The sequence below is a fragment of the Aplosporella prunicola genome (assembly GCF_010093885.1).
Source record: "Aplosporella prunicola CBS 121167 unplaced genomic scaffold K452scaffold_13, whole genome shotgun sequence".
Lineage (NCBI taxonomy): Eukaryota > Fungi > Ascomycota > Dothideomycetes > Botryosphaeriales > Aplosporellaceae > Aplosporella > Aplosporella prunicola.
The window spans coordinates 894301-956303 of NW_022983541.1; the positions used below are offsets into that span (position 1 = coordinate 894301).

A 62003-nucleotide genomic window follows, 5' to 3' on the forward strand; every position below is an offset into this window, starting at 1 on the left:
GTCGCGTCGCGCTCATCTCAAACAAATACCGCAGTTCTGCCGGCTGACACCAAGGTTCCCTCTGACGGTCCGGGCGTGATACGTTACAAACAACCTCGCGCAATACGGACGACTACAATACCACCGTACATTATCCAGAGCTCCGAGCTCCCGGCGTGTGCCGACTGCCGCCTTGCTTTGCCGTCAATGCTCGGCCGGGGACAGTCCGGAAGACCAGCACTGACCAGTACCACTGACCCGCCAACGCACGCTCGAAGGCAAGCCTGTGCCCACATGTCTGTAAGGGCAAGCGCCAAGTTCAGTCCAAAAGTCCAAGACTCCATCGCGAAGCTTGGACCCGTAGAGCATGGACCGTTTCACTTGGTGGTCTAGATGATCAGATAAGTGGATGGGATGGATCATGATGACTCCTCAATGTTCCATACTTGCCATCTCTGGCCTCTTGCAATGGTCAGAAGGTACGTAGGTGTTTTTATGATAGCTTCACGTCTCACCACGAGCGCAGGCTCAGAATTCAAGAAGTAAACCAAAGGAAGCGTTTAATATATCCATAGGAGCATATTATAGGTGTGATTGCATTATCTTTTTGTCTAAATCTATAGTGATTTAATGCATTCGCTTCAGTAAAGTATCATGTAGCCGTAGTAAGCCGCGAATCTCGCTAGGTATATTCTAAATGCAGAAACACATCCCATCCTTCTTCCTCCCAATCACTCTTACACTACTATGCACATGGACTGAACCTATCTAAGCCGTGCCATTGCTGCCAAAGCCGCCAGTGCTACCGAAGCCACCCGCACCGCGAACAGTGTCCTCCAGCTTCTCGACGACGGCGACCTCAGCCATGACACACTTCTCAATGACGAGCTGGGCGATGCGGTCGCCCTGCTTAACAGGAAAGTCCTTATCGTCGAGGTTGGAAAGAAGGACGCCAACCGGGCCGCGGTAATCTGCGTCAATAACGCCAGCAAGAGTGTCGATGCCATGCTTGTAAGCAAGACCGGAGCGGGGCGCGATGCGGCCGTCTGGAGGTAGGAAGAGCAGTCAGCTTGATTTAGGTTTGTCTGCAGCTTAAACAAACGAAGGGTGACGTACAGGTTCCCGCAGGGACGGAGATCTTGATATCAGTCGGGACAAGAGCCCACTTGCGCGCGGGGATCATAGTGTCAGCGGAGGCATAGAGGTCATGGCCAGCGGCGAAGGGGGAGCCCTTGGTTGGGGCGCGCGCTCCTGGAGAAAGCAGCTCGATCTGCAGCGTGGTGCTCTCCGGAGCGGGTGCCGCGCGTGCGGTGCTACTAGACATGGCGAGGGGCGTTGGGGTCGCGGTGCCGGATTCGTCGCCGGCGGCAAGGCTGGCGCTGGCGGCAGAGGGAACTGCTGCGGGCAACGAGGGTTCCGGCTCGATGTTGCGGCTGCGCTTGGGGTGCGGGGAGGCAGGGAGGGAGGGTGGTTCGTGTTCAATGGCGGGTGTGGCAGCGACGTTGTTATTGTCGGTGGACATGGTGCGTTTTGGTGGTTCAGATGGGAATTGAAATTGTACTGACAGGCGACGCGTAGAGACGCGTGGGTGCGCGTCACAGCCCAGCTGGCAGAACAACGCGCGCCACGTGACAGGGCGTCTGAGGCGGACAACGGAGCCGTAGAACATTAACGTTGTTCGAGAATCGAGCTGTTACCGGACCTATTCACTCGCAGAAAACTTTATAGCTGCACTTGAAAGCGACCTGAGAATCCTCGAAGCTAAATGGTTACCGCCGAAAGCCAACCGCTCAGAGAAACTGTGCAGATGCGCGCGCCTTAGGTTTTGAGGAGACTAATCATTTACTGATAATGAATATCAAAAAACTGTGTTTGCCCAACGTCGAAAGACTTGAATTGAAGTTGTCGACGGAGATGGTTTATCTTATCATCCACGTGATCTCGATCTCAACGGCCCAGGGACCCCCGGCGTTCGGGGAAGACACCAAGCCACCTAGCTTCACAAGCTCCAGATCCCCCCCTTCACAAACCCAGTCGCTCCTTAACCCGCCAATTGAACCTCCATACACCTTTCCACAATGGCCGGCGACAAGTACTCTGTTCTTCTGCCTACCTACAATGAGCGCCGCAACCTCCCCATTATCGTCTGGTTGCTGAACAAGACCTTTACTGAGCAGTACGTCTCCTCTACCCCTCAGCCTAGGAGTGCCCAGCAGACGAATCGCGACATGGTTCTGCCAGTTTTCACCGCTGGACTCGCTGACCTGTCGCGATTCACCTACCGGGTGGCCAGCCCTCCCTGGATGGAACGACCCCACTAATAAGGCTATAGCAACCTCGACTGGGAAGTCATCATTGTCGACGATGGCTCGCCCGACGGCACTCAAGAGGTCGCCAAGCAGCTCGAGAAGGCGTACGGCTCCAACCACATTCAACTGAGGGCGCGCGCGGGCAAGCTGGGCCTGGGCACGGCCTACGTCCACGGCCTGCAGTTCGCGAAGGGCAACTATGTCATCATCATGGACGCCGACTTCAGTCACCACCCCAAGTTCATCGCCGAGATGGTCAAGGTGCAGAAGGTACGCAACTACGACATCGTCACCGGCACGCGCTACGCCGGCAATGGCGGCGTCTTCGGTTGGGACCTCAAGCGCAAGTTTGTCAGTCGCGGCGCCAACCTCTTCGCCGACACCCTACTGCGCCCCGGCGTTAGCGATCTCACCGGTAGCTTCAGGCTGTACAAGAAAGAGGTCCTGGCCAAGGTCATCACCAGCACCGAGAGCAAGGGCTATACTTTCCAGATGGAGATGATGGTTAGGGCCAAGGCTATGGGCTTCTCGGTCGCCGAGGTGCCCATCACCTTCGTGGACCGTCTGTACGGAGAGAGCAAGCTGGGTGGTGATGAGATCGTCGAGTACGCCAAGGGTGTGCTTTCCCTCTGGCTTAAGGTCTAGAGAGAGTTCCCACTGGCGATTGTCCGCATTTTGATTGGCGTTGGAGGAACAGGCGGTATATCAAGGTACATGGTGTAGGCGCATCGGAGTGGAACGGGGCCGTTGTGGAGTAAGTAATGTCAGTGCCGCAGAAAGCTTAGGTTTCAATACTTGTGGAGGCAGCAAATTGCGACTTAGAAGCTCGGCCACAGGCGCCTAATTCCACTCCGATGTGCCTATACATTCTGCAGAAGCTTTTTTTCGGAGAGCGGGCGGTTTCGTCGACACGCGTTTTAACGTACGTATCTGCACGGTTGGACGACGGGAGTGCATGATTGTGTGAAGTAGAGAGGACGCGTACGGAAGCGGCAGTTTCATCGTCGAGGCACGGTGTTACGTACGGATCCACACGACCCGATAACTGGACTTAAGTGCATGGTTGCATGATGTAGAGAGCACGCGCGTGCGAGTGAGTGAGTAATTGATTGTTGATGGTTTGGCAGTGATTACTGATGTGAACGCCCGAGGCTTCGCGCACGGCCCTCACCGCCAAAGGGCCGTAGATTGGAGACGGGTAATAGGTAATAGAATGACAGGGAAAGAAGTGAAGATGAAAGATGAGCAGCGCACGTGGCTCGTCATGTGGTGGATATCGACAAAGGGAAAAAGAGCAAGGAAAAGAAAAGAAAAGAAAAGAGAAAGAGAATATGCCCACGCGAAGGCGCTAGAAATCGAAAAAATAACAGTCCAGGTATCTCGCTTTGAGCTGCACCGCGCGCCATCACCGCCACCCCGGACGCCGAGTCGAATATGTAGAATCAAACATGCCACCTTTTTTTCTTTTGCCCTAGGGAGAAAGGAAGATTCGAAGAAGAAAAATTGCCCATTATACTGCATCATCACCCGATATTCTGTGGTTGTGATGATCTTCTGCCGCCTCTTCGGTTATATGGGTGATTTGCACCGTCTTGTTGATTTGCACACCATTGCAGCTAGTGGCAACGTTCTCTTCCAAGCTGTTGTCATCGCTGTCACAGCGCCAGCTCTTGTCACCGCGACCGGTGACGGTGGTCGTCGTGCCCGAGTAGTCGGGCCGGAGAGTCTCCATACCATGCGCGAAGCTGCCACTGCGGATGTAACCCGCGCGACCTTTAGTCGCGAGGTGGTTGCCTGAGCCCCAGTTGGGAGTGAAAGGCGTGGTGTTGGTGTGCGAGTGAGTGCTGAGACCGGTGCGGTGTAAGAACATTTGGAGCAGCGGCCGCAACGTGGCGATACATGCGGCAGTGATACCGATACCGGGTTCAATCGTCGACCAGATGGCAATGTCGGTTGAGGTCCCTATGGTACAAGATTAGTTTGAAGTGTCATGGTTGATATTCAGGGGCGGCGTACAGAGGAAGTCGTCTGGAGTCTTGAGGCCCTTGATGAACGGAATGCGGACCAGTGTAGCCGTGCTGCCGATGGCCGCGAAGCCCAGGATTCCGACCACTACTATCTTGGTGCGCTTGTTCATGTGCAGATCCCAAACGATGAAGCCCGGGAGAATACCTGAGATTGGAGTCAGCACTGTGGGTTACGCTGCTACGGTCGTGCAATAAACGCACCGAAAGTCCAATCCGCGAATGATGCCAAGGCACTGGCGGCGTACGTGACGTTGGCGACGGTGTCTCTGGGAAGGCAATTGGGGTTGTTTGGCCGGATCGTCCAGAAGGTGTGGACCGGCGTGCACTGAAAGGCGACGACGCACACATAGGCCAAGCCAAAGACAATTGATGCGGCATTAATGACGTGAATGATGACAATGTGCTGCTTGTTGACAGCAATGCGCAGAAGGAAAAGGCCGATGGCAACCTTGAGTGATGTCGAACTCAAAACGTAGAAGATTTCGCAAAGCCACCAGAACTAGAGACGGTTAGCATGCAAGGTTCACAGAAGGCAGGCGGCGCTACGTACGCCTAAGCCTTTGTGGAAGTCGCTTTCGTCCAAGTCATGATAATGTCGGCCGGTGCCATAGTAGACGCCTCCGAGCTGGCAAATCAGGTAGATGGTGAAGCATAGCAGGGCCACGGCCATGGCCCAATCGTCGAGACCCCAACTCTTGAGAAGGATGATTCGGACGTAAACGCGCAGCATGACAGCCAGCCACGACATGGCAAAGAAAAGCACGGCAACGGCCAGGACCTCCTGGCTTCTGTCCTCCATGGCGGGCGGCGGGGTGTGGTTGGTGGAGAAGGATTGAAAGAGCGAATGCACCTCGGAGAAGGTGCCAAGGCCGGGGTGAGAGCAGAAGATATGGAAGGCGCGAACGCAGGAACAGTAGAGCCTGCGGCGGGGCTCAGGAGGATAGGCGGGCTGCCTGTTTGTGGACGGTGCTTGCGAGGCGGGCAATGGGGCAGCCACAACCGGCATCGCTACGCTCCCGAACAGGCAGGCTTCCCGGCGGCGCAGCAACGAACGCGCGGAGATTGAAACCCAGCGCCCCTGCACTGGGTGCTGGGCCCCGGCGCGCCGTCGATCTCAGTTTGTCTGGCCGCCTCGATCCGTCTCCTCGACCGCCTCTTGTCGTCGGCTTGAGTGCCGGCCGATCGCTGCTCCCTCCAGCCCAACGAACCCACCTCCCGCTCTGCCGCGTCGCGTCCTCAGGCTCGATGCTGCTCCCACCGACTCCCAAGCGCCCTTCTGTTAGGAAATGACTTCCAAAGTTCCAATAACTACGATCAGCACCGGAGGATCTGCCCGCGCCGCCACCTGCACGATCTTCATAATTGATGTTTCCACGCAGAGCTCAACGGCAGTGCGAGTAGGTAGCTAGGTAGGTAGGAGTAGTTAGCTCATCCGATCGGGCCAAGGAACGCTTCGCTTCGCTTCGCCGCTAGGTTAAATATTTGGCATGTTTGAAACGCAACCGTCTTTTGATGCTAAAGATAGACGATTAAACTTCTCAAACGTGCCAAATAACTGCCGTTCGCCTGGTCGGCTGTCACCCGTCGATGCTACCACGCCTCGTTTCATGGGGTGAATGTCACCGGACGTCTCCCACGCGACAAGGCTGGAAACATCGTCTCCCATCTCGCGTCTCTCGTTCCCCTCGGTCGCGATCCGAGCCGATTTCCTGTTAAAAGGGCTATATGATCGCTGAATACGGGTAAATCAGCTTGCGGACCGCTACCCCCGCCGAATAGGCCAGAGCAAATATTGCCCTTGAGTAAGCTTGCGTGCTGGGCTTAAGAGGATGCCGTTAAGATCGAAGCTGCTGACTGTCACTGGGAATGCATCGAACATCCTTTGTGACGTTCATAGTGCATTGCGCAAGCCGGACCCTGTCTCACCATCGTCGCTACGCAGCCATCTTCCCTGTCGGCTCGCGACGGCACGAGTCGTCGCGTCGTCCTGCGACCGGAGAAGCGAAACCCGATCAATCTTCGCTGCCGATACGGTCATGGACGAGATGAAAGAGTGCGCGTTGCTGGCGCACTGTCGGTACTGCCAAGTCGCGCAGAGGACTGTCGTCGTAAAAACCGTAGCGAAAGGATGCTAGGCCGCCCGCACTACCCAAACGTGCCCGCTTCTGACGTGCGGGGAACCACTGGCCGTTGCAACTTGCCAGCAGGTTCCAGCTGTCTGTTTGACATGCACCGACCCCTGGACGCCTGACCCGAACCTCCCGAGTCGGTAGCGAACAGACGAAGGATGCAGCCACGCTTCCGCAGAACTCCCGAAATGGCCAACTTTTTGCCCGTTACGGTAATTGAGCGTCCCAAAGACCAAAATATGTCGCCGACGTCCGCCGGCTTGCGGATCCTTCCACCCTCAGGCCTTGCAACGACGTCGTGTTTAGTTGAACCTCTTGTCATGTATCCTGTCCAGCGTCGCACCTTTGTCATTCAGGAGTCATCCCCCTGGATTGACCGAGCGGCACCGAAACACTTCCATGATACAAGAACACTCCAAGCTCGAAGGTGTCTAGCTCATACCAATCTGCCGCGAGAAGGGAAATGATTTCGGTTGGCTTTTCCTGAGTTCCTTCGACCAGCCCACACTCCACAGACGTGTCGGCGGTGAAAATACCGTCTCCAGATTGCGGCTGCGGAATCACATCCGCAGTCCACGATTGGCGCTGTACGGGCCGTTTCTTTGCTCGTCCACTGATATTCAGCGACCCGTACAGTCCCGAGCGCTTCAGTGACACAGTGGAAGGAATCGTGTAAAAGAGTGATCAGCGGGCATGCGGAGTACGAATATTGATAATGACTTAGGCCAACCCCACTTGCGCTTACACTCCCCACAAAAGGCTTCGTCGAACATTTCAAAGATGTCATAGTTTGGCACGTATCCATTTGTCATTATAGCTTTGATTTGGGTTTTCGCAGAAATTGAACGACTGTGTGAGACCGGCCTGATATAAAAAATCGACTTGGTCTCAAGGTGTCTCAACATCATATCCGTAAGAAGGTGGTCGACTGATTTTATTGACGAGCACACCAATTAGCGATGACAAGAGATCTCGTAAAAAAGTATGTACGGGGAAGCGACAAGCACATTCTGCTACGGTGGTAACTACATGGATGTTTTGTGTCATTTCCTTATGTTTTCAAAATCAACTGAATTTAACCTTCCTTAATCACCGTGTCATGGCGCTGTACAGTGCCTCGCGACTAGCCAGCGCTATAGCCATTCATTGGCAAACTCAGTCACTGACAGGAGGTAGCCATTCAGAACCAAATAAGTAACCAATCAACGATGGCTATCCGTTAATAACCTGGACTACATCTACTAAGACCATAGCCGTGTGCTTTTCTTAATACTGAATGTGCGCCTACAAAAAGTTTGCAGTTCGCAGCGCCACGTACTGCCCTCTCAATTTACTACTTACCATAGAATCACCCAGCTCTCTTGGTCAAATCTACAGCAAGCCACTGGACAACAACTGACCCGAGTAAAAGTGGTTAGCAACCAGTTATGGCATTGGCATATCACACATACTCTTTCTCTCTTTCCGCCGGCTTCCTTGAGACGGACCCGAAACCAAGCAGTGCCGTTTTGTCTTACCGAAAATCAAACGCCTTCGAGTTGCGGGATGTCTGTCAGAACAGTCTTGCAGTATTTGATCGCCCTGTCGCCGCCTGTCAGGCCGTGTGCGCATGAGTCATGTTTTATCGCGGGCAAACCCCACCACCACCGCCCTCAGTCGCGCTCACCTACCTTACATCTCTACACTCCACGCTTCCACGATCACTACCACCACTATGGCCGACGCCGGTGCGCCACCCGAGATGTCCAAGCGGGCCGCCGAAAAGGCCCGCAAGAAGGCTGAAGCCGCCGCCAAGAAAGCCGCCCAGAAATCTGAAGCTGCCCTCAGACCCAAGCCCGCTGCCTCCTCCACCCCCGCCAACATTTTCGAGGAAGGCTGGTTGAAGCGCGTCTACAACGAGAAGCCCGTCAAGGAGGTCCGCACTCGTTTTCCGCCCGAGCCCAATGGTTACCTGCACATCGGTCACGCCAAGGCCATCGCGGTCAACTTTGGATTCGCAAAGAACTACGATGGCATCTGCATACTTCGCTTCGATGATACCAACCCCGCCAAGGAGGAGGAAAAATACTTCACCTCGATCAAGGAAATGGTGTCTTGGTTGGGCTTCAGCCCTCACCAGATCACCCACAGCAGCGACAACTTCGACAAGCTGTACGAACTGGCCGAGGAGATGATCAAGAAGGACAAGGGTTACGTGTGTCACTGCACCAGTAGGAAACTCCGGTAAACTTGCGCGTATTCCTGGACTAACATTAGTCCAGAGGAGGAGGTCAACCGCCAACGCGGCGAAAACAAAGGCGGCGAACGCTTCGCCTGCTCCCACCGTGACAGGCCGATCGAAGAATCTCTCACGGAATTCCGTGCCATGCGCGACGGGAAATACAAGGCCGGTGAGGCGCTTCTGCGGATGAAGCAGAGCTTGGTGGATCAAAATGAAGGCAATCCTCAGATGTGGGATTTGGCAGCGTATCGCGTTGTCGAGAAGAACCACCACCACCGTACGGGCGGCAAGTGGAAGATCTATCCTACCTATGACTTCACTCACTGCATTTGCGATGCTCTCGAGAACATCTCGCACTCGCTGTGTACTACCGAGTTTCAGCAGTCGCGCATTTCCTACGACTGGCTGCTGGAGATTTTGGACATGAAGGTTCCAAAGTCGGAAGAGAAGGGTCCGATGCAGAGAGAGTGAGTAGCTCACTGGCGCTCAGTAACTGAAGACAAGACTAATTGCATGGCAGATATGGCCGTCTCAACGTTGAGGGCACCATCCTCTCCAAGCGCCGCATCGCCATGCTCGTTGAGGGATGCACTGTGGAGACAAAGAACGCCGATGGTACCACATCCACCAAGACCATCCCCCCTGCTGTCCGTGGCTGGGATGACCCGCGTCTCTACACTCTCGTTGCTCTCCGTCGTCGCGGTATCCCCGCCCAGGCCCTCCTCAGTTTCGTCCAGGAACTCGGTGTTACCGACGCTCTCACTAGCATCCAGACTGTGCGTCTTGAGAACACTGTGCGCAAGTACCTCGAGCGTAATGTTCCGCGTCTTTCCCTTATCCTCGACCCGATCAGGATTGTCGTTGAGGACCTGCCCGAAGACCAAGCCGGCGAGCTTTCGGTGCCCTTCGACCCGAAGAAGCCCGAGGGCGATAAGCGCACCGTTACGTACTCGTCCACCGTTTACATCGACCGCTCCGACTTCCGGGAAGAGGATGACCCCAACTTCTTCCGTCTCGCACCAGGTAAGACGGTCGGTCTCCTCAACCTTCCCTTCGCTGTACGCGCCACCACCTTCACCAAGGATGCCGAGGGCAAGGTCACGGAGATCCGCGCCACCAAGGTTGAGGGCGAAAAGCCCAAGGCCTACATCCACTGGGTTGACGCGCGCCCGGGTTTCCACCACACGGTCGTCGCGCGCGAGTACAACGCGATTTTCAAGGCCGAGGAGCCCAACGGCCTGGACTGGAAGAATGGCGGCTACGCTGACGATTTGAACCCTAACAGCGAGGTCCTACACAAGGGCGCTGTTGTCGAGAAGGGCCTGGACGTCTTGACGGCCAAGCAGGACACGAAGCCTGCGGGCGGCAGTGACGCGCTGGTCAGGTTCCAGGCTATGCGCACGGCATACTTCTGCATTGACCCTGAGAGGGAGGGTGACAACGTCGTATTGAACCGCATCGTGACGCTTAAGGAGGACAAGGACAAATAAATAGGGTTGAGCCTGCATCACCGGCCCATTGTTTGTTTTACTTGCTTTATATACTCCATTGCCATGCGTGAAGAGTAGTCAGTTTAGAATAGACATGATGAAAATGAAGATATCTTGGTTTGTTCCAGACAACCAGGTCCAAGTAAATTGTGGGATGTGGTTTCTTTCGCTTTATGCGAATATAGTTAACCATAACACAGTAATAATCCTTACGCTCCGAATAACGCCACTGGTGATGAAATGCATCTGAAGGCGAGATAGTTAATGTGTGTTCTTTGAGAAGAACTGACTTGTTAGGGGCTCGCAATCCAAGTTCGAGGACGCGAACATTTATCCAATTCATTTACAGGAGAGACTACTTCAGGCTAATAGATTCCCGGTCCTGTAGTTCCGCTCTATGTCCACCGGATCTAATAACAATGATGCATGTAAAAACATTGACATGGCCTGGTACACTGAAAGGTCGGGGATGTCGACGTCGTCCATGCCATCATCGAGTTTAGTTTCTTCGAGCCCAGATTCTTTGTCTAAATGGAGGCATGCTAGTTTGACCGTTTCGTCTGACAAGATAGCGACATGATCATTCATCGCAGTGATCCTGCTGCCTTGAAGGTAGTCCTGCCTCGTTGAATGCTAGGTAGCGTTGTGCAGGAGCAACATGATACGTGCTGATTCAATTCATGGTCCATAGAAGTAGGGTGTACGCATTATACATTCCGAAGGGCCCCTATTAAGACTTCTTTTGTTATCAACGATGGCTTCTTTCCTAAATCCTGGTAAAGTTCTTAAGATCGGTAGAGAGAACAGCTTTACTAGCGTTCGTATACCGGAAATCTTTTCGACTGTCTCTTCATGGTTGTTCGCGAACCCATGGGGGATTTTGAGAGGTATGATGAGTGTTGAGGATTAGTAGTGCAAGTTTCTATATCGCCTACAATATTGTCGACTGGACATCACTAAGTATAGAAGCCGCGAAGTGATGTTTATATGTACGGAGGAATCTAGAAGGATTTAATTGCTGCGGTTCCTCATAACTTCACTTAAATGAAAGAATACAATCCGGCAATTATTCTTCTTGATGGATAGAGAATTTTAAAATACTATGGTTTTAATCTTGGCATAAAATGGGTTTGAAAGAACATAAGAAGGAGGCTTACGAGGCTTTCCCTAGACTATAGAGCCGATCTATTAACAATTTGTCTATAAACGGTTAACGGCGGAAAGGGACTGGTGGCCAAAAACAACTCTTGCTAAAAATACATTTCCTCTTTACTCGACGTAAGGGGAAAAACCCGTGTACAGTCAAGCTGATATTGCGGGGTAGATACTTCCATACCCCACTCCAACTGAACGTGCAAACATCAGCACTCGTCTGAATAAAGTTTACCAAACTTCGAGCAGTGAGACATACGCTAAGAAATCTCGACGCACATTTTCGTCCTGTTTCGGGAAAGCTCTTTATGAGTTCTTTCTCAAATGCCATTCTTCATTGTATTTATGACCAGAACGTGTCTGAGATAAAAATTGAGCGTGGGTTACATTTGCTATCCTTGGGTTAGTTTACCATTTAGCAAAGCAAACTCACTGAACACAGTGTAGACGGAGGTAGCATCAGGAAACTATCTGAACTGCTAATCTTCGAAGAAATCATGACCCGTATTTAACGAATATGTGGCCCGGCCATACCTCCTCAACTGTCGAATACCTATTCCTGATTGGGGGCATAAGTACAAGAGGCAAGTAGCATTGGTAAAATTAAACTTGTTGCTGGGTAGAAGAAACCTACTGGTGAGCATGTGAGCTTACAGCGATCCTCCTTGGTAGATTTTACCTTTCCGCTATATAGGCTGTACAAATTCACGAATTTCTCGCTTAACGAATATTTCTCAAAACAAAACCATTAGGAAATGATGGTACCCTTAGGGCAACAATCCTGTAGAAGGATATAAAAGGGGAAGTCGAGCTTAGGCTAGAGCCGGAGTGAGGTGAGGCTAAGATGTTTGGGAGTGAAGGCCAATAGTTAGGCTGCAAAACGTTAGTTGAATAATGATAAAAGTGGAAAACTACCATTGCATCTCGTAGCTTCGTTTGTAATATGCCGGAATTGAACGTATATGCTCCGAGGCGCTTCCGAAGTTGTACTGTGCGAAGCAATAGAGCATACGAATACATAACCTGAGAGCTAGCAGATCGATATCGGCCGTCTCAAACTTCTTTAAATGTATCGATTGAGTCAGATGGTGAAGATTCTGTAGGCTCTAGCCTAGATTCTAACGATTCTATCAAATAATTTATTGCGGAGGCTAAATGGGTGTTTACGGGGAAGAAAAATGTTACCTGCATCGTTAGAACTGGCACAGGACAGGCCGGCGTGATAGGTTTCTTAAGGCCAATGGCCCTCTAGAAGATACTTCCAACAAAATAAGTAGAGGCCCTGAGAAATATGACCGCGGAACCAAGGGAGAGCGGAAGAGATGGAGAAGTATTATAAGAATATTGACGACCTATGCTTTGGATTCGATGTAGACTAAGGTCTAAAGGACGTCCGCTTGGATGAGTGGAAGCAGCCCAGGGCTGTTCGCAGGCGTATACCATGCAAGAGGAGGCTATAAAAAAGACTGACACCGTTGTCAAGATCTAAACCGGCATTATTGTGCCTCAGGCCTTCACTGTTGCTCGTCTAGTTAGCTCTTGACCCTAATCTGACATATATGTTTAAAAACTCTCGTCAACAAGGAAGTATACATGGAACGGCGGAAAATGAAGCCTTTCTCTATGGTCACATTTGCTTGCGACTGTGACTATGTGACCTGTGGCCAACCATTAGCGATATTTTATGCAGATAGTCGCGGGAAGTCAAGGTCGAATTGCCATGAATTTTCGGGTGATATGGTGTTTGGATTGCCGTGCTTGTCATTGCTTGATCTTGCCTTTAAGGGGCTTAGGTGCTGTTTCGAAACAAGACGCGCTTTCTAGTGTTGTGCCGCAACATGTTGTCCTTGACAAAAGGTTGTAGTTGGTTTGGGGTGATGTGGGGACGGACAAACAATGCAAACATCCGCGCCTGGTCCGTGGTCCGTGCCGTCGCCGCGGAATTCACGTCAACTGCTCGCAACTGCCCGCAACCTAACCTCCGCGTCCCGCGCGCACCCATCTTCACCTACGCGCATCACGCGTACAGCCAGCAATTTCTCCTTGCTTGCTCGTCCCATCGTGCAACCATGGATTACCAGGTCTGCAGCCCTGCTCGCCGCTCAACTCGCGCACCCTACTGACTTACCCGTGCCCTGCAGAATCGCGCTGGTTCCAAGTTCGGCGGAGGTGGTGTCGCCTCCCAGTCCGCAACCAATGCCGACCGTCGCGAACGTCTCCGCAAGCTCGCGCTTGAGACTATCGATCTCGACAAGGACCCTTACTTCTTCAAGAACCACGTCGGCAGCTTCGAGTGCCGTCTCTGCTTGACAGTCCACCAGAACGATGGCTCGTATCTCGCACATACCCAAGGTCGCAAGCACCAGACCAACCTGGCACGACGTGCTGCCCGCGAACAGAAGGAGGGACGGGACAAGGAAGGCTTGCTGCCTGGAATGAGCCAGGTCCAAGTCAAGAAGAACGTAGTCAAGATTGGCAGGCCGGGTTACAAAATCACAAAGACGCGCGACCCTCTCACTCGCCAGCACGGATTGCTCTTCCAGCTTCAGTACCCTGAGATCACCCCCGGCATCGTCCCCCGAGTTCGCTTCATGAGCGCTTTCGAACAGAAGATCGAGGATCCCCCAGACAAGAACTTCCAGTACCTACTCGTGGCTGCGGAACCATACGAGACTTGCGGCTTCAAGCTCCAGGCCCGTGAAGTTGATAGGAGAGAAGGACGCTTCTGGACCTGGTTTGACGAGGATAGCAAGGAGTTCTGGATCCAGGTGCTCTTCAAGACCGAACGCGAAGAAAGATATAGCGGTGTGCCTGGTCTGGCTCCCGCTGGATCAAGGCGTTGAAAAATCTTACCTTTACCGTGACGGGCGGTTCACATGGTCGGCGTTGAATGGTTTGGGGATTAGTTAGGCTGGTTATCCACATAGGCATGTCGTCACGAATCCGATCAAGGGAGACGCAGCTGACGCGGTTTCCAAGCCTGCAGTTAATGTACTATATGGAGGCTTTGGCCTTGCGAAAAACGCTGGCACAGTTAGCAACGCTGTCAAAGTCGGAGTGAGTGTGTAGAAGTTTTTGACGATGTCAGATTCGGGCAGCAAGCCTTCATCACCTTATAGCAACGAACTTAACGATCCTGTGAGGTGATGAACGAACCCACCCACACATCAGTGGCGGTCCAAGTGACATCCACACGGCTCTTGGAATACGAGACGCGAATATGGGAGCAGTCAGAAGTGCGAGGGAGCAGCGTCTACCGTGGCCTTGATCCATGTTGGCTTTAGACTTGACATGCTCAAAATCAGAGTCGTGTGGTCTGGCCATCAGTGAGCTGCGCAATCTGGCTTGAAAGTTGCAAGCTACACGATGAACTCTGCGCAATCAGACGCCGAGAAACTGGTGGCGCGTTGCAGGTTCGCGATTGCGATGGAGAACGAGGTTGAATCAACAGGGTGCGCAAAAAAAGGCGCGAGCGAGAACTCGTAACTCATAAACAACGAGGCAGGAGAGAGAGGAGGGCGGACAAGCGATACCGGCTATCGACAAGCTGGGAGGTAACATTCAAAAGGTAGCAAGGTAAAGTTCAGCGAGGAGGATCGAGATAATTTGTTCTCTGAGACCTATGGTCTTACGCGCTTGTGTAGGCACAGACCTGAATATAGAGTGAAACGCAACTGCTGTTTGGTCGGCTGCTTTAGCTCTACCATGACGGCTCGCCCTGCAAATGGAGCTACTTACTGCACTCTTCGGTTTAGGACATTTCATCCCCTTATTGAGATGTATGAGGGACAACGCCGGGCCGTATAATCGTTCGTGATACGAACATTAGCCCATCGCCATGTAGTTAATTCCAGTGATACCGGATGCAGGTGTTTGTCGTTACCGAGGTCTTAACGGAATATTTGAGGCACATCCAAGCAGAGACACATGGAAAGCGTGAGCCGGTGCGAGAGGCATCGGCAGCAGCCGCGAACGGATGCCCGATGGAAAAGGGGTTGACAGCGCATACAAGCTCGTCTGCAGAATAATGGATTCACGAGTAACTGGTGGGGTGTTTGGAGGTTGAGCACGACCGCGAATCTTTGCCTTGAAAAGGGGCAAGCTAAGCATCATGTCAAGCTCATGTCCACGGCCCACATGTTGAACCATGATCGCTTGGTTCGAGATCCAAGACCGAGGATCGATAGGGATTCTTCCAGGGATCGATCACAGGGGCTTCATCCAACATGGATTTTCCGCAGCTCGGCATCGCGCTCAGCCGTGGTCTTTGGCACACCGCCGAGTCCCGACACTGCAACCGCCGTTGATACAGTCCCGACCGTTCCTTCACCTCCTTGAGATGGTTGCCAAGCCGGGAATCGAGTAGCATCGGCGGGGTTGCGCTGCAGCAGGAGCCAGCCGGCGGACCTGTGATGGGCGGAATCGCCTGTTGTTCGTCACATTGAGGTATGTACGGCCGGTCGCGGTAATTGGCGAAGACCGTATTCGCAGATAAACGTAGGACATAGGGGCAACGCGGGTCACGAAGCCGCCGGAATCCGCGGGCGGCTGGACGTGCAGAGATGCGGAGGCCAAGCTGCATCTCACGTTGAGGCTGGATTGCTCGTACTCGATAGACTCTCGTGGAGGCAGGTTGTAGCGGGTGTTTCAAGAAGACAAGCGAACGGGCCTGACGGCGACCCCTGAACAATCTCGCCGCGGGATTTCCATACTCCGGCCGGCCCTATACGCCTCTTGCGGCATTGCCTCATGTCCTCCTCCGCCTCACCCGCATGATGATTCCTGTGGCGCGCTTCGCTGCTTCTAGCGCACCTTCAACCGGAAGGAGTCCCGCTGTCAGAGCGCGCCTCGTCCAACGTCACGAAACATCAACCGCCGCCCATGCACCGGAATCCGGCAACCACCATGGAAGTCCTGTCTGATGCAACAACTTCTTGCTTCGTCCATGTGCGAGAGAGCTGCGAATTCAGAGCTGGGTATGCATGCCTTTTCTTGGAAACGACCGTTGTCTGCGCAGCTAAACACCAGGCCTCCATGCCCTAGTCCGGGAGACGGCCGTATGTTTGTGTGTACGGCCCGTTCGCTTCAGTGCTCGGATATTAAAATTCGGTAAAGTGTTCTGGAATGATCTCCTTCTGTCAAGCTTCAATGTTAGAGTGCTTCGCCTTCCGGCAAGCTCCCACAACCCTTGCAGCGATCAAGTCTTAGCGCTCGCAGTTGATCGATGGTATGGCAGCCGTGTCGCCGCGCCGTGGTATATAAGACCCGGCCAGCGGCCAGCAGAATGTCTTTTTTCTCCATCACAGTCATTCCCTCTTTCCTTCCACTGCACTCTTCACTTCAGTCACTCTTTCGTTGATCGAAACATCCAACTTGCAAAATGGTCAAGGCATCCACCCTCCTTATCGGCGCCGGCGCCGCCCTCGTTTCCGCCGCCCCTGCTGCTCTTGAGGAGCGCGGTGCTTGCGTCTTCAAGGATGCTGCTTCTGCCATCAAGGGCAAGGCCTCTTGCTCCACCATCACCCTTGACAACATCGCCGTCCCTGCCGGTACCACCCTCGACCTCACCAAGCTCAAGAGCGGCACCCAGGTCATCTTCAAGGGCACCACCTCCTTCGGCTACAAGGAGTGGGAGGGTCCTTTGATCTCCGTCTCCGGTACCGACATCACCGTCTCCGGCGCCGCCGGCCACGTCATTGACGGCAACGGGTCTAAGTGGTGGGACGGCAAGGGTACCAACGGTGGCAAGAAGAAGCCCAAGTTCTTCTACGCCCACTCCATGAAGTCCTCCACCATCAAGGGCCTTAACGTCAAGAACACGCCCGTTCAGGGTTTCTCCATCAACGGCGCTGAGAAGCTTACCGTTTCCGACGTCACCATCAACAACTCTGCCGGTGACAACGCCGGTGGCCACAACACTGACGCCTTCGACGTTGGCTCCTCCAACGGTGTCACCATCTCCGGTGCCAAGATCTACAACCAGGACGACTGCCTTGCCATCAACTCCGGTACCGACATCACCTTCCAGAACGGCTACTGCTCCGGTGGCCACGGTCTGTCCATCGGCTCCGTCGGTGGCCGCAAGGACAACGTCGTCAAGGGCGTCAAGATCCTGAACTCGACCATCAAGGACTCCCAGAACGGTGTCCGCATCAAGACTGTCTACGGCGCCACCGGCTCCGTCTCCGACGTTACCTACAGCGGCATCACCCTGTCCAACATCGAGAAGTACGGTATCACCATCCAGCAGGATTACGAGAACGGCTCGCCCACCGGCAAGCCCACCACCGGTGTCCCCATCACTGGCCTCACCGTCAAGAACGTCAAGGGCAACGTTGGCTCCAAGGGTACCGAGGTCCAGATTCTTTGCGGCAAGGGCTCTTGCTCTGGCTGGTCCTGGAGCGGTGTCTCCGTCACTGGTGGCTCCAAGAGCTCCAAGTGCCAGAACATCCCCTCCGGCGCTTCTTGCTAGACGCTTCTCTAGGAGAAGGTTGGGAGACGGCGGCGAAAACGGTGGAAGGTGGACATTTGCTCAATTCTTGCCGCAGACCTTTTTGTATTCGTACATATTTTACTGCATTAGGACGTAATCCAAATGACTTGCTGTTCGCATTATCTCAACCATGACTTGTGAATTGATCAACGAATGCAATAACCTTCCAACAGTTTTTCGCATGGTGACCGTTTGCGGCAGATGAACCTCGCCGAAACTGAAGTTCTCATTGAACAGCCCAATGGCTCTCACATTGTAGGCATGCATGTGCATCCATGTTTAGCTCAGTGTCTGTTTGCTCCAGAATGAGTATTCAGTGACTGACTTATATAGGTCAGCAGAAACGGGGTCAGTTATCTTTCTCTAGTGCGATGGGATTTGACTTCGTGGTTGGTATGTCACCGGAACCAGACATCAGTGCCGTTTACATGCAGCTCACACATTCACATAATGGACAAACACAGCTCCTCCCACACCAGGACCGAAAAGGAATAGCCACCACCGTCGCCGTCCTAAATACAGAGCGCAACCGCGCAGTTGCTGGGGCCACAAGTCGCAAAAGCGAGTTCGTTTGTCAGCGGAACGTCTGGTGAAGTGGCGCGGTCGGGGCAACTTGGATATCACGCAAGCGGAGCAAGTTCGATTTCCATCACAGAGGGCTAGTAAGCCAAGTTCAATAAAATCTTATATTCCTTCGTAAGGTTTTCTCTCCGATTGCAAAAAGTCGAGCGTTACGCTCCATCGAGAGTTTTTTGCTCTTTTGCTTGCCTCTATGTAGATTTCGTATATTTGGCAGTTCGCTAAGTAGGTATATCAACTATTTTTTGAATGTGTATCTTTTTGGGTTTCGCTTCTGGTGCCAAGGGCATGTTAGAGCTTTTGTCGTCGTGTAACTGCCGGATGTTGTTCTTGGGTTCATCTAAACATTGTCTCAAAACACCAACCAACTTCGCAACCGTGCGGACACCCGATATAATCAGCACCAGGTTACTTGCAAACTCCACCGACGATCTTTGGCCCCGGTGAGAGCTTATTCCGACATGCATCCCGCTTCAAGAGAGGTCTTCTCTGTCTCTCCTACATGTTTCAGTATATCACCGCCGGCGTCCCCCAACCTACGCCACCAAAGAAACCTAACATTTGGGTTGACTCAGAAATCCGTAGCATCAATAAACCTCCCAGTTTCTTGCTGTGTAATTGTTGGACGGGGTATCCGTCTTGGCCTTTTTGATTTCGTAGCTCATGGCTCTCTGCTACTTAGTGTATGGTGGCGTTAACTGCGCCCGCCTGCGCAGCAACCGTGTAGAGCAGTAGTACCTCCACTTCGCTCAATCCAACGTACCCAGGGTAATCTCAACAACCTTCCGCCCTCTTTCGCCCCCAAGGTACTCCGTGCCTCCGCCTTCCCTGCTCTCCTCCCCGTCTTCAAACTCCAGCTCCACTGCAGCTTCATAGCCCTTCACAACGGTCTCTTCGTCCACCCTGACCCCCGACTCTACCAGCGCCCTAATAACGCCCGCGACGCGCGCAATCTCCCGCCGCGTCTCGACAGGGATGTCGTCGTTCTGACTGGAATACACCTCCTTGGAAACGCTCTCCTCGATGCGCGTGATGCTGACGTCCTTGCCTGCGTTCGGCGGCTCCACGTGCTTCGCGATCCAGATATATCCATTCACGCCCAAGATGATATCGATCTCGCCGCCCTTGGTCGTGCTAAGCGTGAAGACCTGGCGGCGCGAGCGGGCCACGCCGCCCCGTCTGCCTCCACCGCCGCCCCCAGTCCCCGTCACAGAGAGAAAGTACCCATTGCGCAGCTTGCCGTACTTCAAGCTGCGGGTATGCAGGGCGCAGCTGCCGTCCTGGAAAAGACTCTGTACCTCGGCGACGAGGAGGTCGCCCTCGGTGAAGAAGGTGCGGATGTTGAGTTCGTCGACGGCGGTACGCTTGCGCAGGATGCCACCTGGGAGGTTGATTGCGGAGAGGGGGAGACTGGCGAGCAGCGGGGCCGAAAGGTCGACTTTCCAGCGGCGCGACTGCACTTCCACGATGCGCCCGACTATCAGGTCGCCGATCTCAGGGTTGTACCGCGCGCGCAGCGGCGTGATGGAGAGGAGCTTGTTGGTCTTCATGACGGTGCCCGCTACTGTTGACAGGATCTCGGTGCCTCCTTCGGGGACGTACGTGCCGTGGCCTCTGAGCGTGTGGACTGCATGTCAGCCTTCTCTGCCCAATTGGCGTTGACACTCGCATGCCGGCGCGGACGTACCTCATCCACTGCGGGTCGTCGGTCACCATCTCACCGGGCGTGACAATGCTTTTTTGCGATCTGCGCGGCCGCTTGGAGGCGCGCGAGGTAGCTTCCATGTCGACGTCACCCTCCGAGTCGAATGCCTCGTCTTCATCTTCGGAGCCGGCGGCGCGAGGGTAGGTGGGCGCGGGAGGCGCGGGCGCGAGGATGGTGATCGGCATCGTTGTAGGCGCGGCGCGTGTGCGGTGCGATGCGACGCGATTGGGGTGTTGGAAGGTATGGAGCTGCTTCCAGAAAATCGGCGTTGGCGGCGATGGTCTGTGTGCGGCGAATGGCCTGTGCGGGCGGGTTGGGCGATCGCGCGGGAGGCGCACACGTGGGGTGTTTGTTGTTTGTTGGAGCTGGAGCTGGTGAAGTGGGTGGTTTCTTGCTCGGGGAATGTGCTAGAGACGAGTTTGTCGACGCCGAGCCGACTCCGATGATATCGGGGTTACCGGAGAAGAGGACGACCAGAAGGCAGGGTGACTGGCTGGTGAACATGCACATACTACGTAGTGCTAGAATGGTGGGGCTTTTGCAGGTGCATTGAGGCTCGAAGGGACGCTGGTCACGAAAACGATGCCGAAGCTCAAGGAGAGCAGCGATTCGAGCTGGCCCATGGCATGGTCTTTTTTTTTTGTTCGTCTCTGCCCTCAGTTGTACCGTTGTCTTAGCATAGAGGGCAGATATCAGCCGGACAAAGGCGATCCGGGCCGCATTGAAGGGAAGCCCGTCAGACGCATGAAGAGCTCCTGCATAGGTATGGCCGTGGAATGGAGCGTCCGGCTCGGCCGTGACTTCATCCCCTCGCGTCCGTGCGCGCGCCGCATCCTCGAGCTCCGACCAGGCCAACACCGCGCCCACGACCACCAGCCATGTTCAAACCCTGGGGATAGCTTCTCTCACCTCCGTATGCCATGGCTTTCGACCCCTCCACCGGCTATGTCGCCCCCAGCGGCCTGCAGGGCCTCGAGGACCAGTCCCTCCCCATATTCAACATCGAACTCGTGAATCTCAAGTTCGACAAGCCCTCTGACTTCGTCGCCGCTCAAGTCGCGAACAACGTCTTGATCCTCGCCTTTGAAACAGGCCGCATCCTCAGGTTCGACCTCGACAGCCCGGAAGACATTGACGGTATTTGGCCAATGCCCGACGTCAAAGTGCTCCAAGGCTGACCGTTGCAGACGTCGATCTCCCCAAGAGGCCCTCAGAGATTGGCGTCATTCGACGCATGTTCCTCGACCCTTCTGCCTCTCACCTGATCATCACCACCACCCTCGGCGAGAACTTCTACCTCCACACCCAAAGCCGCACCCCCAAACCGCTCTCCAAACTGAAAAGTGTGCCGATCGAATGCATCTCGTGGAATCCCTCCGAACCCACCGCTTCTACCCGCGAAATCTTGGTTGGCGCCTCCGATGGAACCGTCTACGAAGTTTACATTGAGCCGTCAGCCGAGTTTTACCGTCGGGAGGAGAGATACCTCAAGGCGGTCCACAAGGCCGACGGCCCAATCGTGGGACTATGGACCGACGCAATCCCTGGGCGGTCAGACATGCGCCGGATAATGGTAGCCACGCCAACAGATCTCCAACATTTTGTGGGAAAGGTCGGCAGGCATGGGCGCGAAGGTAGCGGGTCCATTTACTCCAGGTTATTCGAGGCCGAAGGCCCGACGGTCTATGAACTGGATGGCGGGTCTCGACCGGCGCCTTCAATGCTCGCCGTTTCTCCCGATCCACAGGACATATCGTCTTCTACTGCCTCACTCAGCGGTTCGGGCGAACATGAGAGGGCATTCGCATGGCTGTCATCACAAGGTGTCGTCCATGGCAAACTACTGACGTCTTCCGAGTCTTCTAGCCTGGGCAATGTAGTTTTCTCCGGGGCAAAGATGTATCCGAGATCGAAGCTTCCGCCGACGCAGACAGCCGGTGGCCGACCAAAAGCGGTGCAGGAACCGACGCACTCCATGATCCTCAGCAATTGGCACATTCTCCAGCTTGTGGATGGGCGTGTTGTTGCGACTAACCGACTGGATGACACCGTGGCCTATGACCAGGTGGTACTCGAGCCGGACGAGGTCCCGCTCGGCCTCGTCATTGACCAAAAGAAGAGCACTTTCTGGCTATTCACAAAGCAAGATGTTTTTGAGATAAGCGTCTATGACGAGAGCAGGGATATTTGGAAGATCTTATTGAACGCGCAGCAGTTCGAGGCAGCATCTCAATATGCTAAAACTCCGGCCCAAAAAGACGCCGTAGCTACTGCTTCTGGTGATTACCTTGTTAACCGGGGGCAGTTTCTAGAGGCTGCGAGTGTCTATGGTCGGAGTACTAAGCCTTTTGAGCAAGTTGCACTTACATTTATCGATCATGGAGAGCAAGATGCGCTACGGAAATATCTTTCGACCAAGCTTGCAACGATCAAAAAGTCTGCCACCATGCAGCGCATTTTGCTTGCCACTTGGCTCGTAGAGATGTATATCTCGAAGCTCAATACTCTGGATGATAGCATAGGCACACGGGCTGAGCTTTCTGAAGGAATGAACACTACTGATACTGAAAACCAGCTGTCTGTCACCCGGAAGGAGTTCCAGGACTTTGTCACCAAGTACAAGTCCGACCTTGACCGTAAAACTGTCTATGAGATCATCAGCAGTCACGGTCGTGAGGAGGAGCTCCTGTACTTTGCTACTGTCGTTAACGATTATAACTATGTCCTCGCATATTGGGTCCAGAGGGAACGGTGGCCAGAGTCATTGACTGTGTTGAAGAAGCAAACCGTTCCGGAGATCTTCTACAAGTATAGCAGTGTTCTCATGGCCAATGTTCCCGTTGAATTCGTCGAGATTCTGATGAGACAAGCAAACCTCGATGCGCGGAAGCTCATCCCCGCGCTCTTGAACTACAACAAGCTCACGCAAGGCTCGCTTTCCCAGGTATGATTATCTTTGTATGTGCCCGAGCAGTCGCTAATCTTTCTCTGAGCAGAACCAAGCAGTGCGTTATCTTCAGTTCGAGATCAACCAACATCATTCGACCGATGCCGCTGTGCATAACACCCTCATCTCCATCTACGCGTCGCATCCTTCCCGGGATGAATCTGCACTTCTTTCTTACCTTGAAGCTCAGTCGTATGCTCAAGAACAAAACTACGACGCGGACTTTGCACTCCGTCTCTGCATCCAGCACAAGCGTGTTCAAAGCTGCGTCCACATCTACAGCTCGATGTCACAATACGTGCAAGCTGTGGACCTCGCTCTCAAGTATAATGAGATCGACCTCGCCAGCTCTGTCGCTGACCGCCCCGAATCGGATCCCGCACTCCGCAAGAAGCTGTGGCTCGCCGTTGCCAAGAAGGTCATTTCTCAATCAACAGGCATAAAACCAGCCATCGATTTCTTGAAACGTTCGGATCTGCTTCGCATCGAGGACCTGATCCCCTTCTTCCCAGACTTTGTCGTCATCGACGACTTCAAGGACGAGATTTGCGCCGCCCTCGAGGAGTACTCGAGACAGATTGATGCGCTGAAGAAGGAGATGGACGAGAGCACGCAGACTGCGACGCACATCAAGGCCGAGATCCGGCAACTTGACACACGCTACGCCATCGTTGAGCCCGGCGAAAAGTGCTACATCTGCCGGCTGCCGCTGCTTGCGAAGCAGTTCTTCGTGTTCCCCTGCCAGCATGCCTTCCACAGCGAGTGCTTGGGCAAGAAGGTCGTCAAGCTAGCAGGCGTGTGGAAGGCGACGAGAATCAAGGAGCTGCAGACGGAGGTGTCGAGAGGGACGAGCATTGGGCTAAAGAGGGAGAGGGCCGCGAAGGAGTTGGATGAGCTTGTGGCTGGTGCTTGGTAAGTGTCGCCCTCGGTCTGTGTCGAAAGCGAACGTGTGCGATGCTGACTCAATTCTACAGTGTTCTTTGCAGCGAACTTGCTGTCAAGCAGATTGACGAGCCATTCGTGGTTGCTGGGGAGACGAACGAGTGGGCGCTGTAAAAATGAGGAGGGGTTGATGTAGACTTGAGATGTGCATTGCAAGGAGACAGGAGATACCCGCGGTTCAATGAATAAATGAATACCATGTCCTCGGGTCTATCTCTCGTGGGTGCCAAAAAGTACGTGTCAGTCGTTTTCATGTGGTACTCGGATGCCTGTGCGATCTGGTGATGAGTGCTCTTTGTTCACATGGCGATGGTGCATAATGGTCTATGGATGAAGAGGCTGAAATGCCGTCATGGAATAATAAATCTGACTTCATTAGAAGCTATTCGTGTATTTGAAGCGGACACTATGGGTTCCATTGTAAAATTGCTTGGGTATGATATCGGATACTGCTACAGAGTTGTGGGTTGCTACCCCGATGCAATCTCCTCCAGGAATTAATTCCATAAAACCCGTGACCAGCCCATGAACAATGTCTAGGATCCAGCAAGACCGCAGTGCCTGTACGGTTATGATGCCTTCTAGCAAATAGTTTGTAGACCTACCTAAGGTAAATGACTTCATCTGCTCTCGGCGATATATTTGGACTTACCGTAGTACAATCGTAGCGTAGCGATGCAAATGATACGTTTGTTCGACACGCAGTGCTGGAGCGGACCTGTTCGGCTGCAAGCTTGGATTGAGCATAAGTAGTTCACAAAGAACATGGGATATTCACACCTTCAGAGACTCTCGAGCCCAGAACCGGGTTAATTAGGCTTGTTCGCTTGTTCTATCAACGTGCTGGCAACGGATATAGCCAGCGTCCCGCAATCCGGCGGTCAAATCAATAGTCGTCCCGTCTCCGACGGCGCTCACGATCCGAGTCGCGGTGCCTATCTCTGTCTCTGTCGTCGCGCCGCGACGACGACGCCTTGGAGTAGCGATCCTCTCGGTCGCGGTCGCGATCACGGTCGCGGTCGCGCTGCTTGCGATCCCTGTCCCTGCGATCGTAGTCGTCGTAGTCCTTGTCGCGTTTTCGCCGCCTGTGCCTGTCCTCGTCCGTCTCGCTGCGGTCTCGGCGCGACGACCGGTGCTTGCTGTCGTAGTCCCTGTCGCGGTCGCGGTCGCGGTCCCGCCGGCGGTCCCGGTCACGTCGCTCAGAGTCGTAGTCGTCGTCGTCGTATTTGCTGCGCCTGGAGGACTTTTCAGAGCGATGGCGGCCAGAGTCTCGTGCGGGGGACTTGTCGCGCTTCGCCAGCTCGAGCTCGCGCTCGCGCTCTGCCACTTGCTGCTCCTCCATTTTCGCCTTGAGCTCCTCCTCGGTGAGCTGCTCACCCGTGTTCTTGTTGCGCAGCATGACCGGGTTGTAAGATTGCTCTGTTTTCCTCTTGCTCTTTGCTCCCTTGCCCCACGAGCCCATTTCCTCACCGACAGCCGCGTCTTCCTTCGCGCCAATACCCAGCAGCGCGGGCCTCTTCTCCAGAACGCGCGGCTGCACAGCCTTTTGTCCCTTCCTGCGGCCGATGGCTTCGCCTTCTTTCCAACCCATGCCGCGCAATAGCGCCGCGCCGAATTCCTCCACGGGCACTGCATCGTACTCCTCCAGTGTCGCCATCTCGGGCGCGTTGTCATAGTCGCGACGGAAGGCTTCTTCTTCGGATTCGACGGCCGGAATTGCAAGGTCGGATTTCTGCTTCTGGCCTAAGAGAGCTTCGAGCGCCAACTGATCTTCCGTCTTTGGTTCCGCGGGCGCTGGCTCGTCGGCGGCGGGCGCCGTGTCATCCTCCGCCGCAGCTCCATCTAGTCCGTCCGCTTTCTTGACGATGTTTAGGCCGAAGGTGCGCTGTTCTTCGGGGATGTCGGCATCCTTGGTGTCGCCGTTCTGCGCTGCCGCCTGTGCTGCCTGGGCCTCGGGCGGGAGTAGGTTCTTCTGTCGCTTGGTCTGGCTTTCGCCCCTCCAGTCGCGATTCGCTTGCTTGGGGATGACCAGCGGGCCCTTTGTCTGGGAGGGCTTGCTGGCATCGATTGCGCCGCCGGCCGACTGGTCAAAGTGGGAAACCTCCTGCGCCTGGGGGCCGGCGTCTTCGTCGTCGGAGTCGTGGAGGGCAGAGTGCGGGCGCTTCTTCGGGGGCGCACGCGACTGGGCGGACTTTTTGGAGCCCAGGGCGAGCGAGAACTTGGCGGGAGCGTCTGGCGCCGCCATTGTTGCAGCGGATGCGAGAGGATGCTGGCTGTGGTGGGCTGGTGGGCGCGGCGGGCTTGAACGAGGCAAGCCGAGCCGCATCACGTGCCTCGTCCTTTCCCACCATTTCCGGAGCGTGCATGATCTCATCACTTCAGATACGGCTCACTAACCTTAACTCCTGCGTACTAGACGGCAAACCATGTGGATCACCATGGCGGGCTTTCCACAGCCTTCGCGGCTTCGCTCTTTCTCGCAATTTTCCATTTCGTCTTTGCCCTCCCGATGGACACCAACTACTTCGTCTGTACTCTTGGCCAGGCGGCCGCCCTGAGAGAAAAGCCAAACGATTTTCACACCATCAATGACTTCATCGACCGTCAGGCCAGCCGCGTTGGGGACCAGCCAGCCGTGGGGTTTTTCAAACCACCCGGGGAACATCATGTCTTCAGCTTCGCTGATGTTGAACGCGGCTCCAAAGCCGTAGCGGGCTTGATGCTGCGCAATACCGGCCAGGACCTGTGTCCAAAACAGACGGTGGCCCTGCTGTGCCCCAGCTCCCCCGACTTTCTGTTTGCTTGGCTCGCCTTGATGCGTTTGGGTCATGCTGTCCTGCTCATTGCTCCGCAGTGCCAACCCCCTGCCATCGCACACCTCTGCAAGGCATGCGAGGTTTCAAACTTGTTTCATGATGATGTCTACGAGGACCAAGCCCGCAGGAGTGCTCAAGAGATGGATGGTGGAACTCTTCGTATCTATTCTCTTCCTTCCATTGTAGGAGGGAACATCTACGAGACGGTTCAGCGGTCACTTAGTGAAGAAACGCACTTTCAGGAACCCATTGTAGATGATACTTCCGTAGCGTACTTGCATCACACATCGGGTACATCCTCTGGCCTCCCCAAACCCATTCCGCAAACGCATCGTGCTGGCGTAGGTGTCCTGCCGTGTCTTCCTGACGGATCTGAAAAGGCCACCTACACTACCACGCCATTGTACCACGGGGGCATTGCAGACCTGTTCAGAGCATGGACTAGCGATGCCCTGATCTGGCTCTTTCCAGGCAAGGAGCTTCCAATCACAGCAAGTAGCATTATATCTTGCTTAGACACTGCGAAGGCTGCTTCCGATCGCGGCGAGACGCCTCTCGTAAGGTACTTTTCCTCTGTTCCATACGTTCTGCAAATGATGGAAGCGGACAGTAAAGGTCTGGAATATCTTACATCCATGGACATTGTAGGCGTGGGAGGAGCAGCACTTCCGACGGAGGTCGGTGATCGCCTGGTCAAGAAAGGTGTGAACTTAATCTCAAGATTTGGTAGCGCAGAATGTGGTTTTCTGATGTCCTCGCATCGAGACTATGCAAAAGACAAGGAGTGGCAGTGCTTGCGTAGTGATTTTGGCGCGGACAAGATTCGCTTCGAAAAACAGGACGATGGCACGTCTGAGCTTGTCATCATGTCTGGATGGCCACACAAGGTATGGTTTAGGATTACAATATTGCAAACTCCAGAAGACTGACCTGAGCAGGCCAAGACGAATAGAGAGGATGGATCCTTTGCCACGGCAGATCTTTTCTCGCCACATCCCGAAATCCCCAACGCGTGGAAGTACCACTCGCGTGCAGACTCTCAACTTACCCTGATCACTGGAAAGAAGTTCGACCCAGCGCCTTGGGAATCTGCCATCGCAGCGAATGAGCATGTCGACGATGTTCTAGTATTTGGGAACGGCAAGCCTTTCCCCGGCGCATTTCTGTTCCGCTCAAAGGAACATGCGCATGGAACTGATGACGAGTTCCTGAAGGCTCTTCAGCCCCTGGTTGAGAAGCTCAATGCGGAAAGCCAGGCTCACGCCAGGATACCTCGCAACATGCTCATTGCCATGCAACACAACGAGGAGCCACTTGAGAAGAGCAGCAAGGGAACGGTCATGCGGAACAAAGCCGAGGAGCGGTATGCGCAGCAAATAGAAGACGCTTATGCAAAGCTGAGTGTTGCCGACGGCAGCGAAGTTCCTGATGAAGGAATCCAACCTTTCGTCGTTAAGCTCATTCAAGACATTGTAGTGAAACCCGGGAAACTTTTCGTGGATACCGATTTGTTTTTGTATGGCGCGGACTCAGTGGCGTGCATGCAGATACGATACGGTCTTAGGCAGCTCTTGCCGGCTCAATCTCCGGAGCTTCCTTTGAGCATTGTGGAGGATTGTGGCACAGTGCAAAGGTAAGACAGCCGGTTGTTGCTCCATGGCCCATAAGCAGGATGTTGATAGGTACCAGACTCAGCGACTATATCACGAAGCAACGCCACGGCGAGGTGTATGAGGAAAATGAGGATGATAATCAGCTCATGCTTGACTTGGTCGAGAAATACGGCCAATTTGACAACAAAACGCAGTCTGACCCCTCCTTCAGCGGAAACGCACTGATTGGGCAGCCTAAAGAAGTAGTTGTAAGTTTACAAGAGGACACTGTTTAGCCTACCTTGCTGACATGCACAGATTCTAACTGGGGCTACTGGCGCATTGGGCTCCCATCTTCTGAACCTCTATCGAAAGACTGAGTCTGTGTCTCAGATATTTTGCCTCGTTCGCGGTGCGGACCAACATGCCGCAAGAGAAAGAGTCAACAAAGCTCTCGAGCAACGGGGTATGCCTGGTATCTCGTCAGAACACCCAGGAAACGACAAGATCATTGTCTTGCAGTCTTCACTCGGCGAGGCTGGTCTGGGTCTGGAGCCAGATACTTACGAAGAAATTGCTCGCAATGCAACCGTCATAATGCACATTGCGTGGTCGGTCAACTTCCGCATGCGGTTGCGCAGCTTCGAAAAAGACAACATCGCTGGTTAGTAAGGTTCTAAGTTGCCCGATGGCCCATAACTTACACATGAACCGCAGGGCTACGCAATTTGATCAACCTTGCCCTCCACTCGCCCCGTCGAGCGCCCCCGCGCTTTGTGTATTGCTCATCGGTAGCCAGCGCCATCAATTGCACAGCCGAATCGCCTATACCGGAACATATAATGCATGAGCCAACGTCCGCCTCTCCGCTAGGCTACTCGCGTAGCAAATGGGTTGCGGAGCATCTCTGCTTCAAAGCGCACCGGCATACTGCGCTACACAACCAGATCGCCGTATTTCGTGTCGGTCAGCTCGGCGGCGACACCAAACACGGCATATGGAACACGTCGGAGGCCTGGCCGCTAATGCTTAGTAGTGTACGCGTAACGAACAGCTTACCGGCACTACGCAATGAGCCACTGAACTGGCTGCCGGTGGATGTGGCGGCGGAGGCGTTTATTGAGGCGGCGAACAACATGGGAATGGATACGGTCGGGAGGAGGAGGTTTGAGATGCAGGTATACCACTTCGTGAACCCGCATCAGACGCCGGATTGGATGCAGCTGCTGGGTTGGCTGCAAGCCATGGAGAAGTTTGACGTCCTGGAGCCGGAGGCCTGGGTGGACCGGCTGGAGAGAGCGAGAGACGAGGGCAAAAAGGAACACCCGGCAATGAAGCTTCTGGGACTGTGGAAAAAGAATTATTGCGAAAAGGATGGGCAGAAAGAGGAAGGAAAAGGAAAGCAAGCGCCGGTTTTCGCACTGGACGAGAGCAAGAAGGTAGCGCCAGCGCTGGGCAGCGTGAAGGCCGTCGACGAAGAGTATTTCCGGAGAGTGTGGAAGTGGCTGCAGGCGGCGAAAGTCGAGTAGGAGGCGCGGCTGTAGATGTCGTGAGGTGACGCTGCCGCAGAGCTGAAGGCGCGGTCGTACGGGTCGAGGATCGGGGAAGCGAGGCGAGGTTGTGCAGCGACGGGGATATGGGGCCGCATGTCAGGCGTTTCAGCCTGGCGTCGAGGTAGAACGGGAAATACGACTCTTTCTCCCTTTTCTCTCTCTTCCCCTCCACATGCCGACAAGCCACAGAGTTAATTCATCAGCCGTCGCTCAGCTTCGGCGCATCACTGGCTGCAGGTACGGGAACCCCGCATCCCCGCAGAGAGCTGACGTTGGAGATCTGCCGCGGGGGAGCTGCCGGCGCAATGGGGGGTGCCTGGCAAGAGGTGAATGCGGGCGACCCTCTATCACCCTTCGTGAAATATATAACCCCCCCCCCCCCCCCCCCCCCCCCCCCTTCGCAACCTTTTGATACTCACCGCGTATGTCTGTCGGCACCATGAGACCGCTTTGCAATCTAGTCATCGTTGGCGCCATGCTGTGGAGCACTGCCCTCGTGGCCGCTCAGTCGGGCACGACCTTCTCGCGCAGTCCGACCATCTCGACGATTGCCGTGCATCCAACCCCAACCGGTTCTGGTGGCGTCATCCCTGAGGGCTTTGTCTCGTTCTCAATCGAGCTGTCCAGCTTCCCGGACTTTGCTGGCAACAGCTCAGTCGGACCCAACCTCTTTTCGTACAACCTCCTCAACAATATTGGTAACTTGACCGGAACAAAGCCGTATATCCGCGTGGGCGGCAATACACAGTCAGTCCACGGCTTTTGTGCCCAAACTGAAGCATGATTAACGAAGGACCAGGGACTTGGCTTTGTACGACGCCTCACTTGGTGTTGCTGAAAATGGTATTGTCGACCCGGAGAGATCTGAAGACTACCCGACAACGCTCACCATTGGCCCCTCGTTCTTCGAGTCTTATGATTCGTGGCCTGGCGTCAAGTTCATCCACGGCTTCAACCTCGGTAAAAATGGAACTGATGGCCGCGAGAGTCTTCTCGCAACTGTGCCGCTGGCCTGCAAGGCTCTGAGTGACGGCAAGCTTCTTTACTGGGAGCTGGGCAACGAGCCGGATCTGTTCAAGACGTCGGCGAAGCAGGGCATCGTGCGTCCAACCAACTGGACAGAACACGACTATGTGCAGGAGTATTTGAACGGGACGAGGGCGATTCGCGCGGAGCTGGCGAAGGCGTGCCCGGACTTGGCGACGGACGACAAGTACAAGTTCATCGCGCCGTCTTTTGCGGGAACGAGCAATAGCCTTGATCCGATCAAGACCTGGCAGGAGGGATTCGATGAAGACAAGAACATCGCCCTAATCTCCTCTCATAAGTGAGTTCAGCCAAGATCCCCACAGACAAACCCACTAACACCTATCAGCTATATTGACGGCGCCACTGAGCCTGGAGTGACCCTCCAAGGCACACTGATGAGCCACACGTCGACCGTCAACAGCATCAGCAAACAACTCAACGTCTCGCGCCTGCTGTCCAACTACTCGCTCCCCTTCATCCTCGGCGAGACCAACTCGCTCTACAACCAAGGCGCGTCCGGCCTCTCCGACTCCTTCGGCGCCGCCCTCTGGGGCATCGACTTCAACCTGTGGTGCGCCTCGGTCGGCATCAAGCGCGTGCACATGCACCAGGGCACAAACTACCGCTACGCGTCCTGGCAGCCCGTCGACACGGACAAAGCGACCAAAGGGACCAAGGCGCCCTACTACGGCAACATCGGCGTCGCCGCCGCGCTGGGCGATCTGACGGCCGCCCCGGTCCGCGTGGACAACCTGCCGCTGCCCGAAGCGCGCGAAGCCGCGTACGCGACGTACGGCAACGACGCCCTGCAGCGCGTGACGGTGGTCAACCTGCGCGAGTACAACGCCACGCAAGACGGCGGCGCTTCGGAGCGGCCCGAGACCGAGTACTGGTTCGGGGTGCCGACGGCGTGCAACGGCACGGGCGTGGTGCAGCGCGTCATGGCGAGCGGGAGCGACGCGTTGACGGGCGCGTCGTTCAACGGCTTGACCTATGGTTTCGAGCGCGATCAGGGCAGGCCGGTGCTTTTGGGGAACGCGACAAAGGACGAGATTGTGTGGGTGGGCCAGGACGGCGTGTTTGGCGTTAGCGTGCCGTGGTCGAGCGCGGCGATTGTGCAGCTGAAGTGCTGAGGTTGGATCGCTATATAATGCGTACAAAGACAAATTCTTGGAACAATTTTTCGGGCTCATAACCTATTGTTACATTGCGCCCAGGGGAATTCCCTCGCATCTGTTCTCAGCGACGACATACGTACATACACTAGCAGCAGAAGTTGGCCTTAGAAAGGCCTAAATGCCCGGTAGCAGCAACGCCCAACGATGGAGCACGCAGGTCCTGAGTTCCATGCGCAACATTGGCGCCGCGGGAATATTCCTTGCCCCCTTGACTTGACTTCGTCTGAGGGGGGATGATACAATTTCGGTCTTGGATTATTTCCGCCATTTTTTTTTCTTTTCTTTTTTCATTTTTCATTTTCTCCTTCTCGGTTTTGTGTTTTCCCTCTATTATTTTTTACACAATGGGTATTTGTATTTGAAGGAGCGGGAGAACCCCTCACATGTATGTAGATCTCCTCCCTGAACCGTTGCTTTCTCGAGCCATCGGAGGGCAATGAATCACGACACGCAACTGTGTCTCCGCAGAGTACGAGAGAAACGTCTAATGCTTTATTTTGTCCAACCGCCGCGCCGTCCTTTTTATCCCTTCTCCTGTACCAAAGCCCCTCTGTCCTCGGCGATGATGCCCGACGCCCGATAACGCAAACGACGCTCTTTGCCTTCCGCCCAGGTGGTCCATCCGCGTCTAAGCGGTGCGCGAGTTGTCGATGCGGGTGACGAGGATGTCCGTACCGCCAATCTTGACGAGCTCGTCCATGGCGATGGCGATGGCCTTGCGCTCGACCATGGCGCTGACGGCGACCCAGCCGTCCTCCTCCAGCGAGTTGATCGTCGGGGCGCGCTTGCCCGGCGTGATGGCGCAGGCGGCCGCCAGGTTGTCGCGGTGCACGTTGTACGAGCAGAGGACGTAGCGCTGGGCGGCTGGGAGGCGTCAGCGGGACAGTGGTTTGAAGAGGGAAGGGGAGACTCACTGATGACACCGCGAATGCGCGCGGCGATCACGTTGACCAGCGCCGGGTCCGACACCTTCTTCGACTTGATCAGGATGGCCGTCGTCTCGAGGATGGTGGAGATGTCCTTCAGGCCGGCGGCGCGCATCGTCTCGCCCGACTCTGTAGGGGTGGTGTCAGCGCGCTTCTTCTAACCATCCGCGACGGCGGTCACTCACCGACGAGGTCGACAATGCCGTCGGCGACGCCCAGGGCACACGCGGCCTCGACGGAGCCGCCGACGTACTTGATGTTGGTCTTGACGGGCTTGTCGCCGTCAACGCCCTCGAGCTTGGCGAAGTAGCGCTCGGCGAGGGCGGTGAAGCTGGTGACGACGTTGCGGCCGATGAGCTGCTCGGGCGAGGCGACATCGCCCTTCTCGGGAACCTGGACCTGCAGGCGGCACTTTCCGAAGTCGAGGTCGAGCACCTCCTCGACGCCCGTCGTGTCGGTGGGCGGCGACACGGCCTCATGCTCGGCCACCTGGTCGCGGCCGGTGATGCCCAGGTCGACGCGACCCTCGCCCACGAAGGTAGGGATATCGGCGGCGGGAAGGAAGACGAGGGCGATGGGCAGGTTCTTCACCAGGGCAATGTCCAGCCTCGAGTGACGGTGGAACTGGATGTCGGAGCCGTGGAGCAGGTCCAAGCAGGCCTGGTGGAGGCGACCCTCTGCGGGAGCGTCAGCGCGCGTTCTCTCTCTCCATGTCTCTCGGGCGGAGGAGGGCTACGGACTCTTGGGGACGGCGAAGAGCAGGCGGTCGGTGAGGCTGGCGGAGGACGTCAGTGAGCTTGGGTCGGCTGGCGACGGGAGTCATGGGGCGCGACGGACTGGTTGACGAGATCCATGGCGAATTGGCGGAAGCGGAGGGGTTGGTCGGAGGGCGGTGGTGTTGGCGGTGGTGTTGTGATTGGGGTGGTGAACAATTTCTTAGGCCCTCCGACAGCGCAGTGACTCAATGGCGGCGGGCGCGGTGGGGTTGGTCGCGCGCCCGTCGGCGTCGGCGACCGGCCGTCATATCAGCATGGAGCGTGGCCGGTTCGCGCGTCTGGATTCGTCGGACGCGGATGCGACGAGGGCGATGACGGAGAGAAAGAGCTTCCCGCATCCCGCATCGATGGCGACGGCCGACGCGCCTCGATGCCTCGATGCCTCGGTGCCTGGATGCCTGGCTGCCTGGCTGCCTGGCTGCCTCGCGATCGGCCCCCGCCGTTCCGCGCATGATCCCTGCCGAACATCAGCGCATCCGACGACTTCCAGACATCCAAGGCCAAAGATTTCCGATCCAATCTTTCACAGCCATGATACATAAACTTCCACGGCCCTTCACTGATCTTCACTCGTCACCCTCGCGTCCCCACCATGTCGGCCATGCGCAAGCGCGATGTATTTACCTCTCCCACCGCCTTCGTAGCCTAAGGTTCGCAATACTACTGACGTGAAGCAGACGCGCCCCCCGCCGTCCCCTGACCCCGACGGGCGCAACGTCCGGCCTCGCCTGCGCTCTCGCAGTCAATCGCCCGCACGACAACCGCCCCCTCTTCAGGTCCGATCCAGTCTGTCACTCATGACCAGCCTGTTGCTCGTCAAAGCGAGGAGACGATCACCGTCAGGATCAAGCAGGAAAATGCCGAGCGCGAGGATCTGAGTGTGGGTGCTATCGAGAGTGTCGCTGATGGTCCGGCCACAGCGTCGAAAGCTTCCTCGAAATCTAAATCAAACCCCCAATTGAAGACTTCTAAAGAGATGGAGCCTGTCACACATTCGGAATCTTCTTCAGAATCTGACACAGAGTCTTCTGATTCCGAGGGAGATCCTTCTTCAGAGTCAAAGTCCGACACAGAATCCTCCGACTCCGAAGACGAGTCAAGCTCTGCAAAGGCTTCTACGAAGTTGAAATATACTAAGCAGCCAGAACCTTCGTCAGGCTCAGACTCGGAATCTACTACTGATTCTGGATCTTCTACAGAATCTTCTGATTCTGGAGACGATTCTGCAGCTCTCTCTCCGCAGGACCTGAGTAATTCGGCCACGCCCATCACCGAACTACTCTGTGCTGGGCGCTGGGAGACGCAGAGCGGACCCATGACTGCATATGTCTCACTCCTGCGCCGTGCCAACGACCACGTAAGTATTATCAATTACCAGTCTCACACCCTTGCCTTAACGCTTGTGGTTCATTGACGATTATCTCCTCTAACAGTCGAAGTTGAAACAATACCTCGTAGCATTATGCAAGACGAAAGACCTCACGGCACATGTTCTGAGAGAGAAGCTCACCAGTATACGACAATTGATGCGCAAACACGTTAAATCTGGCCTCCGGTCCATCGTCATCGCCAATCTGCCCTGTTTCCCGGAGCTCATCCAGTGCCCCTTTGTCTTCCTGACTATGGTTCCTGATACGACCCCCTGCCTCGACCTACTTTGCCGCGGCGGTCCCAAGCTGAAAGATGGAAATTTCGATTGTGTAGCGCACGGAATTGTCCAGACACTGCAGCGCAAGAGTGATTCTAAGTCTGTAAGCAGCTCTTATCGGTTCTCATTATTCAAATTCCGTGCCTCTGACTGATATATGAAAAGGGAATTTTCAAATTACACAATGGGTACCGTAGGTACACCCTCAGTCTTTGCTTCGAAGACGAGATTGTGGCCGTTGTGAGGCGATGCAGCAAACTTCACACGCAGAGTAGCGCCATTGAGACTAGACTGCGTCCGCTGGTCCTTATGAACAGATCTTTCTTCCCGGAGCTCAAGGGGACGGTACTGGTGCGTACGTGGGAGAATCTTACGGGGCTGAAGTGGTGATGGATGCGAGGGTACGACATTATACGGAAAAGACATAGAAATCAATGTTTCTAAGTAAAACCACGGTCTTCTCCTCATTGAACTATGTCTTTCGCTCGTAGAGCTCGAGGCATTCTTGTCTTGATGCGGGCCGTGTTTTCGGAGGGCTCGATGCGACCTTCAAATTGTCCGTATTCAATCCGGCAGCAGACCCAGACGTACTCACAACCACGTCGTCAGCCGTATCTCGTGTCCTGCCAAAAGTCAGTCATCTGTCCTCGAAGTGTACCACACACATGCCTTGCCGTCAGTCATCTAGTGCTGAACTTTTTGTTTGCGCCAACCCGATTCCGACTTTAATGCCCTCGATTTGCCCACCTTCAATCTCCCGTGAAGCGCTCTGGGGGGTTGCAGTTGGCCACGATTGATCCGATCAACTCATCCCTGACCGGCCATCGCATATCTCACTGCAAGCCAACATAACAGTGCATGAAAGTAAATGGGTTTATTCATGTGCTATGTACGCAATCGTCGAAAGCAAGCCACTAAGTACGTCTGCCCTCGTGATGATCATAGACTCCTCTGCCCTTACGCCGCCGCCGCCGCCGCCGCCGTCGTCATCTTACATGGGGAAGCTGTTTGCGTTCGCCACTGTTTGCACCAAGAACGATTAGAACCGTACGAATTCAAAAATTCAGAACTCACTGCTGTTAGGAAAGAGAAGGTTCCAAAAGGGGCGGGACATACGATCGACAAGCCCGCTCCACCGACTCTTCTTGGGCTTCCTCTCCTTCTTCTTCGCCTCGTCATCGTCCGAGTCGCTGCTCGAACTGCTGTCGCTGTCGCTGTCGCTGCTGCTCTCCTCATCGGCTGCGGTGCCCTTCGCTTTCGGCATCGGCCCCGTGTATACGGGCTTGGGAATCTCAGCAGGAGGCAGGCTCTTCAAGTAGCTTAAACTGTGCAAGCCGGAGCGGTTGGCTGCACGCGGCGTTGACGCGCCCGACGTGACGCGCGAGAGCGGACGAGGTGTCGTAGACGGAGGTCGTGGCGCCATCGTGGTGACCGGCTTGGGCGTGTTTGATGCTCGCGTGGCTGGGACGGGTGTGCGTGACATTGCGCGCGGAGTGGCAGCTTGTGGAGGGACGGAGGCGGGCAGGCGTTTCGAGGCCGAGGCTGAGGCCGCCTTGTCGGATGTGCTGTTGCTCGTCGTAGTCGTTGGCGTATTCGATGTGGCACTTCGCGAGGCGCTACGCGAGCCTTTCATCGCGCTGCGCAATGGCTTCCTGGTGATGGGGGCGGGAGAAGGAGAAGGCGGAAGCGGTGATGGCGAAGACCCGTCGTTGTCAGACTCTTCCGACTCGATATCTGAGCCCGACGGCGAGCCCGAGACCTGCGCTCGTTCTCTGGCGGTGGTGCTTATGGCGGGTGGCGATGACGCCGGCGGCGAGCCACCAGCTGAGGCAGCTTCGGAACCGGAGTGACTTGAGGGCGACGATGACGAAACGTAACGCGCTGCCGTCTTTTGGCTGTCGGCCGGGCTATCATCCAACTTCTCCCCGAGCTCTTCAGACGGCAGCGTCGGCCCGCCTCTTTCGTAGGGCACAGGACTCGATCCAGGAAACTCGGCGCGATCTTCATTCGTGGGCTCCACTGGATCTGGGTGCCGCTCGTCAGGCTGCTCAGCTGCCTCGTCGAGGTCGAGCTTGTCAAAACTCCATGATGCTGAAGGTCGAACGGGGTGCTCCGTGGGAGGTAGCTTCTGCGATTGCGACGAATCTCCTCGTAGCCCTTCGACTCGGAGTCCGCTGGTCGGCGGTAGCGCCTCCCTTGACTTCTTCGCGCTCTTCAAGATACTGCTACGCGGACTTTCCGTCCCATGGTTGGGCTCACGCGGCTGGGCGTATCTGTTGGATATGTCCAGTTCTTCATTGAAAGAGACCGAACGCCGCAGAGGCACGTTCTTGTCAGGAAGAGAAGATTGCGAAGCCGCAGGGGCTGGCGGCGCTGCCTGTACTGGCGTGCCGTCTTTCGTAGCCTTCGAAGACCGGGTCGATCGGTGCTCGGTAGGCCCCTCGTTCGCGGCTGCGGCATTTCTAGGCCTTAGATTCGAAGCTGGGCCAGCCGGCTCATCTTCATTGTCAGACGGAACAGCGAACGGATCTTCGGCCACTTTGTGCTTGGTCGGAGAGCGGCCGTAAGTTTTAAGGTTGTTGGCCTTCTGTCGAGGAAAAGGAAGCTTTGACTGTCGGGGAACTTTTGCGGTCTGGTCTTGGGACGTCGTTGGCGCCGACTCCTGCGAAGAGCGCGGTGGAGCGGAGAGCGACTTCTCGAGTGCCTCTCGGGTCCTGCGCAATCCTGCTAGTTCTTTTTTTCTCAATTTCAGCTCATCTCTTTTCTCCTGGGCTTCCTGCGCCTCCTCTTGCCGGCATTCTTTCCCGATCCTTTTCTCTGCGTCCTTATACTTCTTGGCCTTGATCTGGCGTTGGATACAGGCTTCCTGTTTCTTCTTGGCCGCCGCCTTTTCGGCTTCCTTTGCCCTGTGTTTCTCATTCAACCTTTCCAGCTCTGCCGCAGCCTCCAACGACATCTTCCTCTTTCTTGTCGAGCCCTCCGTCGTGGGCGACGGCGCGGTCGAGTCCTGGAGATATTTGATCCTCGCGTATCGCTTCCTGACCCCTTCTCTTCCGCGACTTGGGAGCCACTTGTTGCCAATCTCCTCGTAGCTCAGACCAGCCGCACGAGCGGTGAGCAGTATATCATCCTCCTTTGCTGTCCAACTACCAGATGTGTCACGGAACGGCTTGTCTCCTGCCAGGTCCTTTAACTTCGCCAGAGCTGTCGCGCGGATTTCTTCTGCCCCAGATTGCGTGCCGGAGGAAGTTGGCGCATTCATAGAGCGGGAAGGTGTGGCGGAGTCGGGTCGTCCTTGGGCTGCGGGAGGTGTATCACCCTTGTCATGTATGCGGTCTTTGAGCATCCGGAGCCGCCGTTGGCTGGTCATTGGCGTCTCTGAAGGATCGGGGTCGAGCGAATGCGTGCTGTGCCGAGGATGTTCGCGCTGCAGGCTCCCGCGAGGCCTCTGGGCGCTCGGCGGCGTTGACGATAACGGCGAAGAGGGCGGTCTCGTGCGTTCAACGCCAAGCTCGCTGACGGATGGGGATTCTGCGATAGGGGAGAGCTGACCGTTCGGAAGCTCCGGCGCCGACTCTTGGGATTGGGGGTCGACTCGTCGGTCGCGCAAGCTGGAAGCGGGCAAGCCCGGCAGGCGGAAGCCACCGTCGGTAGGCACGTCCATGAGTGAACGCTCGTCTCCACCTGGCGACTCGCTCTTAGCCACGGTATTTAGACGGTCTTCGGAGTGAGGTGCGGTCTCACGCTGGGAATCCTCCACCACGACGAGGTCGCTGTCGCTCTCGTTTGACCGGACGGGGCGGTCTGGCTGCATGTCTTCGACGGCGCAACCATAAAGGTCGCGTTCGACGCGGCGGCGCTTGTTGGCCTCAACGACGGCGGGAGGGAGGGCGCGCTTGAGGGCATTGGGAGGGCGTAGGCCGGATCCGAGGGCTACGGATATGTCGCGGTCGAGGGGTGCTTGGACGACATGGATCATGCGCTTCTGCTGGTCGGGCTCATCCTCGAAGAAGAGGTCGACGACATCCTCGAGGGCGATGTCGCAGCCGTATATGTCCTGCAGCTTCTTGATGATAAAATCCCTGCGACAACGTCAGCAAGCGTGCTTTGACTGCGCCGTGCGGGGCGCACTGCGTGGGGTCATACCGTGCTTCGAGGGGATACGCGTTTTTGAAGCGCGTCTCGATCAACGGCCAGATGTCGCCGAATGACGACCCCGGCTTCACGAGCAGATTGAACTGCTTGGCCCCACCGGAGCCGGCCGCCCCCGAAGCCCCAGGAAGCGGAAGCACCTTCACGAGCAGGCGCATGGCGTGGGCAGAAGAAGTGCTTCGTCAGGTCGCGTTGTTGTTGGCGTGTTAAGTATATGGCTGGTAAGATACCCGCCGGTAAGATGCTTGAAGTGCTAGGATAGGTACAGATGCGGCGGCTTTATATCCATAGGTGCCGCGACCTACGCCGGTTCGCTCCTGCCACAGCTGTCTCCTTCGAGAAGCTGCAGGTGCGACGCGGCGAAAAGAACCTAGGCGATCGCGCCAAGAGATCCCGCGCCCTGACTCGCTCCCGCGTCGCGCCGTCGATCCGCATGACTCGCCGCGCGTCACTAGTAGTATATCCGACGCGCGCCCGTTGTCTCTACCTACAAATACGTGTACCGCGCAACCAAAAAAAAAGGTCCTTCCCTAGGTCTTGCCCTCCGCCCCTCTTCATGCCCTCGGCCCGCAAACGCAAGGTGCTCGTTCTCTCTCGCCTGCTCAATTCTCCTTCGCGCTGACCGTCGCCAGGCTGCTTCTCCGCCGTCGCCGTCCGCCGGCCCGGGCCCGCTCACAACCCGCCCGCGCCTCGGCCCCATTGCACCGCCTCCAAGACCCGCCTACGCCCCGAACGACGAGCCATTCAACCCGAGGAACACCGGCCAGCCACACCTGGCCCTCACTCTCTTGGCTCACGACAGCCCTCGTGACTCCCTGATCCGCACCGCAGTCCAAGATCTCGTCAACAACCACATCAGCAGCCGCGATCTTACCGCCCAGAACGTCCTGGCCAGATTGGCTAGAGCCGATACTGACGACAGCCAGCGCGATGAAATAGAGGCCCTGGTCAATCAAGAGCTAACGCACAAGTTGCTCTGGGTGCTCGCCGAACGCCTCAACCGCGCCCCGGACCTCGCCGACGCGCTCGGGTCCTTGGCCGCCGCGGCTCAGTCACTCTACGGCTACGATGTGCAAGGCGGCTGCACCGTCGAAGACAACAATGGCGTGCGGTGGGTGGCCGGGCAAGCGAGCCACGAGGAGAGCGCCGAATCCGCCGATGAAAGCAGTTCAGAAAGCTCTACCGAGAGTTCCGCTGAGCGATCTAGCGAGAGTCCGACCGGCACGGGACCGGTAGCGGGTGGGACTCTCGAGCCGAGGCCTTCGACTGGCTCGGTCGAAGTAAAGGAAGAAGATACAAGCACGCCGGGTAGCTTGGCTTCCAGTGTCTCTCGTGCATGCGAGCACAGCTCGAGCGCCTCGGCGGGCCCGTCAGTGCCGTGGGCTCCGGTGGTTGATGCCGCGGTCAGTCGTCTCCATCCCGGTGCGATGACATCTTCGTAAAGCAGCTAACACCAGAGAAGCAACTACGCGCCGCTAGGAGCCCCGCAGTGATGCTCCTTTGCGGCCGCGAAAATTGGACAAAGGAGACTAGCGATGTCTGTAGTGCTCAGGCAGTCCGTTCATTGGTGGATCGTGCCCGACGTAACGTGAGAGCTTTATCCCCGCACCATGCGAGACTCGCTAACGGCCCGATGCAGCCTCAGTTCGGAGAGAGTGTTCTACGCGGAAAGCAGCTGACAGAAACAAACATGCACAGAAGCATTTTCAAAAGGGCAGTACCGGCGAATCGATTGTCCGCTGAACGCGTATTGCAAAACGTGGTTTCCCGCAACGTGCAGGCCTTCCCGGAGTTAAAGGGTCAGTATTTCGTGTTCAAAAACATTTGCGATGTAAGTAAGCAAAAGGTACCCTGCGAAGAGCAGGTACTAAACCAAACAACAGCACAGGAACCCCGCCATGGGCCATCTAGTACCGCCTAGGCTCAGAGCGTTTTGGGGTGAGCTGGACATGGACAAGCAGTCTGCGATCGCGGACGCCATCGTGGAGCAGCTTCGCGAGCTCGAGAACATTAAGGTCAGTCTCCCGTCGCACCGTGACGGTATGCGGACTGACGGCGCCACACAGCCTTTAGAAAAGCCTCGCGGCAGGGGCTACGGTATGGTAGAGAGCGACAGTGAGCTAAGGTCGGCCCTGTTCTCGTTCATGAAGACGAAGGACGGTCGGGCTGAGGTGCTCAAGCAAGCTCTGAACAGAATGGAAGGGCATGTGGCGCCGCTAGTGTTTGCGAACCAGGAGCGCTTCCCGGAATTGAAGAAGACAGAGGCGGTCAAGGACTGGGAGAAGAAGACGGGGCTGCGATGGAAAGGAGGGCGGGGGCGGAGGCGGAGGTGAGAGCGGACGCCGGAGGTGAGGGGCGGCGGCCACGTGGGCGACGCGAGGGGGACGCGCCGCGCCCCGACGCACCGACGCGCCGCGCACGCTAAGCGGGCACAGACCGGGGCGAAATTCGTCATGTTGGATAGCTGCTTCAACTCTTAGCCATTGCTTGTCTCGCTCCTCTTGTCTCGGCCCCTCCCCCCCGCCTAAACCATGCTCCGCGACGCCGAGCTCGACTCGCTCGACGCGCAGGTGCGCCAGTTCCGCGTCTTGAGCGGCCGCCAGCACGACGCCCTGCTCGACGTCGTCCGCCAGTACGAGCGCCTGCTCGACGACTACCGCAGCCTGCGCAGCGACTATGAGGAGGAGAAGGAGAACCGCGAGAAGTACAAGCGCCAAGCCCGCGGCCTCGTCGACCGCAATCCCTTCGTCCTGCTGCTTGTTGACGGCGACGGCTACCTCTTCGACGACCAGCTGATCAAGGCGGGCGCCGAGGGCGGGGCCCGGGCTGCCGAGCTGCTGGCTGCTGCCGTGCGTGAGCGCGTCCTGGAGCTTAGCCGTGACGGCGAGCATTGGCGCGTCGTCGTGCGCGTGTGCTGCAACCTCGCCGCCGTCTCGCGCGTCTATGGCAGGGCCGGTCTGGTCGGCGGCGAAGCCCGTGCCATTGCTCCCTTCACCGCCGCCTTCAGTGGCGCCAAAGACTTGTTCGAAGTCGTCGATTGCGGTGACAAGAAGCTAGCCGTCAGCACCAAAGTCGAGGGTGCGTCCATGCCTGTCCATGCCTGCATCGCTTGGCCTGCCCCGCCCCGCCCCGCTCCGCTCCGTTGCTGACTATGGATCTTTCCTCGCAGAGACGTTCCGTTTGTTCTCCGAGAGCAACCAGTGCAAGCACATTTTCTTTGCCGGCTGTCACAACACCCGCTACCTTGACCTCCTCGCGTCTTACGCCGGCCGTACCGAACGCTTCACTCTCGTCAAGGCTGCCGACCACCAACACGAGTTCCAGCGCCTGAGTCTGCCAAGCCAAATCTTTCCCTCTGTCTTCCGTGTAAAGCCCTTGGACAGCTCGACCGCGAACGCACCCAACACAAAGGTCAAGGGCGCCAGTGAGACGTCGAGCCCTGCCCCGTCTGTCAACGGCCAAACCAAGAAGCCCTGCAAGTTCTTCATCCAGAAGGTGAGTGTATGCGGCCAGGCTCGCGCAGCCCCCGACTGATTTTTGTAGGGTTGGTGCAAGTTTGGAAAGGGATGTTCCCTTCTCCACGAAAGGCCAGCCGAGGCCGCCGGGGACCTGAAGACCAAAGCGGGCGACGTCCAGTCCGGGTCTAAAGACTTGACCGTCAACTGGAGAGCGCAAGAGCCCACTGCCAACGCCTTCTCCGACGACTGGGGTAGTGCGCCGGTGAAGAACAAACAGCCAAGCTTTGCCGATGACTGGGGCAACGCCCCGCCCAAGGGCCGACAGCCAAGCTTCGCCGATGATTGGGGTAATGCGCCGGCCAAAGCTCAGCCGCCAAGTTTCGCCGATGATTGGGGGAACGCTCCTGTCAAGGCTCAGTCGCCAAGCTTCGCCGACGATTGGGGCAAGGGAACTGCCGCCCCGAAACGTAATGGGAGCGAGAGCAAGAGGAGCCAAGCGCCAGCAGCGAAACCAGTCTTCGCTGACGATTGGGGGACCGAGGCGAAGCCGCCTGACGGGCCCCTCTTTGCCGACGACTGGGGCACCTCGCAGCCTATGTCTCGGTCGACGTCGACGTTGAATTCGCGAGCGGCCAAGCCCGTTTCTCAGCCGCCGCAGCAGGCGCCACCGAAATCGCAGCCCATGGGCCTCCTCAAGAGCCGACGGGGCTCGGTCGACGCGACTGATTCGACAAAGGCTGAGCCGGAGCCGCCAGCCCGGTCGTCCAAGCAAGAACGCAAGTTTAGTAACGCCTTCACTACTGCCGCCGACCTTCCTCGTCCCTCGGCCGAGACCGAGGGCCTAATCCCGCTGAACAAGTACGGAGACCGGCTGGACTACTACCTTCCGCGTCCCAAGGCAGAAGAATATGCCGAGTACAACAGCATGGTCAAAGAGCCTGGTCGTAAGCCTTGCAACGACTACCAACTCAAGGGACACTGCAATGCGTTGACCGCGGGGCGTGAGTGCGAGTTCAACCATGATCCTCTTCCGACCGAGCTTTTCCATGTCCTGAAGGTCATCGTCCAAGGCTACCCGTGCTCCAAGCGAGCTACCTGCCGTCGTGCCGATTGCTATAACGGCCACGTATGCCAGCGCCCGGGATGCAGAGGCGGAAAACCTTGCAAATTTTGTTTCCAGGCGCATAATTTGGATCCTAAGGTGGCCGAATGGGTGCCTGCCATAGACATGGACGACCAAAGCAGCGTTGCTAGTGTCAATATGGCGCCGGACGTGAAGCCTGAATTCAACCCCAACGTCAGCGATTTCAACCCCCTGACTGCTCTAACATCTGAGTGGACGCCGACCCCCGTTGAGAGCGCCGCCGAATGGATGCCGGCAGCCCCATTGTTGGCTGAGTCGACGGATGAAGCGCCTGCCCTTTCTGTGGGTTCCCTCGAGGCTGCCGAATTCACTCCCTCCCTTCCTGTTGTTCCTCCTGAGTCTGCCGAATTCGAGCCCTCTCTTCCTGTGCTTTCCCCAGAACCGGCAAAATTTACTCCCGCCGCCCTGCCGTTCAGCGAAAACGGTACCGCAGCATGGGCGCCGAGCGCCGCAGCTTCGGAGTGGATGCCGGCAGAGCCCGCAGGCGGGGACTGGAATCCTGCGGCTGCGGAGTGGAAGCCCAGTGCGAACCCACTTGCAGATGACAAGAGCGACGTTTCAGAAGACGGCGAGGTGCCCGACGATGAGATCTTTGGCGACAATGCCACGCGGGCCGAGAACGGCAATGCGACCCTTGCGTCTTAAGCGCCGTAAGGTTTGCACCATAAAGGCGCGTTCGGCGTTGCATGTTGTGTTGATTTCGCCGGCAACCTTCAGCACTCGCCGCCAATGGGGAAGCTCTACCGCTTTACAATGCTGTTGCCCAATCAAGCTTACCAAAAGTTCCATTTCTTTTCTGCCTTCTTGTTTTGTTTTGCTTCTGACCAAGTCATATCAGCCCTAATCGGCCAAAACCAGACCCCCTCTCCACCACCATGACAACAAAATTCAATGCTACGGAGACCGCCACCGCTGGCAAACTGACGCCAAGGGACATGTAAGGCCCCGTCCCTTCAACGCATGTGGTACCCGAATCAGTCGCGTGTGTCCTTGACCAAATGTTGGTGACGATCCATGTGGCTGCAGTGCCGCTGAGTGCCATTTGTACATTATACAAAAACTGGATCGCGAGGCCTTTTATTCGCAGGATTCACGTTCACAAGACTTCACCAAAAAACAAAAAACAGAACACTTTGTGGGCCCATGGAGCTCCATTCGCCACTTTCAAACTTCTGTACGGTCAATGAACCACTATAAAAGCCCTCTGAGGGAGGCTGGGCCTTTCAAACGGTAGTAGAGAGATTCTTATTTATTCCATCATATTACATGGCACGCGTTAGGTGTTGAAGGGCACGCTGGCGAGTGGCGGAAGCGAATCAAAAAGCCGAGATTGAAACGGAAAGGGGAAAAAAGAAAAAGAAAAAAGCAAGGCATTATGCCATGTCGTCGGAGTTGGTGGGTTCGTGCTTAATTATAAGAAAGACCAAACTCGTGTAGAAAAGTAAACTTTCGGTATCGGTCAAGCCTCTTTGTCGCAGAATTCATACCGGCCCCTTCGTGCTATCGAGTGACGGGACTCGCCGTGTTTGAGCCAGGCTTGGAAAGTGAGAAGGAGCGCCGACACCTTCGATGGTTGTAGCGGGTCAAGTGCGTGTTGTGGTGGTTGACGCGGTGCAGCTTGGTTATGGGGCACCACTCTGAAGAGATCAACTAAGCATTTGAGTCTAGATTAAATGGAGAAACAAAAGCATTCACACTTAGGTCGCGTTTGCCTCGCTGACCCCCGTGTCGTGTATGAACGTCGGCGACCAATACTCTGTCTCCTCGGTCTGCTTGTCCACCCACACGAGCGAATCTGCCATGAGGTCATCCAGGATTGTCAGTGCCCTTGCCCGTTCCCAGTTAAGGTTTATCTGCAGCATGGACACAGTAACATATCCAAGGACTTGTATAGCTTCAAGAACTGATGACTGGTCGGTGTTGAGTTCTTTGGGGATGGACCTGATCATCTGGTTGTGGCCCAATTTTATGATAGTGAAGCCAGAGCCTAACGGCTCCAAGGACTTGACTGCGCGCAATACGTCGTCACTAACAGGCGATAAGCAACCGGTGAGAAAACAATGGTACTAAATGGGACAGCATACTCGGAGACCTCCATGCCACCGCCGATGCTCTTTCCCTTCTGCACCCTCTGCTGAACCTCATGCAGGGCAATCATGCCTCCGTTCTCAGCCCTCGTGTCGCGGCATACCTCGACAACCCTGACAGCCAACTCGAAATAGAAGTCGTTCACGCTGCCGCCTAGCATCTGCGCCCAGAAACTGCCTCCGCCCTCGGCCTTCGCGCCAGCTTTCCGGTTAGAGGAGGCTAGCGGGTCGACGCCGATGGCATTGCACATGCGAGCGAACTCGGCGCGGAACGTGGGGTTCGAGCGAATGTCCTTGGCATGGGTGATACTGAACTGGTGCAGTAGAGACTGGAAGACGGAAAGCTGCGTCTGGAGGGATTGCAGATGCTGCGAGCGGAGAGCGGTGCCGTGAGAAGCATATTGAGCGCTGGTTATGCTGTGTCGGTCAAAGGCGGAGAGACCAACCCCGCGACGCCCCGAAGACATGACGCGGGCTGAGTGGTGGTTTGTCTACAATACACGAGATGGAAAGAAAATAGCAAGCAGCGGGTCTCAGGCGATGCAAGTGATGCGGGCAAGCAAGTAGAGTGTTGGTTGTTGAGAGGTGCAGGTTGCTTGACTGAGGCAGCAGGAGCGGCGAGCGTCATCGGCGCCGACGCTAGATACCTACCCGAAGAGCACCATAAAGGACTGCTTCAACATCATATGTGCCATGGCCGCTGTATTTGCTCCCTCCTGGTCCCCTGACTCGATCGATGTTCGTGTCGCTCAGCTACTTCACCTGGCCCGGCTGAATCGCGTCAACGAACCGCATCGTCCACAATGATTTCGGCATGCAAAACTGATTAATTGTTGCAGCTAACTGCGTTCGCCTGCCAACACGAACGCACGTGACTATGCACGTGTCACCCTCACTTGTTCGATTACAACACTCCCCCACGAAGCCCGGAGAATAGTTTCCTAGTTCCATAGCTATGCGAGTTTAAAGAGACGTCCGGTAGTTGGTAAACGAGACGACCACTCCAGGTTAGCATGATGGGCTCAGTTCCGCACAACGAATCCAGACCGACTGCGAACCGCAGGTTAATCATATCTCTTCTTTTACTGCGTCGGGTTAGTGTTTCGGCTCCGTACTCCATACAGTATCCTGAGTCAGCCGATCCCTGCGCGCTGATTCCCACTGATCATCCCGCGCACCCGCCGCTTTCGCACTTCTTGCCGGAAACTCGTCCGCCTCTCCAAATCGCGACAACGCGCACCATGGCTCGTAAGTAATCCGTCCTCGAGGCTCTGTGCAGTAGCCTCTCCGGCACGCAGTGTGCGGTTCGCTATGCGCATGCGCCCAGGAATGCGCATCCAACCACTCACTGCTCAGAGGCTGCTGTCCGTGTTGACCAGTTGCTGATTCACCTTGTAGCAACGGCTCTTGACCACGATGATGACCCCGTCACGGCCGAGTACGACGTGTACATTACACCCGAGCTGCAAGAGCAAATCTTCCTCCTGCAATACCCGAACCGCGGCCGGGACCAACCCTACAACGACCGCAACAACTCCAGACCGGTAGAAATGCGCATGAAGCCCGAGGCCGGGTTTATCGAGGTCGACGTGCCTATGAACGTCCACGCCAACTACGACAAGCGCAAGGGAGTCATGTGGGGCGAAGCGATGCGCAAATCGCAAGAAAACGGGGAGAGCGCATTCGGGCTGGCGGCGGGCTTCAGCGGCCTATCACGGACCGCGGTCCCTACGAAAACCGCGCCCCAAGGCCGCGCCGACATCCAGAACCAAGAGCTCGAAGAAGACACGGTGGAGCAGCTGCTCACCAAATTCGAAGACGCCAACGACAAAGGCCATGTCATGAACAAGCAGACGCTGGGCGGTCAGATCCTTAAAGACGAGACGGGCAAGCCCATCTATATGCTCGGCGCCTTCCGCGGTAAGGAGCTGCACCTAACCAAGATCTCGGGCATTGTGCAGATGCGCCCGCAGTTCCACCACCTCGACGCCGTGCGCGACCTGGAGAACGCGAGCCGTAGGCGTGAGCGCGAGGCCAATGAGCCGCCGCGTGTAGGCGAGCCGCGCGCCGTGCAGATGACGATCAAGAACGACTACGGCGACGCGGCGGACGCGGCGCAGTCGAAGGAGTTCCTGTTCCGGGCGCAGGAGGAGAAGTGGACGAAACTGCGGTATTACGACGAAGATGTATGTGCTTGTCACCCCTCTCTATTTTCTCTCTCACCTTTCTCCTTCTAACCTCCCCGCTTTCACCGCAGACGGACGAAGCATTCGCGACCTACCACGAGAAACTCTTCGTCGAGGATCCCGAGGCCGCGCCGCGCCTCCGCTCCAGCTTGTCCAACGAGGCGTACCTGGACGCCATCAGCGCGGAGCGTTCGGATCCCAGCGGTCGGTCAAAGAAGAAGCCGCTCACGAAGCGGCAGATGCAGCGGATTGAGGACTCGGAGGAGAGCGAGAGCGAAGGGGAAGGGGAGGGCGTTGATGGCGGGAATGGTCCATGAGGCGTAAGTCTATGTGCGGGTGGGTGGATTTGTGATTCTTCCTTTTCCTTCTGAGGCCTACCTGGCTAGCTTGCTGGCTGGCTGGCTGGCTGGTTTGCATAGCGAGGGCGTTGTTGGGTATTCTTCTTCTTCATCTTCGTCTTCCTTGACGAATGAAAGAGGGTTGTTTGTTTGGGTTGTTTGAGACGTCTGGTGTGTGCACGCGCGCGAGCGCTGTAAGTACGTACGAGGTGGGTTGTAAGACAAGGCAGGGGTAGTCGTGCTGTGTGGATTTCCCATGAAGGCATGCGCTTGCACATGGCTTGTAGAGCGGGTGTTAGGAACAAAAGCGTCGAAGCATACTGAGCAGCAGAAGTCGACGCGCGACAGCAGTGAATGCCATTTAAAGACCACCCGATCTCTCTTAAATCTTTCATGCTTTTCTCCCAGTATAGCCACCATCGCCACCACCAAGAAACCTATGATATCAAACACAGAAAACCCATCTAAACGCAAGCCAAACCCCCATTTTGTTTTCTTCTACCCCTATTCCCTTGCACCAACACCCTCTCCCCGATTAACCTGGACCCTCTTATCCTCGCCCGCACTGACAACCCCGACGTCGGCATCCCACACAACCCCAAACACCTTGACGCCCTCGCCACCAACCCTGCGCTCCGAATCCGCGCCATCGCCCACGCTCTCCCGCGTGATCCTGTACACGGGGTCGCCGACCTGGCCCTTGCCGTCCTCCGACGGCCGCACGCTCCGCACATCCCACAGCCGCACCGTGCCGTCATGGCTTCCGCTCGCAAGCCCAAACGCGCTATCGGGCGCTGCGCTCAGCGCGACCACGGCGTTGCTGTGCCCGCGCAGCGTCAGCGCCGCCACGGTGCGCGCGTCCACCCGCGGATCCACCAAAGTAATGTGCCGGGCGCTCGTGCCCGTCGCGAGCAGGTTGACGTCGCGCATCGCGGCCAGCGAGAGCAGCGGCTGCGCCAGCGTGCGCGTATCCACGCAGGTTCCGGTCGGAAGATCCCACGTCCGCAGCGAGTGGTCCCACGACGCCGAGTGCGCCACCGTCGCGTCGCCAGGCTTGAACACGACGCTCGACACGGGCGCGCTATGCCCGTGCAGCAGCTGTAGCGCGCCCCGCTGCGCGGCCGGCTTGCCGCTGGCTTGGCCCTTCGGTCCTAGCTTCCGCCGCTTGTTGGCCTGCGCCGAGGCAGTCGGGAGGAGGTTGGCTGGGGCGGCGGGAGCGTTTGTGGCGCTCGTGCTCCAGACGCCAACGGTGTTGTCTGCAGAGGCGGAGAGGATGCGGGAAGAGGGCGCATGCACGGCGAGGGCGTCGACGCTGGCCTTGTGGCCGTAGAGTTCCAGCGTGGGCGTCAGGGAAGCCTTGTTCGCGCCGTCCGTCGTCTCGTTGTAGTTCCACACGCGCAGGGACCGGTCGGCGGCGCCCGACACCAGCGTCGTCGCGTTGACGAACTTGGCCGACGTGACGTACGACGTGTGGCCGCCGACAGCCGGGGACGTAGCTATCACGTCGGAGGTGGCTGGGTCCCAGATGCGCAGCAGCCCGTCGTAGCAGGCCGACAGTATCCTCTCTTGCCCCTCGGCGACGGCGCCAGAGGCCCAGCGGCCGGCAGGGGAATTCCGCGACAAGACATCGACATCGGCGACCCAGTCGTCATGCTCAAACGAGGCGACGTGGAGCGGAGGTATCAGGGCGCGGACGTACTCGACGGCGAGGGTGGTTTCGGCGGAGATGCCGTTGTCGGTGAGGAAGTCGTCTATCGAGGAGCGCAGGAACTGGCCGTTGATGAGGAACTCGAAGGGGATGGGGCGGTCGTTGTCGAGCAGGTCGTTGACGAGGGTCGACAGGGCATAGCGGCGGAGGTTGGTAGAGACGAGAATGGGGCCCGGGTCCTGGGCAATGGCGACGTCGGGCTGACGGGTGGTGAGCTGGACGCGCACCTGCTGCGACTGCGACTGCTGGTCGGCCATGGCTGCTGCTGCTGCTGCTGACGGGGGTTGCTCTTTCCTCTTTCCTTTTCGGAAATTCTAAAATTTCCCAGAGAGCTGTCCGCATGCGGCTTAGCGTCGGAGCTGGCTGGTCGCAATCGCCGACCCAGACCGAGGCAGGTGCAGGGGCCCCACAGCCTCGCGACCCCGCCGGCCGTTGCCTTGGTGGTGCCTGCCTAGACCTACGAGCAGCTGCTGCTAGCTAGTCAAGCAGTAAAGCGCGACTTTACTTCCTACCTATTTGATCGCTCGCTTTCCCTCGCCCCTCCCTCTTCTCAAAAGGCCTGCCTTCCTGCCCACCCGCGCACGACCTCCGGCCTCCGACCAACCTCCCCCAGACGCCGCCGCCGCCATGTCGCCCGCCCTCGAACTGGCCGACTACCGCTTCCCCACCCAGCGCCTGAGGAAGGTGCTCAGCGACAGCGCCAGGACCCCCCTCGTCTTGGTCGCCTGCGGCTCCTTCAGCCCCATCACCTACCTGCACCTGCGCATCTTCGAAATGGCCCGCGACTGGGCGCGCTACAACACGGACTTCGAGGTTGTCGGTATGGCGCCTGCCCTACGATCGTGCCGTGGACCACTGCTAACTCGACGCCCGCCCAGGTGGTTTCCTTTCGCCCGGTACGCGACCACGGCGAGATTTGGTTTGGAGAGCATCGTGCTAACTGTCCAGAAAAACAGTCGGCGACGCTTACAAGGTACGTGCGAAGGCCTTGCATGCTTGGCCTGGCTTCACAGCATGAGGCTGTTGCCATGCGATTCTGCATGCGCGGGGCGGGGTAGCCCGCACTCTGCGGGGCCCCTCAAATTTTCCAAAAGCCCGCTCTGAATACGTGGCCGGCCGAGCACGCAGTGTTTGTATTTCGATCAGCGACGCTGACCCACCCCTAGAAAGCCGGGCTCGCTTCTGCCAACCACCGTGTGCGAATGTGCGAGCTCGCCGTCGACGACTCGCCTTGGATCGTCGTCGACAAATGGGGTAAGGCGCGACCCTTGGCGCGAGCGTGCCCAATCGGAAAGGCTGACCGCCGTGACTAGAGCCGCTGCATAAGGAGTACCAGCCCACGGCCCGTGTGCTGGACCACTTCGACCATGAGCTGAACGAGGTCCTTGGCGGCATCGAGGATTGCACGGGCCAGAAGAAGAAGATCAGAGTTGCGCTCCTCGCTGGAGGTAGGTTGGAACAGACTTCCGTTCCTACGTAGTGAGCGATAGCTAACGGGTTGTCTAGCCGATTTGATCCAGGTACGTCAAGTCATGTCTTCCATGTGCGGGCCAAACTAACGATGAGCTTGTTTTCAAAAGACCATGTCTACTCCGAGTAAGCGCTGCCCTATCCCCGGAGAATCATTCATGGACCTCGTCTAATCCGTCTATAGATCTGTGGGCACCCAAGGACCTCGACCACATTCTAGGGGACTACGGCGCATTTATTGTCGAGCGCGAAGGTAGTTGTGCCATATCTGACGTGCGACTTCGGCTGACCGGATCCAGGCACCGATATCGACGACGCCCTTGCCAGTCTCCAACAATGGCGGGATAACATCTACGTCATCCACCAGCTTGTGAAGAACGACGTTTCCAGCACGAGGATAAGACTGTTCCTGAAGCGGGACATGTCGATTCGTTACTTAGTGCCAGAGCCTATTATTAAGTAGATCTAACCTGGGTCGAGGTAGAGGGAAAGCAGAACACTTTGCTGACGTCAATCACCAGGTACATCGAGGCAAACGCACTTTACAATGATGATGCAGCTTCGGTTGCAGGCAAGGACCAGCCCGAGAACAAGGGGAAGACTGTCGCCGAGGCCTCTGGCTCTACGACGGTCTAAATTGATTCTAGGCGGCATGATGTGTTTCGGCCTACTGGGGGCGGTCGACTTTTTGATTTTACGTTTTACGATCGGATACCAAGCAATCGAGGCTGGATAGGTACTGTATGGCGTTGGGTCAAATTTAGATATCAGACAGACAGCCGTCAGCGGCGCCACATGGGCGGCTTTTGTCTTTTTGTGCATAGAGTAGCAAGAATTGCAACATCTGTCACCGAGCAGCCAGCAGACTCAGCAGCCATCGAAAGCGGAAATGTAAGAGCTTATAAAGGCTGTGGCTGGTGATGATGTCGCGGATCAGGCGGTGGGAGGAGGCAGAACGTCACCCCGCCGTCGCTGCCGCACTCGGAGCTTGACTCACACCAGATTCATCAACATTTTCTTCTGCTCGTACTTCTCACACCACACCACTTCCAATCATCTCCGCGCATCCATCCACGCAAAATGTCGCACCCTACCATCCTCCTCCGCGCCGAGACCAAGCCATTGGAGCACCGCTCCTTTGCGCCCTCGACCATCGCCGCCCTGGTCAAGGACGGCTACCCCGTCGAGGTCGAGCGCTCCTCCACCAAGCCCGAATTCCGCCGCATCTTCGAGGACAGCGAGTACGAAGCGGCGGGCGCGACGCTGGTGCCCGAAGGCACGTGGAAGAGCGTGGGCGCGCAGCAGAAGATGATCCTGGGTCTGAAGGAGATCCCCGAGGAGGACTTCCCGCTCGTCAACGACCACATTGCCTTCTCGCACTGCTACAAGAACCAGGGTGGCTGGCAGCAGGTCCTGGGCCGCTTCCCGCGTGGCGGCTCCACCCTCTATGACCTTGAGTTCCTGGTCGACGAGCAGGGCCGTCGCGTCAGCGCGTTTGGGTACCACGCCGGCTTCGCCGGCGCAGCATTGGCTGTCAAGACTTGGGCGTGGCAGCTCGCGCACCCCGGTGAGCAGCTTCCCGGCGTCGAGAACTTCACGAACGGCCGCGGCTACTACATGAACGAGGACGAGCTCGTCAAGCAGATCCAGGAAGACGTCGCTGCCGGTGAGAAGATTGCTGGCCGCAAGCCCTCCGCTCTCATCATGGGTGCGCTCGGCCGCTGCGGCCGTGGTGCCTGCGATCTCTTCGTCAAGGCTGGCCTGCCCGAGAGCAACCTCGTCCGCTGGGACATCAACGAGACGAAGGAGAAGCAGGGCCCCTACAAGGAGATTGTCGAGAGCGACATCTTCCTCAACGCCATCTACCTCTCCGACCCCATTCCTCCCTTCGTCAACAACGACACCCTCTCCGCCACCGGCCGCAAGCTCTCCGTCATTTGCGACGTATCGTGCGACACGACGAACCCGCACAACCCCATCCCCGTCTACAGCATCAACACGACTTTCGACAAGCCCACCGTCCCGGTCGAGATCAAGAACGATGCCAACAACGTCCCCATCTCGGTCATCTCGTAAGTCGTGCCCTGGTGTTTTTCCTGCACCTCTTCCCCCGAGCAGCTTAAAGCTAACCACTCCACCGCAGCATCGACCATCTCCCCTCGCTGCTCCCCCGTGAAGCCTCGGAAGCCTTCAGCGAGGGCCTCCTCCCCAGCCTCTTGGACCTCAAGCACAAGGACTCGGCCCGCGTGTGGACCGACGCCAAGAAGCTCTTCCACGAGAAGGTGGCGACGCTGCCGGCCGAGCTGCAGAAGAAGGAGGTCTAAACAACCTGCGCCTGCGTAACTCCTTGGACGGGGCGGCCTGAGCGGGCTGGCTGACTTTGCTGATTTAGGCATACTTGAACAAGCGAAAAGATGCTCGGTTGTAGTAGATTTGCATTAGGGCTGGTGTTTTTGGCTTATGAACGAGGATGATGCATGAGGGAGGTGAAAACGAAAAAGACGAGGGGGAGCGGGCGGGAAGCGGCTCTCTCAATCAATGAATTAATTGTTTGGATCGGATAGATTCGCCTGCTCCACGCGATGCCCATCGCACGTAAAAGTATATGACTTGGTCCTTCCGGGCATGGTGTTTGCGAATGAATCATAGGTGACTAGGTTGTTTGTTTTGTTTTTAGAAGCGGAGCGGGGCGGGCGCACTTGGCGAGCGGAGCGGAGTTAGCCATGATCTCCGGCGCTAAGTCTTAGCGTCAACTGGAGCCGACGCGGGCTGGCAGGCGGCCGCGCCCGCGGTCAACGTTAAGCATCGCCGAGCTGCACCACCAACCCGCTCCATCCCAGCCCTGTTCACCATGGCAAGCAAAATCCCGCCCGGGCTCAGGCCCGCCGACATCTCGCGCTTTGCCGTTCGCGCTGCCCAGCTCGAGAAGGTGAAGCCCGTCATATCGTACTGGTGTAAGTCCGCTCCCGTCTCGGGAGCTCGACGGGCAGCTAATGTGCTCTGCAGGTGAATACTACATGGTCAACCAGATTATTGCCAAAGGCCTCCACACCACCGATGAAGATTGCATGGGCTACACGACGACTCTGATGGACAAGCTCGAGCAGACCAAGACGCAGCACTCGGATAATGACGCCATACTCGACGACGTCGCGGCGCGCGCGTACGTCGAGCAGTTCGCGCTGGAAACATTTCAGAGGGCAGACAATGCTGTACGGGCAAACAAGGTTTCGGCGTAAGCAGGACTCCGTCACTGCTTCTTGCCTAGGATACTGACACCAGTCAAGTCAAACGGCCGATACCTTTCGCGCTGCAGCTACGTTTCTCGACCTTTCCAACGTATGGGGGAAGCCAGAGCCTGAGATTGCAGCCAAGTCTAAATATGCCAAATACCATGCTCTACGTATCGCGAAGGCCCTGAAGGCGGGCGAGGACCCCAATGCTTCGAACCCAGCCCCAGAGCCCGAGCCCGAAGAGTCTGCCCCAGCGCTAGACCCCACAGACCCCGAAGTCCAGCGGATCAATGGTGCAGCTTCAATGCAGCCCACAGTTGAAGATGCGCCTCCATCTTTCCTGCCTTCTCCGACCTTCGATCAACCAAGTGTTCCCGCAGCCATATCCCCTGCTGACGCACCCCCAATTGCTCCCCCTCGGCCTGACCACAGCGATGTTTCCCCGTTAGATGCACCTGGCTCTCGAACAAATTCCGTGGGCGGCGGGTACTTTCCTTCAGTTCCCACTTTCACCGCGGAAAATTCAGTTCCAACCTTCACATCTGAGAATCCCATCCCAAGCCTGCCGACCGCTGCACCGGATGCACCAATGGCGGATTCACCCTCTGGTCCCGAGGACTACTACCAAACACGTGCACCACCTTCAGTTCCTCCAGTGAACAACATCCCTGCGCCATCACCACCAACAAATACCTACGCTGGAGTCGATACGACTATGAGTGGAACTGGCGGGGGTGGATCCACAGGGTACAGATATGACGATGACGCGATCATGAATGCGCAGAAGCACGCAAAGTGGGCTATCTCTGCACTCAACTTTGAGGATGTTCCGACGGCGGTCAAGGAGCTGAGGGTCGCGCTCCAGGCTCTCGGCGCAAACTGAAGAACAACCGATGGAGTTTCGAGAAATGTGTCAGATGTTTGGCCATGGGGAGCGTGATGGAATGAACGGTGAATCGCAAGAACGTGGCTGCCTTTGCGATTTGATGAACGATTTGATTTTTCTGCTCTTGCGGGACACTTGTATCCTCGTGTGTTTCTGTTTCAAAATGTCGTAGAACTTTCGTGCTACGTATATCTATACCCATATCCATTGCCTGGTCCCGCTCCCCAGTCTGTTCGCTCTGTCTTTTGTTTCGTTTGTTGTTGCGGCTCCAAGTCCGATGGCGATTGTCAGAAAAGTCCCTGCCGAGGTTAGGGTAGAGAGTCCAGCACTTAGCGGTTGCGTGGAGTTCCTTGCCATAGTTGGTGCAGGTGTCGACTTCAATCATTTCTTTCCTGGCACTTAGTCTGTTGGTCACCCTTAGGAAGAGGTTTTTACTGCCCCGGCGTTGTATTTGTTCTTCCCGTTTGACAGCGCGGAGAGAACCCCCGAAAGTGACAGTCGGTTAGACGACGGTGCTCCACTCATTTCTTTTACGCGGTACGAAGTGGGGTTGGTCGAAGGCCCGCAGGAAGTATTCATGTACAGGGCCGAGTCTAGTCAGGAACTTATCAACAAACATTAGTTCACTCATCTGGTTGGTGTCGTTCAGCTCGAATAGTTCGTTTCTAGCCTTCTTAAGCTTCTCTGCGAAGTCCGTGACTCGTGTACTGTGTAAAAGTGAGATTTGATAGCGGGCGTGCAAGTCTCGAAAGATGGCGCTGTCAGTTGGCCAGAGCCGGTTCTTTGAGGCCATCGAAGTCAGGTGCACTGTGTTGTTCCTCGTGTCAACAAGTTATCGAGCGGTATAGCGCAAACGGCTCTTGATCATTATATATGCTCGTACCTGCTTGTCGAGCCATCAGTCCAACTAGGTTTCGTACTGCTGAGGCTAGAGTCCGTCCTGAGCTGGGGGCTCCTTCGCGCGACCGACAAGGACCCTATGGCTGTTCATGGGCAGCTTGGCTCTGTTGGATTCGACGGGGAGACCCGAGATTTCTTGAGTGTCAACTTTCCGAAAAGGTCCCAGCTCCAACGAGTATGACTTTCTTTCCCGATATCGCCCGTAGAAGAAGAAAGCGGATCGAGGCGTGCGTGCCAGTGAAGTTTCGCCACATAGAGATCTTGATAGAGCGGTACCGACTTCGAGACCAAATAGATGTAGGGGGCTTGGACTCGACATGACTGAGGCGGTGGCGATTCCAGAAGTCGTCACTGATTCAGTGGCGGATAACAGTTCAAGAGAAAGATTTTCCCTCGTAATTTTTGGGGAAGTTGTTGAATTTCTTATCCGAAAGCTTGTCGAATCATTATTTAAAACAATAGAAGCACTCAATGTGGAGGACCTACTCCTGGAGTGGTCGTTGGAGAGGTCTTGGTGGAAAGCTGTACACAGTTTGGTGTCCTGATGGAAAACATTATGTCCTTTTTTATTTGTCAGTGGGCAGTGGCACAACTGCGCCGGTAAGCACAACTGCTCGGGTAGCTGGCTTAAATGTGTAGAGATACAAAGGGTTATTATTCGGCGATACAAAGATTGATTTGTAGTGACTGAAAGCAGCAAATTGAGAACCGAATGAGAATAAATTGCTTGCTGATTTTACCTCCATTTCAAGGGAAGCAATGCCTCGCCTGAAGCATAGTCAGCACGACTACAGTGGTACTTGTTGAACGTGCCTGAAATTGCTGATTGCTGTTCAAGCAACGAGCGCCACTGCAAGAGACCAGCAGCGCTTCGGACTAAATGAGACCAGCCGCAAGAGGCGAAATCTAAGCTAAATCAAGTAAGTGAATTCTGTCCGCACGACATGCCCTCCTCCCAGAGCTAAGAGACTGAACCATCGGTGCTACTCCAGGTGCATATGTCAACACTTTCAAAAAGATACTGTTTCCCATACAAAAAGGCACATACTTCAAAGTCACCGTTGCGCAGTTGTTGCTGTTGTTGAATTTTGCGAGGGCCCCGGATATTTGTACACCCCCCTTTCGACTATATGTACACCCCCCCCCCACCACCGCCTGCCTAATCGGGTAGTTACCCGGCAGAAAGTCAACTTCGCGTAACCCGGGCGCGCCGCAGCACCGCGCGAGGACGCGCTAGCGGGGAACAGGAACTAGCACCCCTCATTTCACACCAAAAATCAACTAAAAAATTCCATATCTCTAACCTCTCTGTTACAGCACGGTAAGCAGTTGAGCTAGTTATTACAATATTATAAACGTCGCTTTTTCGCGCAAACGAGCGCTCCCGCGTCCTCCTCCGCCGCCTGCTCGCGTCCTCCTCCGCCTGCTCGCTCTATCACGTATTATTTAGTTACGTTGCCGGTACTTGTTCTGGCTACGTCCTGTACGTGCCGGTATCTCCCTACCCACCGAAGGTGCCGTACTGCTGCTGAACGGTATATCTCTATCCTCCTCTATGGTGTTGTAGTCGCTGCTGCTGCTGCTGCTGCTGCTGCTACTGCTACTACTGCTACTGATGGTGGTTGCCGGTTGCTTCTTAGCTACTAGACGTGTTGTTGTACGCTTCCTCTTACGTGTAACTTTCCTAGTTGTCTCCTCTATAACCTCCTCCTCGTCCTGTTATTGTTGTTACTACTACTGTTGCTGTATGAATTTAGTTATTATCTGCTGTAGTGTATCTACCTTTTTGCTAAGCGTGTTGTTGTCCTTCGCCTTAGCAGTCCTCTTACGCTTGGCCCTCTGCTGAGTGGCCTGATCGGCCTACTCTGCTACCTCGAATTGTAATAGTTCTCTCTGTGATGGTGTTGAGCGCTGTTGCTGCTACTATTGTGTACGTAGGTGGCCTTTGCGGCTGTACTGAATGAAGTCTTTAATGCCGCTGTAAGGACCTATCTCTGTAGTCGTTGTAGCAGGACGTTTATAGCGCCAAAATAGGTGTATTAGCTTAAGAGGGATGGTCTACTATTCGTTTAGTAATAGTTACTTAATCGTGTGGACGTAGGGTAGTCCTATAGAGCTCTTAAAATTACCGTAGTAGTGTAAGTCGTAGTCCTTTAGTAGCTTGATTTACTTAAGTATCAGCTCGAGCGCCTTGGAGAATATATAACTAGTTAACTACTTAAATAGGTGTTGACCCCTAAGTTAAAACTAGAGGCGTCCGAAGTCGGTTAATTCGCCCTTTCGTATATCCTGCTATTCGTTGCTAAGTGCTACTAATATATTGTCTTTTAACTTAATGAAGCTCTACTTGCTGTAGCTGAAAAAGGACTTTGTACGGCTATAGGACCCTTCTACGAGCGACGTTATACTATGTGTAGTCAGTCTATTTAATACGAAGAGATAAGGAGTAGTAGTAGTACCGGTTGCTAAGATGTAGGTATTAATCGATCTAGGCCCTATACTACTCCTTTTTATAAGGGATCTATTGCTCGGTAATATATTCGAGTAGACCTCGCTAATTAGCGTAGTCGGCCTGAAAGGACGCCTATAGAGTATTAAATTCGGCCTTAGAGCGAGCTAGTAATAGCTGATTAAAGCGCTTCTCGTATTTTTCGCGAAGACCTTTAATATTAGTGCTATCTTCGTCGTCTTCCTCGTCGTTATATGCCTATGCCTTCTGTTATGGACCGCAAGGGAAATCAACCCGCAAGGTCGGAAAGACCTTATGGGAAGAAGGCCCACACGGGCCTGGAAACCACAAGGGCTTAGTAACCACAAGGGCCCGCGCCCCGCAAGGCACCAACAGACACGTGCCAGACAAGGCCGTAAGGGAACTAAGACCACAACCCCAAGAAGCCCACACGGGAATACACCCCGCAGGGACTTAGCCGACCAAAAGGCGACGACTCCAGAAAACCCACAAGGGATTAATGTCCACAAGGACGAAAGCAGCAAGCCGACAAGTAAACCTACAGAGCGATCAAGGATAAGGAACTTATCGCGTCCGCTCTGCGACAAGGAAGAAGGTTGTCAAGTTGCAGAAAGTCAGCCGTCAGAAAAGCGGCACCAAAAGTCACGTGCAAGACCCACCTTGGATCACAGTGATCCAACGTCTCTAAACCAGACGCACGGACCCATGGATCACAGTGATCCTACACCTTTGATCCAACCTCCCTAATCCCAAGGTTAGGATCCAGATTGTTAAGCATTTCCTACATGTATTTAGACCACGCTCTCTAGCAGTAGATAGGGCCTTCGTGGTCAACTCAAAGTATCAATCTATACTCATAGTTTGATGGTAACACGCCTACACCCGATCCTTCACGTGACTTGTCTCTCAACTTCCTACACTTCTTGTCCTTCAAGGTAAACCCTTCGAACCTATTCACCCGCTAGGCGATTCCAACGCCTAGGCTGAAGAGGCCTCGTTACACCTTCTTAATCTTGATACCGACGTTTTTGTTGATATACTATATATATATTAGCTAGGGGACGTCGTAGTGCTTATAGAGAGTATTCTTTAGTGCTAGCTCGTAGTCGGTGATAAAGACGCTTGGTATTATAATATGCTAAGATAGCTGCTCGATCGCCTATATGTATTTAGCTTCGCCCTCTCTAGTTAGTAGGTAGTAGGTAATAGTAAATAGACGGCCTATTGGCGTAACGCCGATAATATAGAGTAGTAGGATACTAAGTATATTCGACTTATACGTGTAATCAAGCATGATAACTTTACTCTAGCGTCTCTATAGCTTAAGCGAGCGCTTATATGCCTAAAACACCGTGTGGGCGTGTCCTTCGGCGTCTAATTAATAGTTATATACCTAATCGTCGTCGTCCTTAAGCTCCTTTATTATCGTTTGTAGGCTTGTAAGGCCGCCGAGGCGCTCTACTATCTTCTTGGCACGGTGGTTCTTAATATTAGTATCCGTGATGAGCGACTGCGGGTCCTTATAGAGTAGCTGGGCGCGAATTTACTTAGGCCTGTTTGTAACACTAAGCGTCTTAATGTTACGCCTCTACTCGTCGGTTATTTTGCGGTGATATGGGTGAGCGATTAGGTCCTTAAACGGTGGGTAGTTATAAGGCTTTGCTGACGAAGATTCGATCCTCTATATATAATCTGGTTGCCGGCGAATAACGAAGGTAAATAGGTAGTCGGTCTTCCTCGTAGTAGTCTTTCGCTGGTTGCCCTAAGGCTCGTATTGCCCTGTCCGGTTACATCCTATGTATACGACCTTGAGGTCGCCGCGCGTTGATTTCTTAGAGCGATTGACGCGGAGGCCGTAGCCATGACCGTTGGAAAATGCCCTTACTTCTTTCTCTGCTGCTTCAAACGTCGGGTGAGTGTTCTTAGGCGGGGCAGCAAGGTCGTAGGCTATGGTTGTGGGTGGGTGCGCGGGCGCGTGATGCGGGTGTGTGGTGTTGCGAGATGCGCGCGCGAAGTCGCGAAGTTGACTTTCTGCCGGGTAACTACCCGATTAGGCAGGCGGTGTACATATAGTCGAAAGGGGGGTGTACAAATATCCGGAGCCTTTTGCGAGAGCTCCGCGCATACTTGTTCAATCAGTAAGTGAGCAGTTAGCTGCTGAGTGGGCGAAAATGGTAAACACGTTGAACCTGTTGCCGCGCAGGTGCCGCTACGAGCCAACCCGCTACGGCTTGCTCAGTATGAAAGTGAAAGTGTTCCTTTTAGGGTTGATGTTGTCTTCGTCGGTGTTGCCGACGCGAGGATTGCCAAGACTCCTGCTGGTTGCTGTGTCTCCCAGCTCACCAACAATTTTGTAGTCCTATTAGTCAAAGGCGGTTCAAGACAAAGCTAAGTAGGCAGAGATCCTGCCAGTGAATTGTCAAGCTTGGTGCTGAATACATGCTCATTACCAGTGTGAGTCTTGTGGCGGAAGCAGTAGA

General features: G+C 55.7%; 24 protein-coding genes across 24 annotated transcripts; 15 read left to right on the forward strand and 9 right to left on the reverse strand.

The window, feature by feature from the left end:
• Positions 1-636: 636 nt before the first annotated feature.
• K452DRAFT_287858 (uncharacterized protein) lies at positions 637-1819 on the reverse strand. The gene is made up of 2 exons (XM_033540549.1): positions 1096-1819; positions 637-1025 (listed from the first exon to the last, which is right to left on the reverse strand). Exons 1-2 carry the CDS (start codon positions 1499-1501, stop codon positions 748-750), a joined length of 684 nt encoding a protein of 227 aa, XP_033397602.1. The 5' UTR covers positions 1502-1819; the 3' UTR covers positions 637-747.
• Positions 1820-2057: 238 nt separating this feature from the next.
• K452DRAFT_228323 (glycosyltransferase family 2 protein) lies at positions 2058-2933 on the forward strand (the record flags this gene model as incomplete). The annotated part of the gene is made up of 2 exons (XM_033536954.1): positions 2058-2155; positions 2312-2933. 2 exons carry the CDS (start codon positions 2058-2060, stop codon positions 2931-2933), a joined length of 720 nt encoding a protein of 239 aa, XP_033397603.1.
• An 865-nt stretch (positions 2934-3798) lies between these two features.
• K452DRAFT_326918 (uncharacterized protein) lies at positions 3799-5114 on the reverse strand (the record flags this gene model as incomplete). The annotated part of the gene is made up of 4 exons (XM_033544878.1): positions 3799-4250; positions 4305-4460; positions 4517-4814; positions 4866-5114. The coding sequence occupies 4 exons, from the start codon at positions 5112-5114 to the stop codon at positions 3799-3801; spliced, it is 1155 nt and encodes a 384-aa protein (XP_033397604.1).
• A 3007-nt stretch (positions 5115-8121) lies between these two features.
• K452DRAFT_358957 (uncharacterized protein) lies at positions 8122-10285 on the forward strand. Its single transcript, XM_033546232.1, has 3 exons — positions 8122-8654; positions 8706-9132; positions 9186-10285. Exons 1-3 carry the CDS (start codon positions 8159-8161, stop codon positions 10153-10155), a joined length of 1893 nt encoding a protein of 630 aa, XP_033397605.1. The 5' UTR covers positions 8122-8158; the 3' UTR covers positions 10156-10285.
• Positions 10286-13280: 2995 nt separating this feature from the next.
• K452DRAFT_271769 (uncharacterized protein) lies at positions 13281-14568 on the forward strand. Its single transcript, XM_033539052.1, has 2 exons — positions 13281-13388; positions 13449-14568. The coding sequence occupies exons 1-2, from the start codon at positions 13377-13379 to the stop codon at positions 14148-14150; spliced, it is 714 nt and encodes a 237-aa protein (XP_033397606.1). The 5' UTR covers positions 13281-13376; the 3' UTR covers positions 14151-14568.
• A 682-nt stretch (positions 14569-15250) lies between these two features.
• K452DRAFT_35101 (uncharacterized protein) lies at positions 15251-15952 on the reverse strand. The gene has a single exon (XM_033545692.1). The coding sequence runs from the start codon at positions 15887-15889 to the stop codon at positions 15428-15430; it is 462 nt and encodes a 153-aa protein (XP_033397607.1). The 5' UTR covers positions 15890-15952; the 3' UTR covers positions 15251-15427.
• A 735-nt stretch (positions 15953-16687) lies between these two features.
• On the forward strand, positions 16688-17779 carry K452DRAFT_298550 (glycoside hydrolase family 28 protein; the record flags this gene model as incomplete). Its single annotated transcript, XM_033542130.1, has 1 exon — positions 16688-17779. One exon carries the CDS (start codon positions 16688-16690, stop codon positions 17777-17779), a length of 1092 nt encoding a protein of 363 aa, XP_033397608.1.
• A 1055-nt stretch (positions 17780-18834) lies between these two features.
• On the reverse strand, positions 18835-20757 carry K452DRAFT_287865 (uncharacterized protein). Its single transcript, XM_033540550.1, has 2 exons — positions 20067-20757; positions 18835-19993 (listed from the first exon to the last, which is right to left on the reverse strand). The coding sequence occupies exons 1-2, from the start codon at positions 20267-20269 to the stop codon at positions 19129-19131; spliced, it is 1068 nt and encodes a 355-aa protein (XP_033397609.1). The 5' UTR covers positions 20270-20757; the 3' UTR covers positions 18835-19128.
• Positions 20758-20969: 212 nt separating this feature from the next.
• K452DRAFT_271778 (uncharacterized protein) lies at positions 20970-24211 on the forward strand. Its single transcript, XM_033539053.1, has 4 exons — positions 20970-21221; positions 21272-23028; positions 23081-23943; positions 24006-24211. The coding sequence occupies exons 1-4, from the start codon at positions 21005-21007 to the stop codon at positions 24085-24087; spliced, it is 2919 nt and encodes a 972-aa protein (XP_033397610.1). The 5' UTR covers positions 20970-21004; the 3' UTR covers positions 24088-24211.
• A 170-nt stretch (positions 24212-24381) lies between these two features.
• K452DRAFT_250854 (uncharacterized protein) lies at positions 24382-26239 on the reverse strand. The gene is made up of 2 exons (XM_033538191.1): positions 24754-26239; positions 24382-24699 (listed from the first exon to the last, which is right to left on the reverse strand). Exon 1 carries the CDS (start codon positions 26216-26218, stop codon positions 24860-24862), a length of 1359 nt encoding a protein of 452 aa, XP_033397611.1. The 5' UTR covers positions 26219-26239; the 3' UTR covers positions 24382-24699; positions 24754-24859.
• Positions 26240-26482: 243 nt separating this feature from the next.
• Positions 26483-29910, forward strand: K452DRAFT_318826 (uncharacterized protein; the record flags this gene model as incomplete). The annotated part of the gene is made up of 5 exons (XM_033544188.1): positions 26483-27676; positions 27728-28422; positions 28479-28650; positions 28700-29045; positions 29099-29910. The coding sequence occupies 5 exons, from the start codon at positions 26483-26485 to the stop codon at positions 29908-29910; spliced, it is 3219 nt and encodes a 1072-aa protein (XP_033397612.1).
• Positions 29911-30409: 499 nt separating this feature from the next.
• On the forward strand, positions 30410-32096 carry K452DRAFT_228149 (glycoside hydrolase family 79 protein; the record flags this gene model as incomplete). Its single annotated transcript, XM_033536941.1, has 3 exons — positions 30410-30681; positions 30734-31261; positions 31310-32096. 3 exons carry the CDS (start codon positions 30410-30412, stop codon positions 32094-32096), a joined length of 1587 nt encoding a protein of 528 aa, XP_033397613.1.
• A 673-nt stretch (positions 32097-32769) lies between these two features.
• K452DRAFT_308949 (uncharacterized protein) lies at positions 32770-33921 on the reverse strand (the record flags this gene model as incomplete). The annotated part of the gene is made up of 5 exons (XM_033543206.1): positions 32770-33005; positions 33056-33196; positions 33253-33744; positions 33808-33842; positions 33905-33921. 5 exons carry the CDS (start codon positions 33919-33921, stop codon positions 32770-32772), a joined length of 921 nt encoding a protein of 306 aa, XP_033397614.1.
• Positions 33922-33947: 26 nt separating this feature from the next.
• On the forward strand, positions 33948-34602 carry K452DRAFT_35199 (uncharacterized protein). The gene has a single exon (XM_033545751.1). The coding sequence runs from the start codon at positions 34032-34034 to the stop codon at positions 34383-34385; it is 354 nt and encodes a 117-aa protein (XP_033397615.1). The 5' UTR covers positions 33948-34031; the 3' UTR covers positions 34386-34602.
• On the forward strand, positions 34603-36009 carry K452DRAFT_35200 (uncharacterized protein). Its single transcript, XM_033545752.1, has 3 exons — positions 34603-35200; positions 35277-35594; positions 35657-36009. Exons 1-3 carry the CDS (start codon positions 34820-34822, stop codon positions 35879-35881), a joined length of 924 nt encoding a protein of 307 aa, XP_033397616.1. The 5' UTR covers positions 34603-34819; the 3' UTR covers positions 35882-36009.
• A 351-nt stretch (positions 36010-36360) lies between these two features.
• Positions 36361-37289, reverse strand: K452DRAFT_287872 (uncharacterized protein). Its single transcript, XM_033540551.1, has 2 exons — positions 36608-37289; positions 36361-36511 (listed from the first exon to the last, which is right to left on the reverse strand). Exons 1-2 carry the CDS (start codon positions 37122-37124, stop codon positions 36483-36485), a joined length of 546 nt encoding a protein of 181 aa, XP_033397617.1. The 5' UTR covers positions 37125-37289; the 3' UTR covers positions 36361-36482.
• A 2865-nt stretch (positions 37290-40154) lies between these two features.
• On the forward strand, positions 40155-42111 carry K452DRAFT_318830 (uncharacterized protein). Its single transcript, XM_033544189.1, has 6 exons — positions 40155-40223; positions 40276-41046; positions 41106-41231; positions 41283-41474; positions 41527-41658; positions 41710-42111. The coding sequence occupies exons 1-6, from the start codon at positions 40200-40202 to the stop codon at positions 41974-41976; spliced, it is 1512 nt and encodes a 503-aa protein (XP_033397618.1). The 5' UTR covers positions 40155-40199; the 3' UTR covers positions 41977-42111.
• A 28-nt stretch (positions 42112-42139) lies between these two features.
• K452DRAFT_35282 (uncharacterized protein) lies at positions 42140-44982 on the forward strand. The gene is made up of 3 exons (XM_033545793.1): positions 42140-42721; positions 42813-43138; positions 43187-44982. Exons 1-3 carry the CDS (start codon positions 42175-42177, stop codon positions 44888-44890), a joined length of 2577 nt encoding a protein of 858 aa, XP_033397619.1. The 5' UTR covers positions 42140-42174; the 3' UTR covers positions 44891-44982.
• Positions 44983-45942: 960 nt separating this feature from the next.
• K452DRAFT_298561 (uncharacterized protein) lies at positions 45943-46799 on the reverse strand (the record flags this gene model as incomplete). The annotated part of the gene is made up of 2 exons (XM_033542131.1): positions 45943-46273; positions 46330-46799. The coding sequence occupies 2 exons, from the start codon at positions 46797-46799 to the stop codon at positions 45943-45945; spliced, it is 801 nt and encodes a 266-aa protein (XP_033397620.1).
• Positions 46800-47573: 774 nt separating this feature from the next.
• On the forward strand, positions 47574-48835 carry K452DRAFT_326929 (uncharacterized protein; the record flags this gene model as incomplete). The annotated part of the gene is made up of 3 exons (XM_033544879.1): positions 47574-47580; positions 47731-48518; positions 48590-48835. 3 exons carry the CDS (start codon positions 47574-47576, stop codon positions 48833-48835), a joined length of 1041 nt encoding a protein of 346 aa, XP_033397621.1.
• Positions 48836-49360: 525 nt separating this feature from the next.
• On the reverse strand, positions 49361-50821 carry K452DRAFT_326930 (uncharacterized protein; the record flags this gene model as incomplete). The annotated part of the gene is made up of 1 exon (XM_033544880.1): positions 49361-50821. One exon carries the CDS (start codon positions 50819-50821, stop codon positions 49361-49363), a length of 1461 nt encoding a protein of 486 aa, XP_033397622.1.
• Positions 50822-51019: 198 nt separating this feature from the next.
• On the forward strand, positions 51020-52908 carry K452DRAFT_250872 (uncharacterized protein). The gene is made up of 10 exons (XM_033538192.1): positions 51020-51384; positions 51443-51460; positions 51521-51537; positions 51731-51818; positions 51878-52012; positions 52071-52084; positions 52145-52160; positions 52219-52287; positions 52334-52493; positions 52556-52908. The coding sequence occupies exons 1-10, from the start codon at positions 51192-51194 to the stop codon at positions 52668-52670; spliced, it is 825 nt and encodes a 274-aa protein (XP_033397623.1). The 5' UTR covers positions 51020-51191; the 3' UTR covers positions 52671-52908.
• Positions 52909-53043: 135 nt separating this feature from the next.
• K452DRAFT_318835 (uncharacterized protein) lies at positions 53044-54658 on the forward strand. Its single transcript, XM_033544190.1, has 2 exons — positions 53044-54106; positions 54178-54658. The coding sequence occupies exons 1-2, from the start codon at positions 53115-53117 to the stop codon at positions 54356-54358; spliced, it is 1173 nt and encodes a 390-aa protein (XP_033397624.1). The 5' UTR covers positions 53044-53114; the 3' UTR covers positions 54359-54658.
• Positions 54659-54885: 227 nt separating this feature from the next.
• On the forward strand, positions 54886-56150 carry K452DRAFT_228315 (uncharacterized protein; the record flags this gene model as incomplete). The annotated part of the gene is made up of 3 exons (XM_033536953.1): positions 54886-54988; positions 55041-55269; positions 55322-56150. 3 exons carry the CDS (start codon positions 54886-54888, stop codon positions 56148-56150), a joined length of 1161 nt encoding a protein of 386 aa, XP_033397625.1.
• Between the last annotated feature and the right edge of the window lie 5853 nt (positions 56151-62003).

Excerpts from the sequence above, each read along its gene's own strand:
- K452DRAFT_287872 (XM_033540551.1), bottom strand. The coding sequence starts at position 37,124 with ATGAAAGGCTCGCGTAGCGCCTCGCGAAGTGCCACATCGAATACGCCA. Across the intron at positions 36,512-36,607 it reads GTGGAGCGGGCTTGTCGATC|TGGCGAACGCAAACAGCTTC; the intron begins GTATGTCCCGCC and ends TGGTGCAAACAG.
- K452DRAFT_287858 (XM_033540549.1), bottom strand. The coding sequence starts at position 1,501 with ATGTCCACCGACAATAACAACGTCGCTGCCACACCCGCCATTGAACAC. Across the intron at positions 1,026-1,095 it reads CTCCGTCCCTGCGGGAACCT|ACGGCCGCATCGCGCCCCGC; the intron begins GTACGTCACCCT and ends TCCTACCTCCAG.
- K452DRAFT_35199 (XM_033545751.1), top strand. The coding sequence starts at position 34,032 with ATGGCGGCGGGCGCGGTGGGGTTGGTCGCGCGCCCGTCGGCGTCGGCG.
- K452DRAFT_35101 (XM_033545692.1), bottom strand. The coding sequence starts at position 15,889 with ATGCAGCTTGGCCTCCGCATCTCTGCACGTCCAGCCGCCCGCGGATTC.
- K452DRAFT_35282 (XM_033545793.1), top strand. The coding sequence starts at position 42,175 with ATGCTCCGCGACGCCGAGCTCGACTCGCTCGACGCGCAGGTGCGCCAG. Across the intron at positions 42,722-42,812 it reads CGTCAGCACCAAAGTCGAGG|AGACGTTCCGTTTGTTCTCC; the intron begins GTGCGTCCATGC and ends CTTTCCTCGCAG. Across the intron at positions 43,139-43,186 it reads GCAAGTTCTTCATCCAGAAG|GGTTGGTGCAAGTTTGGAAA; the intron begins GTGAGTGTATGC and ends TGATTTTTGTAG.
- K452DRAFT_250854 (XM_033538191.1), bottom strand. The coding sequence starts at position 26,218 with ATGGCGGCGCCAGACGCTCCCGCCAAGTTCTCGCTCGCCCTGGGCTCC.
- K452DRAFT_287865 (XM_033540550.1), bottom strand. The coding sequence starts at position 20,269 with ATGCCGATCACCATCCTCGCGCCCGCGCCTCCCGCGCCCACCTACCCT. Across the intron at positions 19,994-20,066 it reads GACGACCCGCAGTGGATGAG|AGGCCACGGCACGTACGTCC; the intron begins GTACGTCCGCGC and ends CCACACGCTCAG.
- K452DRAFT_35200 (XM_033545752.1), top strand. The coding sequence starts at position 34,820 with ATGGAGCCTGTCACACATTCGGAATCTTCTTCAGAATCTGACACAGAG. Across the intron at positions 35,201-35,276 it reads TGCGCCGTGCCAACGACCAC|TCGAAGTTGAAACAATACCT; the intron begins GTAAGTATTATC and ends CTCCTCTAACAG. Across the intron at positions 35,595-35,656 it reads GCAAGAGTGATTCTAAGTCT|GGAATTTTCAAATTACACAA; the intron begins GTAAGCAGCTCT and ends ATATATGAAAAG.
- K452DRAFT_271778 (XM_033539053.1), top strand. The coding sequence starts at position 21,005 with ATGGCTTTCGACCCCTCCACCGGCTATGTCGCCCCCAGCGGCCTGCAG. Across the intron at positions 23,029-23,080 it reads CGCAAGGCTCGCTTTCCCAG|AACCAAGCAGTGCGTTATCT; the intron begins GTATGATTATCT and ends TTCTCTGAGCAG. Across the intron at positions 23,944-24,005 it reads GAGCTTGTGGCTGGTGCTTG|TGTTCTTTGCAGCGAACTTG; the intron begins GTAAGTGTCGCC and ends TCAATTCTACAG.
- K452DRAFT_318830 (XM_033544189.1), top strand. The coding sequence starts at position 40,200 with ATGCCCTCGGCCCGCAAACGCAAG. Across the intron at positions 41,475-41,526 it reads TGTTCAAAAACATTTGCGAT|CACAGGAACCCCGCCATGGG; the intron begins GTAAGTAAGCAA and ends ACCAAACAACAG. Across the intron at positions 41,659-41,709 it reads GCGAGCTCGAGAACATTAAG|CCTTTAGAAAAGCCTCGCGG; the intron begins GTCAGTCTCCCG and ends GGCGCCACACAG.
- K452DRAFT_318835 (XM_033544190.1), top strand. The coding sequence starts at position 53,115 with ATGTCGCACCCTACCATCCTCCTCCGCGCCGAGACCAAGCCATTGGAG. Across the intron at positions 54,107-54,177 it reads GTCCCCATCTCGGTCATCTC|CATCGACCATCTCCCCTCGC; the intron begins GTAAGTCGTGCC and ends ACTCCACCGCAG.
- K452DRAFT_358957 (XM_033546232.1), top strand. The coding sequence starts at position 8,159 with ATGGCCGACGCCGGTGCGCCACCCGAGATGTCCAAGCGGGCCGCCGAA. Across the intron at positions 8,655-8,705 it reads TTACGTGTGTCACTGCACCA|AGGAGGAGGTCAACCGCCAA; the intron begins GTAGGAAACTCC and ends ACATTAGTCCAG. Across the intron at positions 9,133-9,185 it reads AAGGGTCCGATGCAGAGAGA|ATATGGCCGTCTCAACGTTG; the intron begins GTGAGTAGCTCA and ends ATTGCATGGCAG.
- K452DRAFT_250872 (XM_033538192.1), top strand. The coding sequence starts at position 51,192 with ATGTCGCCCGCCCTCGAACTGGCCGACTACCGCTTCCCCACCCAGCGC. Across the intron at positions 52,288-52,333 it reads ATTTATTGTCGAGCGCGAAG|GCACCGATATCGACGACGCC; the intron begins GTAGTTGTGCCA and ends GACCGGATCCAG. Across the intron at positions 52,494-52,555 it reads GTGCCAGAGCCTATTATTAA|GTACATCGAGGCAAACGCAC; the intron begins GTAGATCTAACC and ends GTCAATCACCAG.